General features: G+C 48.4%; 1 long non-coding RNA gene and 3 pseudogenes across 3 annotated transcripts; 1 reads left to right on the top strand and 3 right to left on the bottom strand.

Moving 5' to 3' along the window:
- Nucleotides 1-23,687: 23,687 nt before the first annotated feature.
- Nucleotides 23,688-24,395, bottom strand: LOC149357679 (uncharacterized; annotated as a pseudogene).
- A 1,135-nt stretch (nucleotides 24,396-25,530) lies between these two features.
- LOC149357678 (uncharacterized) lies at nucleotides 25,531-41,586 on the top strand (annotated as a pseudogene). Its single transcript, XR_016291861.1, has 2 exons — nucleotides 25,531-26,171; nucleotides 38,419-41,586. The product of XR_016291861.1 is annotated as an uncharacterized LOC149357678 (transcript).
- LOC149357677 (uncharacterized) lies at nucleotides 40,279-45,391 on the bottom strand. The gene is made up of 3 exons (XR_016291862.1): nucleotides 44,636-45,391; nucleotides 43,551-44,089; nucleotides 40,279-40,706 (listed from the first exon to the last, which is right to left on the bottom strand). It is a non-coding gene; the product is annotated as an uncharacterized LOC149357677 (long non-coding RNA).
- A 1,546-nt stretch (nucleotides 45,392-46,937) lies between these two features.
- On the bottom strand, nucleotides 46,938-66,987 carry LOC149357676 (uncharacterized; annotated as a pseudogene). Its single transcript, XR_016289373.1, has 4 exons — nucleotides 66,962-66,987; nucleotides 61,027-61,265; nucleotides 60,791-60,951; nucleotides 46,938-52,911 (listed from the first exon to the last, which is right to left on the bottom strand). The product of XR_016289373.1 is annotated as an uncharacterized LOC149357676 (transcript).
- Nucleotides 66,988-72,089: the final 5,102 nt, after the last annotated feature.

The following is a 72,089-nucleotide window of genomic DNA, read 5'->3' as shown; positions in this document are numbered from 1 at the left end:
ATAATAAATACGGACAGTGCGCTGGAACACTTTATGTAGATGCGGCAGAATACAAACATACGAATGCCTTTGAAATTGTGGCTGTGAACGAGAATGGTGACCACATCGTCTCGGCAACAATCAAAAAGAACTCATCTGAAGCGGCAGAAGAGGCGGCTATAGCCCTCGCCCTAGCGCATACCGAGAGAGCATCATCCTCAGCGACTCCAAAATGGGTATCAACATTTTCGCAAAAAGGCGAAATACAAACACCTCCCTCAGAATCCTTAACGCAACCAAATTATCTCTAAATTATTCCGAATTCATATGGGTAACAGCCCATTCGGGGAATCCGGGGAACGAGGCAGCCCACAATAAAGCCCGAGGTTTCGTCGACCGGGCAGTGGATGAATCTGGCTCCCTGAATTTCACGAAGGACTCCATGATCACATATCACGATCTCACCAATCATTTTAAACTAGAGAGGAGAATCTCCTCCCCTCCGGACAAAAGGCTGACTAAAGAACAAGAGGTTACGTGGCGTCGTCTACAGACGAGGTCGATACGCACCCCATCACTCCTCGCGCACATTTATCCAGATCTTTACAGCCCAAACTGTACACACTACGGCCAACGCGTCACCTACGATCACATGCTGTGGGACTAGAAAATAGAGCCACCTCCGGGTGATCTTGTTACCGCTCGTTCTCTCGAGCGGTGGGAGACCGTGCTGGCTAGCTCTGACCCCAGAACGCAAGTTTTGGCTGTGGATTGGGCTGACGAAGTCATCGAGGGCTGCGTACTCTCGACCACTTAACGCGACCTCTTACCAAGCTCTTTCCGGCGAATAAAATGTTTTACAATCAATCAATTCAGAGCCTGTCGACGTAAGCGAACGCTTCTGCCCAGCACTTAAGCCTCTATCCGTGGTTGTCATGAAAAAGCACAGAAAGAAACTCGAAATGCGTACAGTCAAGCAACGCAATAACCTCGCAACCCACGCAATGGCATGAAGCCTGTGCAAATACTTACTGACCCTGACATTGATTACATTTTTTCATGCCAGGCTGAAGTTACATCTTTTCAACAGCAAAGCGTAAAGAACGTACAAGTAGCTACATAGTCTAAGAGCACTTCCTGCTGGGCTAGTTGGTTTTAGTTCATAATTAAATAGTTTTAAGGCACAAAAAACAGACAAGACACATAGGTAAGTGACAGGACGAAGCGCGATCCTGTCACCTTCGTCCTGTCACCTACATATGGGTCTTGTCTGTTTTTTGCGCCTTAAAACTATTTAAGTAGCTACTTGTAGCCGTCAAGTTGGTTCAGTGGTTATGGCGCTCGGCTGCTGATCCGAAACACGCGGGATCGAACACGCGTCTTTCCGGTCAGTAGCCGAGGTCAGTTTCAGAGGCGAGTTCAAAAAAAAAAAACAGGAGCAAAGACGTTTAATCCGATGTAGTAGGAAATCGCCCGCACTGGACTATAGCTCGAATTTTCAAAGAATGCTCGGAGCGTGTAGATCGAGTTCCAGTGGTAAAAACAAGATTTCACATTCGTCTTTAGTTCACCTTTAATTATTATTGCTTGCGACAATGTGATAGCATAGCGCTTCCATGGGGCTCTTACTGTACTGCCAATGTACCACATGATACATAGAGGCATTGCTCACGCATTGGTGCTCTCTCCGCTTGCAGGTATTCTCTGCAGCGCGCAACGGCCCTGCATCTGAACCCTCGACAACGGAGAGCTTGGCATGTCCGCGCATGGCCGAGTGCAGCTGCCGACTGCCGCCTCATCCGCCGCGAGCCTCCGCTGACAACGTGCTGCGTGGCGTCACGCACCTACCAACCAATGGGAATTAAGTGACAGAGGATGGATCTTCCTGCCGATGAGGCTTCTATTCCTAACGCAATAATAAGTTACGGAGGGCACTTAAGACTGGTTACTTGCTTCAAATGCGAAAGCACTGTCTCACAGTGAGCTCTGGTGCGAAGTTCATTAGAGATTCTTTCCTTTCTGATGACACACCTACCCATTAGCGTGCAGATCTAAAGAAGCGCACACACTAGGCTCTCGTTTCTTTGAAAAGAACCAACGCGGTTTTGTGGAATTCTGGGATTCTTACAACGCAACTTGAAAAAGGGAATTTATTTCACTTCTCATACCATACGGTACCTCACCGGAGTGAAAGGTCCGGAACCACACCGGAGGTTAGAGGATATGCTGGTGAGCTATCTTGATGTGTTTTTTGTTCTCATCAGGCTACACGAATTATGGCAAACTAGAATGGTGTACCGGTACTGAATCTGTTGTTTCGATAAAATCTAATGTTTGCCAAACGATTGTTCACGTGAGGAAAGTTAGGAACAAACCGTGTTTAAACCGGAGTGGCACTCCCTTCCCTCTTGCTGATGGGCTCTGCCTTGCCTCCGGTTTAGTTCTCTGTTGCTGCCTCTTTCAGCGATATCGTTCATGGCACTTCATGCAAGGTTTGTAGTAGTTCCCGCAAATAAACACAATTTCACTGCAATAAATACCATACTCAAAGAAAAGAAACTGTTCCCTGAGGTTATAGGCTGCGTGCTGAGCTCGCAATCGGAAGGTACGTGGTTGAATTACCCGCACCTTCGGAAGAGATTTTTTTTCCTTCTTTACTGTAGACGGCAGTATCTTATTCTATGCTCTGACATCATGCGAGAGCATGGTGAGGTTCCTAAGCAATTTAGCGTCATGGACGGCTAAGGACGCCGGCTTTTGTGCTAATGGGACATATTGCCACGCGCCTAACGCGCCGCGCGGCCTCCGCGCTGAGTCGAAGAAGACGACGAAGCGGCGGTGGGCTCTCGTGGCGCGCTGTTCTGTTCTGTGTCGTGGAAGCTGGCTCCATAATTAAAAGAAGGCTCCCGGTCTTGCGTTCTTCCCGACGTCTACCTTCACGGCTCCTCTGGTCGTGACACTGGTGGAGGTGCTGGGTAACTCCAGTACCTGCGCACCAGGGTTCTCGGTCTGCCCTGCGAGTCGCCGACGATAACGTTACGGTGCCACCACGTGCCAGCATTCTCACGAGAGTTACCTGCGACGAGCCACATAGGGGACTCCGGGTTGTCGAGCCTAATGTCTCCCTCGTACTCACTAAGGGGGTTGCGGTGGCACGGGGCCTTGGATCCTTTCATGACGGTTGTACAGAGGTCCTTGTCACCAACTTCTGCAATGAACATCGACATCTGTTCCGTGGCACAGCCATCGCTTACGTCGACCATGTTCAGGAAGTGGCCGAATGCCTTGCTTGTGCGGAGGACACACCTGGAGCTGACGCCGAAGCGGTCACCAGCGTAGACATAAATCCTGGCCTTCCACCCACTAAAAGAGGCAACTCCAGGACCTCTTGCGGGAGTTTGGTGCGTGTTTCACGTCGTCGTCCAAAGTGCGCCAAACGTCGATAGTTAAACACCGCATTATCACGCATGAAGGAGCCCGACCCATCCATCAGCAGCTCTATCGTGTGTCCCCTCGTGAGCGAGATGCTATTCAAACACAGGTCGAAGAGATGCTCACAGACGGCGTCATCCAACCGTCAAGCAGTCCGTGGTCGTCTCCTGTCGTCCTCGTGAAAAGGAAAGACGGGACACTACGGTTCTGCGTCGACTACAGGAAGCTGGACACTGTGACCAAGAAAGACGTGTACCCGCTCCCGCGTATCGACGACTCCCTCGACCGACTTCGTCAAGCCAAGTACTTCTCTTCGGTCCACCTCAGAAGTGGTTATTGGCAGATAGAAGTTGATGAAAGGGACCGTGAGAAAACCGCCTTCATTACACCGGACGGGCTGTATGAATTTCGCGTCCTCCCATTCGGGCTCTGCTGTGCTCCTGCCACGTTCCAAAGAATGATGGGCACCGTTCTCACCGGTTTGAAGTGGCAGACCTGTCTTGTTTATCTTGACGATGTCATCATTTTTTCCGCAACGTTCACGGAACATCTGCACCGCCTCAGGACTGTCCTCAAAGCCGTTCGATCCGCCAACCTCTCCCTCAAACCAGAAAAATGCCACTTTGGGTTCACCGAATTGAAGTTCCTCGGGCACGTCATTAGTGCTGACGGAATCCGCGCTGACCCAGAGAAGCTTGCTGCCGTTTCTGCCTTTCCGGTCCCCTCCCACAAAAAAGCAGTCCGACGTTTTCTGGGCCTGTGCTCCTATTATCGCCGCTTCATTAGAAACTTCGCCCAGCTCGCCAGCCCTCTGACGCTCCTAACCCGTGATGACACGTCATTTTCCTGGGGCAACGAACAACAGACTGCCTTCGACGAGTTACGACGCCTACTCCAATCACCGCCCATCCTGGCACATTTCGACGAAAATGCCGATACGGAGGTGCACACGGATGCGAGCAACGTCGGTCTTGGCGCCGTTCTAGTTCAGCGGCAAAACGTTGTCGACAAAGTAATTGCCTACGCCAGCCGCGCACTGTCGCGTTCTGAGTTGAACTACTCTACCACGGAAAAAGAATGTTTAGCGGTAGTCAGGGCCGCCGCCAAGTTCCGCCCATACCTCTATGGCAGACCGTTTCGTATCGTCACCGACCACCACTCGCTGTGCTGGCTGAAAAATTTAAAGGACCCTTGCGGCCGCCTAGCACGTTGGGCATTACGCCTGCAGGAATTCGATTTCACCGTCACCTACAAGTCAGGCCGGAAACACACCGACGCTGATACCTTGTCACGCGCTCCCGTCGAACCTCCTCCGCAAGACACCACCGACGATGATAGCTTCCTTGGAGCGGTCAGCACATCTGACCTCGTTTCCAGACAGCGTGCCGACGCCGAGCTCCGTCTGCTCATCGAACATCTCGAAGGTGGGTGCCCTGAAATACCACGAAACCTAGCTCGTGGACTATCGTCGTTCTGCCTGCGGAGAGGGGTGCTTTATAAAAAGAACTCTACTTCAAGTCCGACAACTTACCTGCTCGTCATACCGTCTGATCTGCGGGATGAAGTCCTCCTTGCCTGCCATGATGAACCGACTTCCGGCCACCTTGGAGTTACCCGCACCTTATCCCGAATCCGGCAGAACTATTACTGGCCCAACCTAACTTCAAGTGTCAAGCATTATGTCCGGACATGCCGGCAATGCCAGCGGCGAAAAAAACCCGCGCTCAAGCCTCCTGGACTGCTTCAGTACATCGAGCCGCCACAAATACCATTCGACAAAGTCGGCATGGACCTTCTGGGGCCATTTCCTCTCTCGTCTTCCGGCCACAAGTGGATCGTAGTCGCCACAGACTACTTGACCCGTTACGCTGAAACGAAGGCCCTTGCGCGAGGTACTGCCGCCGAAGTTGCCCACTTCTTTATGCACTACATCGTGCTTAGACACGGCGCCCCATCGGCCATCATTACTGACCGAGGCAAGGCGTTTACAGTCCGACTCCTACGTGACATCTTAGCGCTTAGCCATACTGCTCATCGACCAACAACAGCGTATCATCCCCAAACCAATGGTCTAACGGAACGGCTCAACAAAACATTGGCGGACATGATCTCGATGTACGTCGACGTTGAACACAAAACCTGGGATGAGGTCTTGCCGTACGTCACCTTCGCATATAATACCGCGACGCAGGAAACCACCCAGTTCACCCCGTTCCGTCTCGTGTATGGCAGAGAGGTCCGCATGATGCTAGACGCCATGCTGCCGTACGGCGACGCAGAGCTTCCCCCTGAAGCTGGCCACTTCGTGGAGCAAGCAGAGCAGGCCCGTCAGCTGGCCCGCTTGCACATCAAGGACCAGCAATCCGCCGATGCCCGACACTATAACCTTCGGCACAGGGACGTGCACTACGAGCCGGGCGACCACGTGTGGGTGTGGACACCAGTGTGCCGCAAGGGATTGTGCGAAAAGCTTTTAAATAGGTATTTTGGCCCGTACAGAGTCCTGCGCCGCCTGAACAGCGTCAACTACGAAGTTGTCCCCCATGGAACTGTGGTCGCCGGCCCTCAGCGTCAACGGCCTGAAATCGTGCATGTAGTGCGCTTAAAGGCGTACTTTTCGCGTGACTGAGCGCTGTGTTCACGCTGTTTCGTACCTTTTCCCCTTACCCCACGTGTGAACTTGACTCTCCCTGCATGTCATCTAGCGCGCACTGTATAGTTCACCTCACCCTCAGTCTTTTTTTTTGTTCCTCCTCCCCTCACTGTACATACCCCATTCCACATCGAGACGATGTTTGCTTTCGCGGGGGGGAATAATGCCACGCGCCTAACGCGCCGCGCGGCCTCCGCGCTGAGTCGAAGAAGACGACGAAGCGGCGGTGGGCTTCGTGGCGCGCTGTTCTGTTCTGTGTCGTGGAAGCTGGCTCCATAATTAAAAGAAGGCTCCCGGTCTTGGGTTCTTCCCGACGTCTACCTTCACTGCTCCTATGGTCGTGACAATATAATGCTTTTTTATTGGAATAATACGGATTCGAGCTGCAGAAAATTAAGTTATTTGAGACGAAAGATATAGTTTGGCGCCCTATTTGGCTTTAGAATGAACACGGCTACTGAAATACCTCTGTTAACAGTACAAAAACGTATTCTACCACATCGAGAAAAAAACATCATTGTAGTTGCTTCTTCAATAGACTTTAGAGGGTCTATAATAGAACAGCAATGATAGGGTGGTGGTTTTTGCGGATATCAAACTTTCGTGCCTTTCTCGCTGTGCAGATAGTGCGAGTTAGGCTCATTTCGATAAATAAGCTCTTTATTTACAAGAAACAAAGGCACACGAAGCGTGTGCCTAGTTCAGCAAGACGCCTTGTTGGGCAACTTGGTTATACCGAGTACAGAGAAGATCGTTACGCATAAGATGTGTGCGCAAGCGTTCACTAGCGTTTTCCGCTCGTCCTGTCTTACCTCTTTTGTGGCATTATTATGCGCAACCCGTACGGCTGCACCTAACAGCGCATGATGCGTCAAGACTTCGTGTCAGTCGTTCCGCAGGCCGCGACTCCATCACTCTACACAAGCGTACACGCCATTCTTATTAATTGCATCTTGATGCTCCCCTCAGCAATGCTAAAGAAGGTAATAAATAAACAAAGCTAATAAAGCAAAATATAAGAAAATACAGAGGCTACAAGAAGATAATCAGATGAACTAGCACAAGATATAAAATTTAGTGGTTCTTCTTTCTCTTCAGTCACATACGAAGGGGTGCCATGCCCCATCATCATCATTGCATTCGCATGCTCCTCGCTTCGAGAAGCGAAGAGGACCGCTTCGCACGCCCCTGGTCGAAGCACCGCCCTGGGAGCGACCAGCGTTGGCGGCCCGTAATCCGGCGGTGGTGACGAGTCTGCCTAGGACGACGCTCAGGATCTGAACCAGGGTGACCAGGAGTACCAGTGCCTTGACGCTGCTTGCCTCTTCGCCCACCTCTGCCTTGCTCAGTCCAATAGGCATCCTCAACGGCGTCCACGGCGACTTCCCAGTCGCCACCGAAGCTTGCTTCCCCTACGGATCCCTTGTCTCTCCGCTCCAGCTTGGCAGCGTAGGCGTCACTTGGTTTCGACCTTAGCTGATGGACGCTTGGCCGCCGGTCCTGTTCGCGGTGCCTTACAAGAAATCCACATTGTCACGGACCACCGCCATATCTGCTGTGTCGATGTGTACGAACAGCGTCTTACAGATGGCCGGAGAGAACGCCCGCTCCGCGAGATGCGTCGCTACCTCTACTAGTCTGGCCTTTCCCACCGTCACCATCGCTGGATGCCGCCTCAATTTTTCGGGAGCCATACTTCTATTAGTATCTCCCATGTAAAGCTCCTGGCCGACTGCAGGTGCGTACTCCGCGGCTGCAAAGTTGTCTTCGCGAAGCCACGTGGCACATTAAACACAACACCAATCCGAAGTTCAGTCAGGGAGTCGGCGACTGGTGGATACGCAGGTGAGGGAAAATTCCCCCTTCTTCGGCTGTTCCCATACACAATGGGCTGGACTGGGACTCGACATTCTCCTCAACTAGGCTCCTGTACGGAAGACGTTGGTAGTCATCTGCTGCGACATCATGGACCACCTTCAGCTCAGCGAACAACAGAGACATCGCTGCAACGCTGCGAAGTTGGAGGAGGCTCCACGTGTTTCGCCGTGCTGCGAAATCCAGGACTGCTGGTGGTCACAGGCAGACACCTTTCTCACGCTCCAGCATTTATTCCACATCAGGAAGCCTGTATATTCTCGGTCGCACCCCCGGGTTCTTCACTCACCGCTGGGAAACAAACCCAAGAAGCATGCACCGAAAGGGACGGAGACCCTGGTACGTCCATAGCTTCCTCAGCCTAATCCTCGATGCCAAGCCAATCCTGCTCGGTCTGTGTGCAGTGACTTCCACCGGTTTATTGTCTGAGCTTTAGTGGTCGTCGTGAAGTGAGTGCGAGTTAAGCTGCAACACGGCGGCCTCGTCGAGGATGCTTATGCTCTTTCAGGATATGAAAAGGGAAAACAAGACCAACACAAGTCGGCTTTCACGGCTTTCCAAACGGGGAAGCATCTGAGGACGGAAGCGGATGGAAAACTTGTTCGGGCTTGATGGCTTCCTCGTTTGCGGGGTGCATTGTCCGTTTCCAAGCAGTCTGAGATAAAGTATATATCACTCTCCCAAGCAGCACAAATTGATTGGTCCAACAGTGGCAAAAGAGTGGCGGAAATTGGCATGAATATTGGTCCTACACTGGCATTTGAGCAATCCGAGACTTTTTCCAACAATGGCCCTTCATTCATACCAAGATTGTGCCTATACTCAGCCAGTCTAGCTGCCAGCATTGACCCAACATTCAGCCAGTCTATCCACAAATGGCCAACGTTCGTGCCAAGACTATGCCCATGTTCAGCCAATCTATTAATTATGGCCCGACATTCGTGCCAATACTATGCCCATATTCAGCCAATCTCACGCCAATAGTATGCCCACATTCAATCGATCTGTCAATAATGGCCCGAAATTCGCGCCAATAGTATGCCCACATTCCGCCAGTATCAATAATAGCCCCAGGTTTGCTCCGACTTGTGCCCACTTTTCCACCCTTGATCTAACTTTTATAGGTGGCATATCAATTGCAAGGCCAGTGGGAAATTGTACGCGATCGGGGGTCCCACCTAGTTTTGTACCACACCTCTTGCTGGCCAGCAACAATGCAGACATATACCGCTTGTTTTCCACCAGCCGGAGCTTGTATGTGTAACATTTTACATATGAGCAGTCAGCAGACATACAAAAAAGAAAGAACAGATTCAAAGAACAAAATTTATTGCATCTACGGTGCCAGTACATCGTGAAATGCATTGTGCCGGAGCCGCTGAATCGATGAGTCATATCGGCACTAATCGTTGCACTCCTCTTGTAAGAGAACTTTTGCAGTGCCTTGAAACAAATTCCTCGCCAAGCTCTTGCACGATGACCTGGCTGTACATCGCAGCTGCAAAGAGGTGCATGATGTGATCATGAGTGTAAGTACAACCATCGCATAAAAAAGACAAGAAATAAAATAACACATTGATCTTAGTGGCGCGCAGTGTGCGAGAAGGTACTCGCAACATATGTTGAAAGTATAATTTCTAAATGACTCTTAATATAAATCCCCACACTAATAGCAAAATGTTGAATTGAATTTAACAATTTTTTCCCACCGTATTGCTAATTTCTAATCCCAATTTGCCGTGTCACACCCTTAAATGCATATTAAAAGTCACAAAAAGAGATAAATATAGTGTTTAATACAAATCAATCTATTTTTATATTTCCTATCAAAATTATATGTCTATTGCGAGCTGGTTGTTTGCCTTTTTGTTCCAGCAAAGTATGGCACAGGTGGTAGCAGCTCCTCCCTATTGAACAGCTGTGAGCAATTTTTTTTTCGCTATGACATATAATATTCCATGCAAAGACGGCTTGCACAGTTTTGCGAAATGCGCTGAACGCAGGAGACCGAATACACTTTTTTTAAAGTAAGCAGATTATCGATGCCGCTTGGCATGCATGTAACGGGGCAGACGGAAATCTTACTTGAAAACCACACGAAATCACTCTTCCGTTAGTCCATGGGTGATTAATTCAGAGACAACATGGATAAAGTTCGCTGGGAGCAGGAATTCCGCTTTTCTCGTACGCCTGCAACTGGCCAAGACAAGGGCACCCGGCACGGGAATATTACACGCGGCCAGAAAACTGCTGCAGTGAAAGAATAAGCGCTTCTGGTACTCATCTTGCACAAACGATAGACGACCAATGTCGTAATGAACGCAACATGAGTCGGGCCACACGACACTCCGCCACGGTGATTGAAGAGATAGTCAACGTTCGGTAAATCCATTTTTTCAAAGCTGAAAAATAAAGTTCTCACCATTCTGTGCATGCCTTTGCGCTAGACATTTCGCTGTGAAAGTTGCCATTCAGAAGTTGGCGCCAGTGCTTTGTCGCTTTCTCGTTTCCTGCCGGAGAAAAAAAAGGTCGGCGCTGATTCAAAGCGGCAATTACGCCAAGAACCATATTCATTTCCGAACACATTTCAATATAAAAGTATGGTGGTACTCACAAATAGAATCTTGCAGGCCAGGCTACTGAAATCCGTCATAATTGTCAAATCGTATCGGGTGCGGATTCTCGAGAACGAACGGCGTCAGCTTGAGCGCGCATGCTTCGTCGGCACGCTGGTTGTGTGGCTTTTCGCCGCCTTGCTAGCTACAGGCGATACTCGTTGGGCGAGTGTTCGGGAAAGGAGGAGACGACGATGGGACAGGTTTCTTATATTTTTCGGAGAATTTGCTGCAGCAAGAGAAACGGCAGCTGGAAAAGGGGTAGAAGAAAATCTAGGGAGGGTGGATGAGCGGCGTTGCGCTTAGTTGGGCGCGAGGGGAAAACAGGTTAGAGAAGGTCAGTGTACCTAAAATCACAAAGAAAAAAAAAACTCCTAGCATGGTGAGGGCCAGCGCTCTTCCAACAAAGAGGCTCGGCCCGGCAAAAGGCGGCTGTATGGGACTTCAAAAAGGGGGTGGAGAGGGGGGGGGGTGAAATGAGTGAAAGAATTCCGGAATGTCCGGAGTGTGCGCCATAGGCGTTGAGCACGTGAAAAGCGGCAAGGAAACGACAATGCGGAGATGTTGGAAGTGGAAACGTGGAGCTTGGGCATGAATTTCGTCAAAACGGCTCCAAACATTAGCGTAATCTCTGCGGTCGTGTGCCTCTTTGGTTGAAGCTGAGATAAACGTGTTACTATGAAAATACCGGAAATATAAAACAATAAATAAAATTAGCGGGAACAATGCGTCTTCTTTGAGTGTTTTATATATGATACTTGTGGCGGACTAAGTAGGATGACATACGTCCAAGCAACACCATTCATCAATATAATCCAATGATTCGCTTCTAGAGCGACGAATACTCTACATTTTATACACACCAGTGTAGCCAGGTCGGTCTAAGCCGTCATGCGGCCCACCCGTGCGTGTCTGCGCTAGCTCGAAATGACGCGGCGCGCTAATCAGCAATGCACCTGTTATGGCTCATTGGTATTAAGGATACGCGCAAAGAAAAGGCAAAAAAAAATAGTGGAAATGCGACCGGGAAAAAGTTCCGATCTTTAATTTGATAAACGTGATAATTTAAAGCAACAACGTATGCTAGAGCCGTCGTTATAGAATACCCAAAAATCACAGCAGAATAACAAAACAATTTGCGACATTAAAAAAACCTAGCCACCTTAGCTTCGCGGCTTCAGGAAGCAGAGCCGTTTGTTCGCTTATTATTATTTTTTTAATTTTACATACATCTACATTTTCTTTCTCGTCTGCTGCTTCTTCACGCAGTAAATGCGCAGCAAGTTGTTCACGTCAACTGTTTATTTGCGATAAAACCAAAATCCCGTTTTACTCACATCGTTTCTTCTCTCAAAATGCGCCACGCAATAATTTGTGACCTAGTGGAAAAAGCGATTTATTTGTTTTTTTCTAGGGTGAGCATCCTGTGGGTGAGGCATTGTATTCTGGATTGTGTAATACGATTCAGCGTTTCGTGCAGCATAAACTTATTAGTTAAGTTGAGCCTATATCTTGAGACACGAATTTGAACCGGCAACCTATAATCGGGGGCTGTGGTATGCGAGGTATGCGAGAGATATGCGAGGCAGTACGTTAATTAGTGCGTTATTATACCATTCCTCGGATCGAAATTTCATTTTCTTGATTGTGGCACCTCTTTCTCTCTTTCTTTTTTTTTGCATACCATAATTACAAAAGACGCCGCTTTTCAAAATTCGTATACCTTCGTGAATGAATCTGACCTCTGCTCACTTTCGCGCAATCAATTACATCGCGCTTTTTATTGTAATTTCGCGTCAGAGTTCGACGCTAGCGCTGTTGTTGGTCATAAAAAATAAATAAATAAACAAGTCCGAATATTAAAAAAAAACGGATTGAGAGAAATAACCACATATAATCACAGGGACATCATTTGGTGTGTCGTGGAGCGGCACTGCCAATACAGGGAAAACAGCGGACAAGTAGGGCCATCATAGCGGGTGTAATGAGGCGGCACTGCCAATATGGGGACGACAGCAGGAATTTAGGGCCATCGTTGGAGGTGTAACTAAGTGGCATTGCCAATATGGGGAAAACATCGGACAAGTAGGGCCATCGTTGGAGGTGTAACTAAGCGGCATTGCCAATATGGGGAAAACATCGGACAAGTAGGGCCAATGTTGGAAATGGCACATTGTGGCAGTGCCAATATGGGGACAATGAAGGCAACATTGGTCCTGTATAGGGCCACACATAGCCAACAGACTCCCAATATTGGGCCAACGGTTTGTGCTGCCTGGGCTGTTTGCAACCGGACAATGCGCCCCGCCAACAAGCAAGGCATCAAGACCGCTCAAATTTTGCTTGCAATTCTGTCCTCAGATGCTTTCCCGTTCGGAAAGCCGTGAAAGCAGACTTGTGCTGCTCTTGTTTTTCCTTTTCGTATCCCGTGGCCTCTGTCTCTCTCAAGAATAACGGAGTAAACACTGCCCCTGGAGCTCAGAACACAGTTGTTCTCAGCGTTGAAGACAGAACTGTCGTAGTCATCCATGGATCGCAAGCAGCAGGTAAGAAGGCTCGTTTCTATTCCTATAGCCCGACATGGTCGACACAACCAGCGCGCTCCTGGATTTTTGCCACTCACGGTGCCGGAAGTCCACGGTGCAAGTAAATTGTTGGCCAGCTGAAAGAGCCTCCTATCGAGCGCCCGAATGGCGGCGCCACCGACGGCAGCGGCTTCTCCGACTGCCTCTGGGCGAAGACGACACGAATGGCTGGGATGTCGGTGGGACGTGCAGCACAACAGCATCCGAAGTATGGTGGTATAAGTGGCCTCCGGGAACAGCGGCATGCAGGACACATGAAGCCATTGTAGGGAACGCAAGGAAAAAACCGAACGTGCTGACAATGGCTTGAACTGTTTTCCACTAAGAAAAGGAAAACAGGTCATCAATTATGGAAAAAGTATTCATGTAATAACTTTGGACTCTCTCGGTCTGAACATCCCATCTTCTTAATATTCAGCTAGAATTCTCCGATTTTGAAAGCACGTGAATGCTTCGTGCAAATAAAAAGAGATCTTTGCACTGCGCTTGCACAACAGGAGCGCACAAGTTCATCAATGGGCCGTCACTCTATGTACGTACGTGTAGGTCGTTTGCCCTGATATCTCGGGGGGCGGCAATACCGCATTTCTCTCTCCTTTTTTTCATAGCAGTGCTATCAGAGCTCTTAGCTCGGTTATACGACGCTCAGATTTCGGGAGAAAGAGGGGGTGCCGCCCGAGGCAACATGCGCTGAAGTCTGCAAGCTTATGCGACTGCCCGCAGCAGTTCGCCGTACGGCGTGTGACCTAACCTACGTGTATGGTCACGATATCTACATGTATGGTCTACACGTGTATGGTGACGACATCCGCCTTTGGTCACTTGTGCCGTCTCTCTATCGAATTGATTTCTCGATTTTCATATTTAATGTCCATCTCTCAAAAGAAACCGCAACGAAATATTTCAGCGTGGTTTTGCCAGGGGTCTCGGATTACGCGGTGCTGGAGTGGCGCTTGGTGGGCGAGGAGAAATGGCAACTCATAGTTCACAACATTGATGGATTTGTCTTTCTCGCAAGTGGTATAGCTCTGGACGCAACTGTGGGGCCGCTTATGCGACTTCACCCCGGAGAAGCCTCAGGATGACGCAAAAAGCGCTTCTTGTGGCAGCTATGCTTTTCGCTTGAATGAAACTGCTTCTGCGACCACGACTAACCACCCCGTAGAAGTGTCAAATCAGCCGCTTGAAAAATAAAATAAAGGAGAATAATAATGTTGTGTATCCGAGTTCAGGAGCGAATCGATATTCCTGCTGTCGTGTTGCAAGGCCCCACACTGAATATATGGCACGTGCTTTCTTTTCGCACTAATTCGATGGAGTATTATCTGCGCGCTTTCCATTGGGCAATGGTTACTCGTCGTTAGACTGCCGCGACCTACTCTAACTTGGTGTTTATGCTAGCAGGAATGCATCGCCATTGAAACAGAATTCCAGCTGATCAAAAGCAAGAGCTCACACATTGACGTCTGTACGAATGAGCCCTTGGGCTCTGAGGTGTCCATTTTTAAGGCAAAATGCGGGCGCCTGTTTGGAATTTTTTATTTCGCACTTTTAGAAGCTGAGATAACAAGCACTTACTCAAAGTAAAATTTATTCGCGAGAGGAGTGGGAAAATGCTGCTCCGGTGATCCTGCATTTGTCGCTGTGCCTGCGTGCGGACCACCACACACCTGTAACTGTAAGGTGTTAAACGCAAGTCACTATTGCTGCTCAAATGCAAGTGCCGTTTTCACGCAGCAGGTGATCAATACAGCATTACGAGTGCTTCCCAATTCAAAAGGAAGAAATAAAAGAAACCTTGCGGGTTTGCACCTGTTGTTACTCCTCTCTAGATATTTCTCTATATTGGTCGGGACAAACTTGCATCCGTGATTACACCACACGAATTCCTTCGCAGGCATTTGTCACAGCATGATACCAAATACGTCAAATCTAGCTGAACCCAACATCAACTTGGACCTGTCTATTAAACGTCGTCGGGACGCTGGATGTGCAGTTAAGGCGTCGTTACCTTCCCTATGCACTACGTCTCTCTCCTTCCTTCCCTTCCCTTTCCCCCAGTGTGGCGTAGTTGAGTATGGCCCCGTTCCCTCCGACTGGCCTCTCCAGCATTGCTGTCATCAACTTCTTCTGTCTTTGTTCTTCCAACTCGTTCCTTTGCCCGCTTTTTCCCCGCGGGGACTCCCCGTGCTTCCATTTTAAGTGAAGAAAGTTGAGGTAAGCCTCAAGGATCCTCTGAACCCTCTGTTACAAGGAACCTAAGCAAAGGACGGAGAAACGGGACCTCTTTAGTAAAGTGGGGAGTGGGGCATCGGGGCCCTCCAGCGCAATGATGGGCCGCCAAGAGGGTACCAGACAAACGCTCGCTGATCAAAGAGCTCGCCACCTCCTTTTTCGAGAGCTTACCGAGATTATGAAACTTCGCCAGGGTTATGGTTACGGTAGGCTTTAGATAGAGACTTAAACAGTTTGGTTTTGTTTGGTTTATGGGATTTAACGTCCCAAAGCGACTCAGGCTATGAGGGACGCCGTAGTGAAGGTCTCTGGAAATTTCGGTCCGCTGGGGTTCTATAACATGTACTGACATCGCACAGTATACGGGCCTCTAGAATTTCGCCTTTATCGAAGTTTGACCGCCGCGGCCGGGATCGAACCCTCGTATTTCGGGTCAGCAGCCGTGTGCCATAACCACTGAGCCTCCGCGGCGCCTTAAACAGTTAACCATTAACTGCGTCATTCCACAACAGTCTCCGTTAGATTTTCTTTTGGTTATTATTACGTTAGGTAGTACGGATGTACAAGAAGTATGAAGTACTGCGAGGTATTTGAAAAGGAATAATGATGCCTGGGGCGCTATGCTGGAAGGCCCGAGTTTGCTGAAACTCCGAATCTTCCCGAGCTCTGGCGACGCCCTCGGATGAGTGAACTAATGGTAGCAAGACAAAATCCCACTCTCGTCACGCCTCCAACTTCATTGGGTTATCTGGATATATTCCGGGCTTTATCATCACATCGGCGCCACCTCATGGGCTTCTTGGGCGGTCTACAAAGAACGGGTCACGTGAGCCAACCGCCGGTGCACTTTTCATTTGTGTGTCGCTCCACCAAGTGCAATGCGTGTGCAATTAGACAAACGAGGTTTGTTGAATTTTATAATGCACTTAGTACACCTTAATAAGCATTTTATAGTGTGCAAGATTTGGATTGAAAGCGCTTTAGAGTGATTCATGCACAATTAAATTTTGCTTTGTACCGCGAGGGAACGCTAGCAACGCTACGGTCCCGTCATCAGCTGACTGCCGATGACGACGAGGTACATGTGCAACGCTGTGAAGGCTACGAAAGTAGTCCGCAAAAAAAAAAAGAGAGAGGTGTATCACTCCGCGCTGTTCTGTGGCCGTGTGGTCTAACGCGTCGCTCCGGAGAGTCGACGGGCAATGAATGGGAGTGCGTGGGTTCAAATCCCGCATGGTGAAACTTTTTTTTCGCAGATTTTTTTTTCATCGCAAGTTGAATTTCGCGTGACTTGAATGAGAAAATTCGTTTGGTTCAGAATCGCTTGAATGTATGTCATGTTCTGAAATGAACTGCATGCATCTGTTCATTTGATGCATACCGCGTTAATTTGAGCTGTCCGAAATTCGTTGTCACTGAGCTCGCACCGGCTTTTTGTCAACAGTGGCGGTTTTCTTCCCGATTCTGCTGCATTGTGACTATACTTTTTAGATGCAAGCGAGAGGTTTGTGCGAAAGATGACATTCATTCGTCGGGTTTTAATTAGCACAGCGGTGAATGCTCTGCAGTGACCCGATTAACAAGTGGCCGTCTGCAACTTTCGATTTCGCCGTTCCCGAGGAGCCCACTTTTTTGTGGGCCTCTCTTAAAGTACCTGGCTTGTTATGAATTGTTCAGTGCAACCAGTTAGCGGCAGATCCAGTCTTCGCCAAAAGAGTCTGGGACCGACTTTGGCTCTGTGCTGTAGAGTAGCCCAAAGGACTTGGCGAGAACAATTATTTTTTACTAATCGCAAAGTTCAGAAACAAGATGTCTGTTAATTTAGAGTGCTGGTTTATCATGCAGGAGCGCAGAAAACATGTTCTAGACTTATGAATCGCCTATTTTCTCTGTATATGTGTCACATTCTTGTGCATAACTGCCATCCTTTTGTTTTTGTTAAGATATCTTTCGTTCTTAAGCAAAGCGCGTTTTCCTTTGTCATTGAAGAGAGCTCTATAACTTGGCTATTATATGCGGCAAAAGAGCAGTATATTTAAACTGACTGGTCAAATTATTTTTACACACACCACCTCGATATGGCCTGTTTTCCCATGTTAAGTGTTAAATTTTGAACATAGCGTTGATTCACACAGTGACAGAAAATAGTACTGCCTCAAGAGTCAGCTTGGCTCGATTTCCCTGCTCTCCTAGAAGAGCAGAAGCTGCTCAGGCAGGATTTTCATGCAGGCAGGTAAAAAGAGTTCCAAGCTGTGGGGGCGTAAAGTAAGAATGCAGAAAAAGTTGTACAATGCTAGGAAAAATATTTCGAAAGAGCAAACAATAAATAAGACAGGACATTAAAGAATGCTGACCCTTCAGTGTTTGCGAGAAATGGTTTATTCTGGAAATAGCCAGTGACATGGATCACAGTGCATACAAATTAAAGCACACGTGCAGTGGATGTACACCAACACACAATAAGTCAAGTGCTCCAAAATTGAAAAAAAAAATGTGGAGCCATCGAACAACACTATTTGATAAAACGAAAACCTGACCAATGTACTAACAAAGACATGACTCGAAACAAATTCACACTCAACTGAGCAAGAGCCAGCTTGAAATCATTCACACCTCCGAAAAATTAAGGACAAAGCGTACAATACTAGCTACCTCAACACTGGCATTGCATAACATGTCAAAACGACCAGAGATTGACAGTAATGCCAGACAACACCAAACCAAGAATCCCTTTTAAGGACATGAAGATTAGACACCCATACATACCATTCCTAACCCTCACACACAAAATGAGGACAATGCCTAGGGTTTGTGAATGTTCCAACTTTTTGGACAGCATAATTGAATAAATTTCTGTTCAGTTAGTCGAACGAATCAAACAGTATATCTTCAAAATTATTTTAAATGAATCCAAATTTCTCGCAAATTTTCAGATACTTTTTGAATAATTGACACAACGCTTGATTAAGCTCCACTGTATTTTTCTGGAATTAATCTTCCAAAAACTGCACACATTGACGACGTGTACCAGTATACGTATTCTAATTGGAAAAAGTACTATTTGCACTCCCTTACAAATTCTACTTCTATACAGACACTATTAACACGACCACCTCACCACCTACATGCCCGATACAATTTGATGCAATGAATTGCAATGATGCAATGATTTGATGGAAATGTTAAAATTTTTGGTGGAAATGTTACAATTTCCGCAGTAGATTGATCAACACACACACACCCACATGCACACATATTTCACATTTCCGCCCACATACGCACAAAGGTGCTCACAGCAAGCCGATGAGTCCTCACTCTTTCCTCGGTAGCATGTGTATTACACATCAATTCGAAGTTCCTCTATGCCAATCAAATCTTCATCACTGGAATCAGTGCTCGACTCATCAAAGGAGGAGTTGCACGAGTCAGAAATGCTGAAGACAACCGGTTCAATTTCAGCGTCAACAATCATATCGCGTTGCCATGCTTCAGCCTCAACTTGCTCCACATGAACACAACAGTTTTGCCAGTTTTCCTGGCTTACAGACGCCAGTGCTTCCGGCAGGAGCTTTTCCACTTCAGCCAAAGTGAAACATTTATTGCAACTATGAATATTGCATAAGAATGCAATCTGCCAAGTGACACAAATGCTACCGTTCATAAACCCATTAAAATGCATGCATGAAATAGCTGGAAAAATCTATGCACTTATTACATGCGCAAACATAAGGTAAAACCAAAAAATATCTACACTGTGTGTAAAACTGCTCAGTTACTGATAAACGGAAGCGGTTTTTGAGGTGTAATGCCCCCAAAGTAACTCAAGCGATGAGGCATGCCATGGTGAAGGGCTGCCAATAACTTCGACCATATGGGGTTCCTTAACATCCACTCACACTGCACAGCACACGGACCACTATCACTAATAAATGGGAGAACATTCCATTAACCATGATATGCATGAAAGCAAAAACAGAGCATTCTTACAACCATTGTGTTCAATGCATAATGTGCCTTCCTCGTGAAATAGTTGGCCTTCACCATGTCAGGGCTGGACTTCAAAGGGGCCTTTACGCCAAAGTAGGTCCTATCGACGCATTCCACCACGTCTGTGATGCCGCCGCGCAGAAAGAAACGCTCCTTAACATACGCACGCTCGGCCGCAGTCGTGGGGAAAGCGAGCCACCGCTTCTGCACAGCCGCGTCGATAAGCGCGTCGGAGATTTCCCTCATACAGCGGCTCACAGTGCTTTGGTGGCGTCCAATATGTCATTTATGTCATTTAGGCCGAAGCCAAAGCAGAAAACGCCCGCGCGGTCTACTGCGTTCAAGGCATGGGAGATTAAAAAATTATTTACTTAAATAAGTGCCCCCAGCAGCGCTGTTTCTGAATGTTCGCGCTTTGGCGCGCAGTGGACCGCGCGCTCGTATCAATTGTTTGCATTTTCTGCCTTCAATTCAGCCGAAATGCGATCGTGGTATCGGAGATAAAAAAATTATACGTATACTCAAACAACTGCCCCGACCTATGTTGCACTGCTTTATCGGAAATTTTTGTACTGCGATCGGTTTGATTGCGGTGCACACGGTGGAAATAGCATGCGCGAGCGAGCTCGTGGCGCAGCATTGAACATCCTCAGAATGTTGTTTTTCGACAGGTGTCTTTTTCACAGTCTTAACCAAAAATTAACTCCGCCAATAGGAAGTGGTACGACATAAGACTAGACGTGCGGCCTAGGCTTTATATGAGTGGATGGTGGTGCAGTGCGTCCATAATATATTCTCTCAAAAGCGGGTTTGCTCGTGCAATCGGCTCTGCGTAGGCGCCTACTCGTCTGAGTTTTAATTTTTTTTAGTGCAGGAAAGCTTAGAGATTATTCCGGAATTACTACATATCTCGCAAACATTGCAGGCTAACGTTTTCAGGAACCGACTGACGGTAGTCTCTTACTGTTTGCTTGTAAATAACTAGGTGAATACGATGACGTAGTTGCGCACTGTAACATTGTTGGGAGCAGAAGAATTTTGATGAAGGGTTAATTGTTTGAGATGAATAACAGCAATCAAAAAAAGGCTTTTAACCGCTGCACCGTGCGCAGCTACAGGGCTGCACGACTCACTAGAATGTTGTTTGTTTAACTGATTGTCACCTTGGGTCAGCATACGCAATAATGGCTTATAAGAGGACATGTCTTCAATCGTGTAATTGCCTTGCATAATGCGCAGCAGTCTGGACTGCCGCAGTTCAATAATCGCTTTCGGTCGAAGCAGCGCGAAAAAAATTCGAGCCGAAAAAGAAAAACTCGAATTAACTCAGTCCTGTTCTATGCAAAACGTTGTTCGTTTCGGAAGTATCTTCACGCGTAAGTTCAAAACACACAAAAAAAGTATGCAACTATGCTGGACGCTGGTCCTCGCATGCATTCTCAAGTGTTATCCACGCAGATTTCGAGTATTCAAGCGATAGTTCGGTTACTAAGCTAGGCACAGTAACGACGGATTTTGGTATGAACCCTGCCAGAACAAATACGGTCAGCAGTGCGCGCAGCATGAATGCTAGTCCTGCACCACGAGCAGCATCAAGAGCGGGAGCTTCAACCGCGAGAACTGCCCCTTTGGTACCGAGTTCGTGAGTGAAGGAGTCCAACTGCAACAAAACGAACACGTCCAGTGATGCGCGCAACATGCAAGCTAGACCTGCACCGCGAGCAGCATGAACAGCAGAGTTCAACCAACATGAAGCGTAAGTTTTGAGTCAAGCCGGCGAACGAGTCCGACTTCAACCACGAATACGCCACGTAACGCGCGCTACATCAAAGCTACGCCTGCAGAGCCTATAGCAGAGCCAGCAGCGTGAACGGCGGGGCTGAGGCAACGAAAAGCAAGGCTTTCGTAGCCCGCAAGCGAACGAATCTATCTACAACTATGACAAACGGCGTTAACTCCGAAGAAAGACGGCAGTCGCTGGAGCTTCACACCAAATCCTACGAAAAAAACTCGACTGACAACTGAAGAGCGGCACTCGCATCGTAAAGACGGGGACCAAGTTCATTATCAATGCTTTCCCGGCCGATCCTATGCATTTGCCGCATTGCGTTTTTGTGGACAGAACGACGAAAAAACTTTCCCACGGCCTCCCCGGGTGTTGCACCCGCAAGTGCAACAAAACCTCGGCGTCCCCGCAGCGCGTAGACACCATCAAAGCTGGGGAAACGCTCCCGCCAAAACTGTGTTGCACCAAAAGCAAACGAAGCGCGATTTCTACCCTTTCTTCTTCTTGAGATTCATGGCGAATATGAGTTGAAAACTGGGCACACGGCGCGTTCAACTGTCTCCTCTGGGAGGGGGTCTTGCAATGTTGGCGTCGAAAAACCTCAGAGTTCGGCCCATTTTTGAGTCCGGCGCCTCAGGTAGGCGGGAGATGAGTAAGTCGGTGCTTGTTGTGCTTCTAATACGTCGTACGGCATTTACAGAGACTCGTTTGGCGCGCAGAGATACGGGCCAGGATGATGTCTCTGCGTAAGTAGCAGCAACGTGCGAGGAGTGCGGGAGACGGAAAAAACACAGGATGGCGTTTCGGTGGTCCGTGTCTATGCTGCGCCACAGGTTGGGTCGAATGTCAAGGAATGGCAGTGCATATAGAAATGTAGCAACTGCGATGCCGTTGTAAAACTGCAGAGCAAGTGCAGGAGAGCAGCCGTCGCCCTTCGCGATGAGCTTGTTGGCTGCTCAGTCGACTTGCTTTGCCTTCTTCCTGAGATGGGTGACTGCGGGGCGCCACGAGAGTTGGCTGTCAATGATGAGGCCAAGGTATCGGGCAGAGGGCTTCCAAAGAATGGGGGTGTCATCGAGTTCGAGAGGGGGAATGAGGCATCTTGCAGCAGCGCGTGGGTGGAAGACGAGAGCCTCTGTTTTTGTTGGCGAAAGAGAGAGGCCAACAGAACGGAGAAAAGTGTGGACTACATTTAGTGCAGCTTGGAATTGAGCGCGAACTATTCGTCCCTGTAGGGTAGGACGAGAGCAATAGAGGGCAATGTCCTCCGCGTAAATGCAACAGCGGACTGGAAAGCCATTTGTGAAATGGAGGTAACCTGCGAGTTTAGCCAATACTAGTTTAAAAAGAAAGGGGCTCAAAACGCTGTCTTGCGGCACCCCAGCAACTAGTGGGCGAGGTGTGCTCATAGAGCTGCCGGCTTTGACGCGGAAGGAGCGGCCGGTGAGAAAGGAGTGTATGTAATGGAACAGCTTTCCTTTCACGCCAAGAGAGCGAACGGAGTCTAATATGGCAGCGTGTGAGAGTGTGTCGAAGGCACTTTCCACAACGAGGAGAAGGAGGTAGGCGCGTTGATTGTTGTGCTTGGCTTGTTCAAGGAAAGCTACAAGTTCAGTGATGCAGTCGGCTGTCGAGCGGGAGTTCCGGAAGCCACTTTGCTCTTGAGCCAGTGCGGTAGAGGTGTCGGCAATCCACTTCAGTCTTTGAAGGGCAAGTGCCTCCATCGACGATGGCGCCGACGTATGCTGCAGAGCCAGAAAGCGCGCGTTAACACGTGACCACGGCTCATCAGCCAATGAGAGGTTCGATTCTCCGGCGGCGCGCTAGGAGAGGATGATTGTCGGAAAGTTCAAAGCTTTTCGCTACTTTTGCTTCATTGAGGCTTTCTCTGAGGCGGTCGTGCGTAGACCACGAAACCGCAGTTGTAGCAGACCTGTCTGCGATGCGCGCTTGAAAATTACCGCACAGCAGCGCCGGCAAAGGACAAGGTAGCTTGCTGGTATGATATCTTCCTAAATTCGGAAGCAGACTTAGGACCGAGCTGAAGCAGACCGTCATAAGAGCGTTCGTTATGCAACACCCAGGTAGTTCTTTTATTTGTGCAGTTGTATATGGCACCCAGCATGAATTACTTTCCATTTCAGCACAGCGGTCTATCTTAATTTTGCTATCCCTGTAAACGTTAGTTTAGAGCCGTAAAGTATGTATATAAATGAGAGTTCTGTCGGTTTTCCTGTGTAGCAATGGTATTTGATTTGAACTTTAATCCATCCAGTAAAAGTTTGCTTTCTGTGCTTGTAGATATCACTCAGTACATTTTCCCTGTCGAATGTTGGGCAGGGTCGCGTACAAGAGCCTGCAATGCATTAGGTTTTTCGGCGCATGTGGACTGAACCGAGGCGAATTTAAACGCTCTTTTTTTTTGCGCGCTGCAGGCAAAAAGGAGGGCAAATAAAATTCTTTAGCGATACATAGGATACACAATACTTTATTTACGGAGATTAAACCAGATCTATAGTATTTATCACATAGTGTTCGTTCTAAACACGCAGCAATTTCCTGTGGAGCGGCTTGCTGGCGAGCTTTTTGCGGTTGGCTGCCCTGTCAGTGACAGTCGCGCCTACGTTAGATAAGAGTGGCCTCACGAACTTATCTAACACCACAGATACTGTGCTTGCGGCGTGGTCCTCGCTTGCTTTGCAAATAAAAAGGGAGCATTGCTGGATTCTCGGAAGTAATAGCTGCAGCAACCTGCTGCCGCATGTTGCTCATTTTTATATGCGAGAGCAATATCAACAGCCTTATTAGTGGCCACAAGAACACTGACGAACTCTGATTTTGGGTAGGTTAATCCCCAACTTGACTGTAGGCTAATGAGCCCCATCAGCAATGGACTAGACCCATCCGACAGGTCAGAAGCTGTACCTTCTACGTTCTTCAACACCTCTCGCCACGAACCCTGCTATGTAATCAATGCTCGCATTTGTGATGCTTGATGGCGGCCGCTGCACTGAAATAGAAAATGCCCATATTAGTATCCCAACCTAGACATTCCTCAATGTATTGGAGAATTTTCCAATCATGGCATTCTTGCCACTCAGTTATCATAGCCTTCACATAAAGCAAAGTGGTCGCTTTTTGGTTGCACTTCATGGGTGAAGTAGGTGAACGAGTGGGCACTCACGAGGCATCGCTTTCAAGGCTGTGAAGAAAAAACTCAGCCCGATGGCATGCAATTTAGACGACATGTTGCACAGTGAAAGCATGTGTTGCCCCCATCAACTCTTCAATTACCACAAAAGCTGCATAAAGAAGCAGTTCGCAACTGTCTAACAACGTACTTCAACTTCCTTGTCACTTCAGGAAAGAGTCAGAAAAAATGTCTGAGGCTTAGCTAAGGTTAAGCCTAATCAGATGCGAAGCATATTGATGGCTAGGCTTGGTCGTCGCTGAAATCAGCCCTGCTTCTAGGCGGCATCCCAACACCTGGCCGCTTCGTAAGTGCCCGGAGAGCGAGGCAAGCTCAGCTTTATACCGCTGCTGTAGCGTCACGTGGTCAGCTGCAGCGCCTCTGATGTGGAGCCTCCACCGCCGCGGCCGACCGCGCGAGCCGGCAGCCCATCTCTCCTCTGCTGTGACGTCATGTTGTCACGTGGTGAGCCGCCGCGCCTCTGATGTGGAGCCTCCACCGCCACGGCCGACCGCGCGAGCCGGCAGCCCATCTCTCCTCTGCTGTGACGTCATGTTGTCACGTGGTGTCACGTGGTCATGGTAGCTCCACCGCCGCGCTCGACGGGCTGTAGTGTAGCTCTAGTAAAATGCTTCGCATAAAAAACTGCCTGCGTATTCGAAGTCATTCAGCGCGAAGCGCGCCAACAATGCTGGTGCAGCGGCTGAAAGTGCAGGCAGTGCCGGCCGGGCGAGCTCCGCTCGATGCTTAGGCTAAGACCGCCACCTCGCTCTGCTGGGCTAGGCGCCGAATGGGTTGGCCGGTGAAGCCCCTCTTAACGGCCTGAGCAACTAAAGTTTGAAGGGCTTTAGGAGCAACGGCGCGCCGGCGGAGCAGATCGCGGCGGCCACCGAGCCGACTCATATGAGAAAATGAACAGCCTTCTTTTTTGTTTGTGCGGTTCAACCCATCCGGGTCCTCCCTAGGTTTGACTCCGCCCCTTAGAAATCCCTGTCCCTAGGGGTAATTCTCTTCCCCTGTCTACATTTGTTTGTGTTTTTTGTCTAGCTGAAATAATATTTTTTTTACTATATTTACAAACAATGCATTTCAGAACAATGCTTATTACTTTTATAGAAGCTTTTTACAGTTTTTTTTTCATGTAAATTGAATTTGGGCGTTTATTTGTGCATGATCACGTGACTTCATTGTTTTGCACACTTCGATATTCTAACGGTCCTCTCGTGTCCGTTGTGCGAGCGTCTTCGCTGGTCTTTTAGGCTGTTGGGCTGATTGCACTGTTTTATTACCTCTTTCTGTCGCAGCTCCGTTGAGCTTTCTTTTGGCCGTTGCCATATTCATAGTTCCTAGTTGTTAGCGCAGTTGCGCGTTCTCTGTTTCACGCTGTTTTATAACCGCTTTGTTCAGTAGCGGCTCTGTTGAGCTTTCTTTTGGCCGTTGCCGTATTCTGTGTTGCGCTGGGTGCGCACTTTTCTTATTGTTAGCGCCGTTGCGCATTCTTTATTTGGCAATATAAATTGTGTTTGTGTCTGTCGATGAGGTGCCCTTGTAGGAATGGAGGGACCAAGTGCACCACCCGCCGAGTCACCTGCGCCTGATAAGTATCTGTGCCCAGTGTGCCAAGCTGAGTTTGCTTTTGAGAGTTCTCAAAGGAGGCATTTGCGAAACCAGCATCCCGAAGCTATAAGCGCTCTTTGTTTCGCGAAAGGCTCCTATTCTTGTGACCAGTGTACTAATGTAAACTTTGCCCGCCGTGGCGAATTGTTGCAGCACCACGAGCAGAATCACGGGTTCGTGTCGAGACTAAGTACGCTTCAGTTTTCTTCCTATTCAGGTGAGGAAGATGCACGCGTTCTTGGCGTTCTTTTTTTGTGCATGCACGAATAAATGTTAGCTTGCGTAGACCGCTCGCGTAGTGTTCTGCAGAAGAAAAGGGAGCGAAATTTTGACAGCTTAAAGCGCTTCCAGGTACTTACATGAACGACAGAGGTCAGTGCATTGCGAATTATATTGCTGGGTAAAGCAAGGAATAAGCACAGCAAGCGCAGGACGAGTCCTGGTTAATGCTATTTGCAGGCACAGCAGAAGCACAGGATGCGTAAAAAAAAATATCGTGAGAAATGCATACGAATAAGAAGCATTATGCGCCTCATTGCTTCTGCTTATCTGTTGTTTATAGCTCTCTCCTCTGTAATTTTAATGCGCAATGTGGAGCAACAGTTTACCTCTTCTTTCTGCTTCGGCAAACGTGCAGTATTCGGGGGTGAGAACTTGGACACAATGGAGCTACAAGCTTGCACGTTCTTGCTTAGAACTGGCGAAATGATTATCTTTTCTTTCTGTGAACAGTTCACGTAAACTGTATTATTCACTAAGAAGTCATCAGTGCTGTCTCTGTGCTCTCAATAAAGGAGCATGGCTCCTTTCTGCATGATATTTATATTGCATGTGCAGGGTACTAGTGCAAATACAAAACTAATTTTAATGCGTAAACCTTGCTTGCCTCATTGAGCGAAAACTCGTTTGTGTGTGTGTGTTAACATTCAATGGTACCCGTAAAACATGGCATTCTCATGCAACCTGGCAGGTAGCACTTAATGATTGGCTGCGGGAGCAACCTACGAGGCAGGTGGCCCACCTACGTCACACGACCTTGTGGCGTCCTCAAACCCACCCATTGCAAACTGTCCAGTGGGAAAGGTCCCAGCTAAATGAAACACTGGTATTTGGGAAGAGCAACGTGGGTCATATAGAGCTGCCGCTGGGGAGCACCTGCCATTGCAGGGCAGAGGTGTATGGCTTATCCGCTGCACCACTGCACCAGGAGGGGTATGAGGACTGTCAGGGATATAAGAATCTAAAATAGATAATGACCTTTTGCATATACGGGAATTAATCCACATGCTATCGCGTCATACCCTTCTGGTGGAGTTTGTTTCCCCTCCGATTTTTTGTACTGTAATTTGAAATGTCTTCGTGTGCAGCCATTGTTAAAATTCCTTATTGTCTACAGTATTGTGACCGTCAACACAGCATTTCCTAGCCTGGGGTAGCCCGCAGTTGTGTCATTCCAATAGTCCCTGACTTCAACACCTGTATTTGTGGGGCTTGCTTCGCTTCCATCAAGTACTGGTTCAACTGCTTGTAAAAAGGGTCTGCACCGGTCATGAACACGGTGTAAAAATAGTTTCGGTGTTGACACTGGCTGTCTGCCACTGCGGAGAGCACGCACAGATCATGTTTGCCCTCTACTATATGCGCACACTGGCGCGGGGGCTCAGCGCAGTGGTGGCCATTCACTTGCAGAGTGGCGGACGCGGGTGAACGGTTTGCACGGCTTTCGGTCCCATTTTAGGTTTTGTTTTTCGGTGTTTTGCACTGCAAGAGTGCATCACAAGGTGTGGACGTTTAGGTTCATGCCTTCGATGTTGTCGTAGGCACTGTGCGCGAACAAAGTTTGGTAGAACTAGCTTTTGTGTTGCGGTTTGGGACCAGCTGCAGTGATTGTGCAAACCCACGTGGTGGTGTGGGCTCACACCTTGGACGGCTGTTGCGGCCTATGTACATGGCAGCAGAAGCTGACCATACGTGATTATACTTAGTATCCAAGTGCAGATCAGGCTACCAGAGTTGTCCAGACCAAGTGTCGCTCTTTAAAGTTGCGTTTGAGCCCGATCGCCTAGAACCAAAGTTCTAGGCGAGGATAGGAAATAAATATCCCATCTGCCCAGAACAGGTAGGATAATTCGATCTAGTGACCACATCTGCGCGAAGCATTTTCCCGAGCTTACACTATAAAATCGTACTATGCCAAGTTTAATGGCAAGGCACTTTTAAATGCACCCAAGAAACCGATCCTTTTGGCTGATGCTGTGCCCAGTATTTTTCCCAGATGTCCCAGTCTGACAAAAGAGGCAAGTTCAAGAAAGCCTCCTAGATTGGATTGTTAAAACGTTTATTTGGGGCCTGCAGTAGAGCGCACGCGCGCTTCGGACGGGGCCTATGTCATCCTCTGGGCGCCGGCCGCGCGGCCTGGGTCCCCGCTCGCCGTTGCCGGCTCGCTGGGTCCCTGCCGGGCCAGCGCCTCGATGACCTGCTGGACGGCCCAAAGTTGTTCCTCTTGTTTGTCGCTCCCTGCGGCTGCTTCCAGTCGTGGCGGGATCCTCCCAGACTTAGCTTCTTCCTGGTACTTGCTGCAATTCCACAGAATGTGTGCGAAGCCGGCCGTCTCCGTTCGGCAGACTCTGCATTTGTCTGTCGGGTGCATCTCGGGATACATTCTGTGCAACAGCGACAGGCTGGGGAATGAGCCCGTCTGTAGCTGTCTGAATAAAACGGCTTGCTCTCGACTGAGCCCCGAGCAAGAGGGTGGAAGGGTTCTGCGAGCTAGGCGGAACGCCTTGGTTATTTCGTTGTATTCGGTCATTCGGTCCTTGGTGCTGAACCACAGCGGCCAGTCGACCAAGGCGCGGTCCGTTAGCGCGCGCGCCTCGGCGTGTGCCGTCTCGTTGTGGTTGGCGTTGCGGTCTGACGCCTTGCCCGCGTGCGCCGGGAACCACTTGATTCTCACTTGTTTGCTGCCATCGTCGTTCTTGGTTTCTTGCAGTATGTGCACCGCTTCCTTCGCTATCCTGCCTTTGGCATAATTTCTCACCGCCTGCCTCGAGTCGCATAGCACCGTGTGGCAGTCGCGGTCGGCGATGGCCACCTCCTCCGCTTGCTCTGCCTTGGGGCATCTCGTGCTGGTGGTCATGCGAACGGTGCCTGTGTCGTCGACGACTGTCGTGAAGCCGTGTATCTTGGCGTACTCAGCCGCGTCAACGTAGCGTGCGTGTGTGTGTCGGCCGCGTGCTGGTCTATCAGCGCCTTGGCTCTCGCTGCTCTCCTCCCTTTATTATACTCCGGGTGCATGTTGTTCGGTACCGAGTCCACTCTGATGTTGCTCCTGATCTCATCGGGGACGGGGAGCTGCGTCTGCTCCCTGCCTTGATATCCAATTCCCAGGTTGTCCAGGATTTTCCGGCCGGCCTTGGTCATAGACAGTCTTTCGAGTTGTGCGGCGCGTTGGGCCTCCGCTATCTCCTCTAGCGTGTTGTGCACCCCCAGCTGCAGGAGGCGTTTGGTGCTCATTGTTTCGAACAGTCCCATTGCCGTTTTGTAGGCTCTGCGGATGAGTATATCTATCTTGTTTCTCTCGGTCTTCTTCCACTTGTGGTAGGCCGCCCCATACGCTACGTGACAATGACGAACGAGTGGATCAGTCTGATGAGGCTCTCTCCCGTCATTCCGCTTTTCTTGTTCGTGAGTCGTTTGAGTAGTCTCGTGGCGTTCGCCGCTTTCGCAATGAGTCGGGTGACGGTCTCGCCGTTTCTGCCATGCGTCTCGATCGTCATTCCCAACACTCTGATCTTGTTGACTCTTGGGATCGCGTTTCCCTCTCTGGTCTTGACTTTGATTGCCTCGTACTCTCTCGGGCTGCTCTTTGGTTTGCGGTGCTTGACGGGCGGGTAGACGAGGAGCTCCGACTTACTCGGCGAGCATCGGAGCCCCATTCCGTCGAGTTGGTCTTCGATCGCATCAACGGCCACCTGTAGAGTGGATTCGATGTGGGCATCGCTGCCTTCTTCCACCCACAGCGTTATGTCGGCGGCGTATATCGTATGTCGGACTTCCTTGATGTTCCTGAGCCTTTCGGCCACTCCTATCATCACGAGATTGAAATGCACCGGCGAGATGACCAATCCCTGAGGTGTGCCTGTGCTTCCCAGCTTCTTTTCCTGTGCTTGGAGGTCCCCCCCGCTCTGAGCTTGGCCGTTCTGTCCGTGAGGAAGTCTTTGATGTAATTGTATGATCTCTCTCCCATGTTGTTTCGAGACTTGGGATAGGATCGCCGAGTGCTTCACCTTGTCGAAGGTGCTCTGCAGGTCGAGTCCCAGTATTGCTTTGTTGTCGCCGGTGTTGCCGTCGATGATCTGGTGCTTGAGTTGTATCATGGCGTCTTGGGTACTTAAGATGCTGCCTGAAGCCAATGGTTGTTTCCGGGTAGAGATCTTCTTTCTCGAGGTATTCTTGCCACCTGCTGAGCAGGACATGTTCCAACACCTTGCCCACGCAAGATGTGAGCGATATGGGTCGGAGGTTATCCGTGTCGGATGGCTTGCCCGGCTTGGGGATCAGGATGATCTTGGCCTTCTTCCACTGCGTCGGCAGCGTTCCCGTTTTCCAGCATTTGTTGTAATAGCTCGCGAGGCTTTCTCTGGATTTGTCGTCGAGGTTCTTAAGCGCCTTGTTGGTGATGCGGTCCAGCCCGGCCGCCGACCTGCTGTTGAGGTCCTGGCAGTGCCGTGCGATCTTCTTCTACGTCTATATCTCTGTCGAGACGGGCCTTGGGCAGCCCCCCGTGGCACTCCGTGGGCGTAGTCGGCAGGTATCTGTCGCTGATGCGTTTCGCCACCTCAACAGCGCCGTGTTTAGTGACTTCTCGATGGATGAGTTTCGCCAGTCGGTCCCTTTGGTGTGACTTAGTCTTGGTTTCGTCGAGCAGATGCTTCAGCAAGTTCCATGTTTTCCTCTTTTGCATCTGGCCATCGGCGGCGTTGCATATCTCGTTCCACTGTTGCGCACATAGCGTGCGACAGTGGTCCTCGATTGCTCTGTTGAGTTCTGCGACTTTCTTTCGTAGCCTACGATTAAGGCGTTGTTTTTTCCATCTGTTGAGAATGGACTGCTTGGCTTCGATGAGGTGGGCCAGTCGGCTATCCATTCTGTTCGTTTCGAGGTCTGTTTCTAGGTCCTTGGTTGAGTTTCGAACGTCTTGGAGGATCTTGTTGGTCCACGTGTCGATGTTGTCGATTTCGATCTCTTCCGCCTCCTGATTTCTGTTATCTCTGAAAGCGGTCCAATCGATCCACGTATGTTTCCTGACGTTGGTACTGCTCTGCTCCGGTATGCCGATTTCCACGATCATGTGGTCGTTGCCGAGGTACACCCCCGTGTTCCTCAACGTGATCGTAATCGGTTCGTTGTTCTTGACAAACGTGAGGTCTGGGCTGGTATCTCGGGACACAGAGTTGCCAATTCTCGTTGGGTAAGCCGGGTCGGTTATGAGGGTATAGCCGAGTTCTGCCGCGTCTTGGGATAGGTTTCTGCCTTTCGCATTGCTCTTGACGTAGCCCCACGCCAGATCCATCGCATTAAAGTCGCCGCATGCGATCAGCGTGCTCTGGCCGGCCGTCGTGCTTGCCTTGTGAAGAATGGCTTTCAACTTCTGCAGTCTCTGCGATGGGTTACTGTAGATGTTCAAAATGAAGATGTTGTTTTTTCTTTGCTTGGTCGGTATGAGTTCAGTGAGCATGTGTTCGATCCTGACGTTGCTTAGCCGGTGTTCGACGAAGGTGTGTCCCTTCCTGACCAGGGTGCACAGGCCTCTGCCGTCGGGCGGGCCCGCGTGCACCCTGTAGCCGGGGAGGGATGGCTTGTCCGTTAGTGTTTCTTGGAGCAGGAGCACGTCGGGCTTGCGCGCCGCGTGCTCGATGTGTTGCTGGACGACTGCCCTCTTCTTGACGAAGCCGCGGCAGTTCCACTGCCACACTGTTATGCCTGTGGAGTTGGAGGCCATGATTGTCCTGTTCGGAGTTCTCCGAGTTGCTGCGCTTGGTTGACTTGCTGCTGTACTGGCATGAACAATGGGTTGCTTAGTGTTAGTTGCACACTGCTTTCCAGATTGCTGAGTCTATTGACGTTCTCCGTTTGGAAGGCTTCAATGGCTTCCTTCATCGATTTGATCATATCCTCGAGGCTGTTGAGTTTGGCCTCGACGTTGTTGTTGCTGCTGTCGGTGCTGCAGTTGCTCATGTTGTTCTTGGTCTTGCGCGATTCGACGGCCCTCTTCTTCGTTGGCGGCTCCTTGTCTGCGCCGGCCGTAGTTTCTTCGGCCTTGTTGTTGCCGCTCGGGCTGGATCTTTGCTGTATGACGTTGCGGAGGGCGTTGCGGATCTCCGCGATTTCCTTGGTGAGGTTGTTGATGGTGGCTTGCAGGGTCGCGTTCTCCTTTTCCAGGGCCTCGTTGATCTCTCGTTCCTTGGTTGAAGCGTTGTCTTCTGTTTCGACGTTGTCGCTCGGATTGGTCTTCATACCTCGTGCGGCGTTGACCCAACAGACTCTCTCGCGCGACGGTGATCTTTGGGTTTTCGTTTTTCGCGCGTCTCTGCTCTGGCTCCTGCAGCTGGTATTTCTCGACTGCGCGCGGTTTCTTGATGGCGTTCTTGACTTACGGGCAGCTGGCTTATCGAGTGACGGGAAAACGCTCTCCGACGGCAGCTGGTGGCTGACCTTTCGGCGCTCCCACTGACGCTTGCGAACGACGTAGGGAACCTTGTACCTGGCTTTACATTCTGTGTTGGCGGTCGGGTGAGCGCCGCCGCAAAGTTTGCATTTGGGGGTACATTTGTGGTCTTCCTTGGGGTTCGCTTGGCCGCAGCCCCTGCAGATCCGGTTGGTTGGCGTCGGGCACACGTCCTTGCGATGCCCGACCCGACCACACTGGTGGCAGACATCGACTTGCTTTCTGTACAGGTGGCACGGTATGAGCGTGACACCATATCGGACAAAGTTTGGTACCTTTGGTCCTCTGAAGGCTACTATGGTCGTGGTCGTGTTGCCACCTAGAAAACGAAATGCCACCTAGCCTCCTAGAAAATGACAGTCTGCGAGACTGTGGTGAAGCCCGCCTGACGCTGGCCGTCCACTGACGTCCCTGATCCCCACTTGTAAATAAACCCGTTCCCGTCGTCACAACTTCGTGACAATATTTTAGGAGTCAGTATAGTTATTATATATGCTCTGATCATTCGTGTGGATGGATGGGAAAAACTTTGCAGTGAATGCATTTCGTTAACGAGCTCGGAAGGATCGCACGGCATCGTCCTCGCTGCTGCTTCACCCATTCACGCAGTCCCAGCAAGTATAACACGAAGTTGCCCAAAATTATTTGGTGTCAACAGCAGTTTCAATCCTTCGGTGCCTTGCTGCACTTAAGAAAGCGCACATACTACATGCCGCGGCAACAAACGATTGCTCAGCACCTGCATTGTAGCTGCCACAGCTCGGCGACTAGACAAGCCTCCATCGTATGGTGCCACCTGCCTGCGTTCGATAGAAGCGCAAGGAGCAGCGAACAAGGTCTGGCCGCTCCGCCGGGCGCAGTGTCAGCACCTTAATATATTCTTACACGTTGGTCACGGAAATCAAGATGTCGGTAGTCATTGGATGACTGACTCAGCAAGCACTTCTAGAGTAGATCCAGTACGGCTGTCAACTTCAATAATGTTAGATTGTTTTCTTCGTTGTCTGTCTAAGGGCATTGTAGTTCAGAAATCGGGGGAAAATCACGTTTCACCCAATCTTTCAGGAGCATATTCGAGGTGTAAAAATTTTAATATGGTAAAGTCCGGTTTCACCCAAACACGAAAAACCCTATGTGTACAGGGTGGCCAGTTTTTCTAGCACCATCTCCCCTCTGACCTTCCCAGCATATATGGACCTGATCCTCACCAGCTGATTTCCTCCTTTGCATTGCTCCTAAGGCTTCCTTCACTTCCTCGTTCGCTACTGGCGGGATGTCAGTGCTGTGCACTACTGCCTTTCATTATTGTCCTGATTCCATTGGCTACTATATAGTAGAACTCTGTGCCTACTTTGGAAATGACACTGCCCTCTCTCTCTTAATGAATACATCCGATTTTTCTCTCTGCCTAGTTTCCTCTTCACCGCTTTTAGGCTATCTCCATTCTTGAGAACTTGCTCGATTCTCTTGTTGTGACATGCTTGTTGACGCAGGGTGCTTTAATACCTGGTGTTGGGCAAGACTGTGGTCGATTGGTGGCCGATGCATGACAGCGTGAGCGCTGCATCGTCGTCTTCCAGCTCAGCCACGTGCCACCTGGCAATACTATAGTCTGATACAACTCAAGTCTGGAGCGAAGCTTCGCCCACATTCAGGACCTTTGCAAAGAATTCTTCCACAACTAAAAGTAATCTGTTAAAACTTTTCTTCTCACCTAAAGAAAAAGCCGCTTACAAGAGAAACAATTATATGCTCTAGAATTTCGATCCCTGGCTTGTTTGCTGTACTCAAATAGTAAAAAGTTGTTCCACTTTTTACTACTGGGATTGGCCAGTAGAGTCGCGGATCGTGGCCCACTGCTAGCTGCTGCTTTTTTTTTTACATTTTGTCGGACTGTATGTGGCATTATTTCCCCTTCCGAAAAAGAGAAGCATTGTTGTGATGCCGACAGCCTCGCGGTCAACGTAAGTTTAATACCGAAAATAAACGTTGGGGGGGGGGTTAGCAGAGCATTCCAGCTGAAGCACGTTACGACTTCAACATGTTTGCCATTACCGTGTATAGAACGGTTTAAGCCGTACACAACGCGCACAATGTCTGAGCTGTCTGCATCGCAGCTGCACTGCATTGTCTGGAAGCATTTCATAGTCGACATCGTTAACGCACTGTAACATTCTCTAAGGGCCAAAATAGCGGCATAGCAGTTCCTCAGACAAGCCTTGGCAGCTGACAGGAGTCCATGTCGAGATTTGGTCACCGGGTTTGTTGTCAACCTGGCAGTGGCGAAAGTTGCGCTTAAACTTCGCATTACCACCAATTGCAACAGTCTGTAAATTTTTTGCCAGTGAGTGCCCGGATGTGCGCCCACCGAATTGTGCACACGTGTGCATACACATGCTTAAGCGCCCACATGCATGGACACACGCACGTGCATGTACACACACACACACCACGGAAATTTTTGAGAAAGGAGACTAAACTGCTAACGCAGTAACGAAACCACCTACAATGCTTTAACCGTAAGTGGGAATCGAGCCAGTGGCGGCGGGCGCAACAGAGAAGCTTCGTTTACTGATGCCGTAGGCTACTCGGCCATCTTCAAAGATTCTTTTTATTGTTGCCGCATGGAATATCGGGAACCTCCCTGACCTTGTCTTGCTTTACTTGATTGGGTCGAATTCCGCGACCTCGGCACACGGCCTCATGCCACTATCACTTCCTTGCTCTGCCCGCACATAAAAATTCCTGAAGGTGCACACGTCAAGAAAGGGCGATCAGTCAGGAGGTTTAACTTTCGCAGCATAAACGTTCCGAGCTAAAATGAGAACCTTTCTGTGAACAGTGACCTCGCCGAAAGTGGCGATTGTGCGTGTTTATCAAGCATAGAGCTTCTTCACACGCTAAGCAGTCTTATTAGCAGGAAATGTTCACACGGAATTCTGGTGTCCTTCATTACTGGCACAAATCTTATAGTGTAAGGCATGACCTCAGTGTCCTTTTTAAGAGACTGCTGAAGTGAGCTGTCTCAAACGAACATAGCGTCACAAATAATTTCGTTGTTCAATAGTTCCTCCTTGCTTGCAGATGTAGCAATTCACTGATCATGGCACAAACGTCCGCTTGGCTCGATGGCATGTCCTAATACGTAAAGTCGACGTTTGAGGTCTAAGAAAGGTTTTTGGGGCCTATTGAATGTACATCCTCTGAACTCGTCTTACTTAATATAAGACCGTCAGCAAAGGCTAGGTAAGGCTGCACGTAGAGGAAGTAATAACCGATCAGAACCTTTGTCAGCTGCCTTCTGGAGAAGCCGTACAGGTTCTAAGAAAAAGCGAATATTTAGGAAATCGAGTGTGTCAGCACAAAATTCCCTCGCGACTATGTACATAAAAGACAGATGAGCATTTAGTCACCTAATAATTATTAGCACAGCTGCCAGGAAGCGGTGGCTTTTTGGGTTTCGAAAAATAAGTCATGAAACAGGTTAGTGGACAAAAACTGCACGAAAGACTCACCATACTGTATCAAGGTAGCATGAAATTCTGTCCACGCATGGGCTCCCTTTGAAAGCGACCCAGAAAAGTAACAAAGATTCTATTTAACGAATTTACGATCGTCCCCTTGCAATGCACCAATTGCAACATCTTCACAGCGCAACGTCGCATCTAAGACGTCGCAAGTTTGTGTCCGTACAGACACGAAGAGCCCCCAACCAATGCAAGCCTGCTTTTTATCATATTCTTTTCGTCAGAGCAAGAGACGGAGACGACATCAGCATAGGACAAAATCTTAATTTTACACTGTACTAGCGACAAGCCACGATTAGCTGTGTTTTTGAAGAAACTGAGCTATAGGTGGTCGAGATAATGCGAGTTACAAAGGCAATGTAGAGCAGGTGATGAAAATAAAATATTTTTGGTAAACTCTCAAGATGTATGCTGCAGGTGTGCCAGAGTGGGTGGGTGGGGGGGTGTGACTGGCAAGCCGCTTTTGGGGTGACAGAAAGATGTCTTGGCTTTATACACCTGCAAATACAAGGCAACTTCCGCTCATAGTGGGCACATGCAGTGGTCCTGACGGCGCCCGCTTAAGCATTTTGGGCTGGAGAAATTCCCGATTGACAAGAGCTTCAAGAGAGACCTATTACTCGCCTGACGGGGACTTCGAAACTGCTGAAACTGAAAGGTTTTGTAGATGAATAATCCATCACCTTTTCTTTTTATGTAACTCATCAGATAGTCTAATATACATAGCTGGTGTACACTAATTCTGAGTTCATTTGATTTCGCGGCTCTTGCGTAAATTTAGGTCTTTTTGCCGCGAACAGTAAAACATCTCGCAATGAGCAAATTTTGCAGTGTTGTTTTATATGCTGATATCACAAAGAAAAGTAAACAGCAAAACAAGGTTGAATAAAAACCTACGTTCAGAATTTTTTATAGCCTGAACCCGTTTGAACCAGTTCGACGCTATCCGGAGCGGTTCGAACCGGAACGAAATGTCGCTCCGGAGCCGAACCCGGAACTGAACTGAACCCAAAAAAATTCCGGTTCGACAACCTGGGCGGAATTATCTGGTGAAGCGCTGCATAGGCTTCCTTCTGTGCTCCTATATTTGGCAGCAACGGCGTGGCTACGACGGTCGACTAGGTTGACTTATAAAATGAAACCGAGAAAGCACGAGGTATACAGGTCTGCAGTCTCAACATTTGGGGCGATACAGCATACCCGATCGCTAAGTCCAAGAAGAAGGACGGCGGGATGCAAGACTCGAGGCAGCTTTCTCACATGACGAACCTTTGTGATGTGCCTGCTCTCGTCCAGCCACTTCAGTGCGGAGAACGCCGAACACTACTGGACATTGAAGCCATGCAGTTACGTTGAATGAGTCATGCAATTGCGATCTTCACTGGTAATGTCTGAAAAAATGCTTTTTTATTCGCTTGGCTTTAAGAGAGGTGCACAGGCGAATGGATAGAAGTTTACGTCGAGCTACAACGAAGTTACGTTTGCTCTGCAGAGCTAAATATTTTAAGTCATTGCAGGCCTTATTCTGCTTGATAACTGGTTTTCGGTCCGGTATTAGCTGTTTTCGCCAGGTTCTGATTGACCAGCAATAGTAAAAGTCAGGTAATATGAAAAGTAACTGCATGATTTTGCCGATACCTTAGCGACGTTTTATCCCTTTCTAGGATAGGTGGTGAAGAAAATGTACATGTTGAAGCTCGTGGAAGCGAAAAATAGAGAAAAAACTACTCAAACGCTCAAAAACTCTCAAGCGTGGCATACCCAAGGCACACGGTACCGGCTCTTGCCTACACAACGAAAGCCACTGCTGACTCCAGCAACGCCGCATCTCCGTGACGTCACAGCCTGACGCTTGTCTATAGCTTGCATTAGGTTGCTAGCCTTGTGGAATATATGGCAGCCATGCCTCACAAAACTGTATTGAATCGCTTTTAAAGGGCAAGGTAGATTAAATTAGTAAATATTGGAGCAGTTACAGTGCGTCATCCATGAAGTGTTAGCAGAACTTGGGGCAGGTGGGCCTCATGCACTAAGAGTGCTTTACCCTTGAGCGATCACATTTGAGAAGTCTATAGCTAGTCCATGTTGCTCTGATGGCTGCCTTACATCTTGAAAAACTTCAGTTAAATTGTTCGAAACATAGCAAAACAAGTTTGACCATTGTGTAATATGTCTCCATTAAATACGTGCATTTGTATTTTTGTTTGTAGATTTTGCAGCATGGAAGGAAATGGAAGAAATGAAGGAGCAAATCCAATTCACAGCCACTACTGGACCAAAGCGTTTACCCTCAGGAGCAACGAAGAGGTACCTGTTTTGCCACAGGTCAGGAATGGAGGTGAAAACCGGAAAAGGTAAGCGGCAGCCAAAGTTAGTGGGCAGTGGGAAGTGCAACAAGCACTGCTTTGCAACTATGGCTGTCACGCAAGAAGGAGAGAAAGTAAGTGTTGAGTATTAGGCGGAGCACTACGGCCATGAGAAAAGTGTGAAGCATCAGCGCTTGACATCCACTCAGAAGAATGCCATAGCAGCAAAACTGAGCCTAGGAGTTCCTAGTAAAAGGATTTTGCTAGATGCACATGCAACTGGTGGAGTTGAATTGAATGTGCTCCACACTTTGGACAGGCACGATGTTTATAATATAAAGCGAAAGTTCCATATTGGAAATGAGGAGCAGAAAGACCCAGATGAGTTTGTCAGCATGAGTATGTGGATTAATGAGCTCCAAGAAACCTCAGTTTCGCTCCATGCTGATAGAGAATTGCTTACGGAACAAGGCATAGGGAAGTTTAAAATGGCTCTCATGAACAGCACTCAGGGAATTCCTGCTCGAATATGGTAGGAAAAGTGTTTGTATTGATTCCACCCATGGAACGAATTCGCACGATCTTCATCTGACAACACTGCTAGTAATTGGCGAAGACTTGTCAGGCATTCCATGCGCTTACCTTCTTTCAAAAAGTACTACAGAAGAAACTATGGTTGTTTTTTCAGGCAGTCAAGGAGAGACTTGCTCTGGCACTTTGCACCGAGCTCTTCATGTCAGACGATGCGCCAGCATATTACAATGCTTGGGCAAGGGTAATGGGGAGCCCCTAGAAATGCTTGCTCTGTACTTGGCATGTCAAGCGTATTTGGAACTTGAATGTCAGTAAAGTTAGTAGGAGAGAAAATCGGAAACTTGTCAGGGAAACTTTGCACACTTTGACGCTTTGCCCAAGCGTAACAGAAGTTGAGGCTGTCCTTGCGAAACTTCTGCCGTCAAAGTCTGTGGAGGAGCTCAGAGCCTTCGTTGAGTACTTTGAGAGGGTGTTTGCAAAGCGCCCACAGCAGTGGGCACTCTGCTATAGAGAAGGCAGCGGTCTCACTCCTAATAACCATTTGGGGAGCTTACATAATGAGCTCAAGACGGTCTACTTGGAGAGGAAGCAGTGCCAGAGGTTAGACAAGCTGTTGATTACTTTGCAGAGGTTCACTAATGAGCGGCTCCTGAAGCAGCTTGCTTCTGAGGTGAGGCCCAGGGCAGACCACCGCACAGCTGATAACTTCAAGAAGCACTGTGCAGGTTCCATAATATTGAAATCCGGTGTTAGCAAAGCACCTCATGGTGGCTGGCTTATGGAGTCTGAATCTTTGCGGCAACATCAGTACATAGTTGTCAAGGGGAGCACAGCATGCACAGGTTGCAGGAAGAGCTGTCATGAATGCCGAATTTGAATCCACAGGTTCCATTGTACATGCGCTGACTTCAGGAACAGCTTGAATTTGTGCAAGCATATTCATGCTGTTGTGCAGTGGGAACTAGAACAAAATTCTGGGTTTCAGAGCCCAGCTCATAAAAATGAAGCTCTTCCCTCCACTTCAGTAGGTCATTTCCATTGGGTGAGCCTGAGGCGCTTCTTGCTAGCATTCAGGCTGGTTCTAACCCTCAGTCACAAAGTTTGGAAATGGAAGGCTTTCGCACTCTGACTGCAGCTCTTCTGCAGGACCTCATGAACGTAAAGGACGACTCGGCTGATCCATGGCGTCACAGAAGTGGTGGCAGTCTGTAAATTACTTTTGTTTGTAAAGTAAAAAACTGATGCGTACGCGTTTCTTTGTATGCGTCTCGGGAAGTCAAAAATACATGCACGCTGTTTCAGTTATTATTTATTTATTTATTTATTTATTAGAGATACTATCAGTCCGGTCAGGACCAAGATAGGAGTGATACAAGGTACAGATTACGAAAGCAATAATACGGTAGGTTTTGAGCCTTCAGCGTGGCACTGCGGTAGTTACAGTTGACCTTTCGCGGAGTGACGTCATACCAGTTGCGAAAAAAAGGGCCCCCAGCTCGATCAGTCGGTGCAGGGCGGCGGTAGTCACGGCGGTGAGCCTCGCGCTCCTCTCACCAGTGGCGCTACAGTCGAGGTGACGTCATACCAGTTGCGAAAAAAGGGCCCCCAGCTCGATCCGTCGGCGGAGCATGGCGGGTAGTCACGGTGGATCTTTCTCACTGCGTACAAAGATAGTTTGCCATGCCGTCTACTGCCACACAGAAGGAGAAGGCAGCTCGCCAGTGTGAAGCCAGGAAGAAACGAGCTTTCACAACCTAGCAGGCTTAACCAAGCTAAGCCTCTGCCAATTTTTTAGACAACCCCCTCGCATTGCGAAAGCAGAGGCGGCTCAAGGCCGGCCCCCATACTGCCGAAGTCTTGAGCTGACCATTAGCAGGAAAGAAGTTGCGGGCGTATGCGACTCCCTTTTTTGGTTGTTTTAATTCTTTGTGGTTCCAAGGTCCCCGAATCCAGAGTCGAAGCCTAGGGCTTCTTTTTAGTCGTCCGTTAATTTTTTCCTCCAAGATGGCGGCCATGCAGTGTCAAAAGTGTAGGTGCCTACGTGTTCTTGTTGCGCTTTTTGGTGTTTGCTTTCTCGACACCGACTGTGTGGCGCCGTGAGTGCCTCACCCGCTAGTGGCCGAGGACTTTAAAAAGGGGGCCGTATGGGCACGAACTTCAGTCCGCTCGTCAGTGGAGACACTGCCGCCGCGAACACCCGGGACTCCGAGCCGCCGCACCGCATCCGCGAAACCGCAAGCTGCCCTGGAAGGACGTCACCTTCGGGGGGCCGCACTGACTGCGTGCTTGAGGATGGACTGCAGCCGCGCTCCCCGATTGACTGTGTGTTTGTTCCCCTTCTGAACTTTTATCGACTGTAGCTAATTGGACTCTCACTTGTGTTCTGACCTGTGTAGACATATTCAATGTATAACTTAATTCAGTGTATTTAATGCTATTTTTTTTCTGACATTGTTTTGTAGAATGTATATTACGCTTCTGTGAAAGCAGCCGCATTCTTCAGTTGAACTATAAATGTTGTTTTGTTGTTACCTCGTAGCACGCCTCTGTCTCATTCACTACGTTTGCTTACCGGCTACGCCGGGCATCAAACGGCCACCCCCTCATTGTCAGGACTCTGTAATGACGTCGCGTAATATTTCTACACATCACTGGTACAAGTAGTCAAAAAGAATGTTCATAATGCTACCCAAGCTGCAAAGCAAATGTTAGGCAAGCAGCCATCACTACTGAAACACACTGCTAGTACGAAAAACCTGGAGAAGCAGCCAGATTATTGACCCAGAAAGCACCGCACCTCTGCATCTGCTGCGTCTACGCGCTTTCCAGCACCTGCGGTTTTGCAGCAGGACTACTTGAAACACATTTCATTTATTTTAGCCTCAGGGCTTTCGCATCATTCTGAATGATGCGGAGGTTCGTCATTCATACCGATAGCAACCATAAATTTTAGTGTTTGGTGCAGTTATCACACATGGTGCAGGAAATGTAGTCCATTGCTTCTCCTGCAGGCTGCCCTTGTTAAATGTTCTGCGGCATAAATAGTGTGTCATGCATAGTGGTGGTCTGCTCTGGATGCTGGTAGTGTGTGTGTTGCTAAACTAGTCATCTCCAGGTCTTCAGGTAGGTGGCTTCGGTGTTAGCTACCATTGCAGTATTTTTTCTGTTGGCAGAACCAGGCATGAAGTAATAGTGCAGTGTGGCTCTAGGCTTTCTGTTTCGCTCTAACCATGAACCGACTAGCCCAACATCATGTCTTACTAGGCTTTCTGTTGCAGTGGTGTGCTCTGAACCGTAGGTATTCATGTGTGCTGCTCGAACAGTCGTCTCGAGGTCTTGCTGTACCATGTACCTGGATAAGTGCTGTGCCTGGCACAACCAGATGCAGCACTTGTAGTACCTGCTGAAATCAAAGGCACACAAGTATTTTAGACGCCTTACTGAACACAAATGAGGTGTCTCCGTAGCTTCCTGTGTGGCGAGGTATGATCATTGCTGTTCAGTTATTCTCGAAAGTGATGTGCTTTTTTTATAGCAGGAGTCCGGCACACTTCTGGGGGGCTTGCTGTCCACCTGGCTGCAGATAGTTGGACGTGCCCAGACATGTATCCTTTGTCCAATGGTCAGCTTGGGAACCAACATCATATGCAGAACAAAGACTGGTTAAGCCAAACCAGCACACATTTTTCTCTCGGCAGAACCTGCCTGCTAGAGATCCCAGGTGGCGGATAGGGAAGCGCCTATCGCAGTCGGGCCCTGCTCCTCTGCATTTTGTGCAGTCACTTGCAAGACGCTGTTAGCAGGAAAAACCGTGAAAAAACTGATTCATTATGCCTGCAGTTAATTCCCCATGACTGGCATAGGTGCAGTTGAGGCTAGTGTGATAAGAATGGTGCTTGCACCCGCGGACCAACAGGTGTTGATTTCAGCAGGATCCCGCCTACTTGCCAAGCATGCACCGGGAGGATTCTGCAAATACACCTATACAAGACAATAAACTGATTTACAACTGCTATGCTAAGTGGCCTTGTGCATCTTTTTGTATTTTGCCACAAGGGTGAAATACAGAGCTATATGTTAAGTTGTGAAAGAGCAATGAAGCCACCAAACTTGATTTTGAGATGTTGCTAAGCAAATATATTTCCTATGATTCAGTTGTGTATGGCAGTTTGATGAACTGCAGAACAAAACTTTGTGATGCAATTGGAAGGTTCATACCTTGAGTTAGCTGTAAGATATTCGTAACCATGTCAGTATGTTGATTCACACATCAGCAGGGTAGTTGAATTCTGAAAGTTTTGGTCCACCACCGCAGTTCTATAACCCTTTTAAACAACTTATAGAGCAGTTGAATTGCAAATAAGCCGCTACTACACACAAACTGAAGCACATTCCAAAAAAGTGGTCTGGATGCATTGCAAGCAAAAATGGTCCGAGGTGGTACAGTACTTTACCCTGCCAGTGGCAAGCTGAAATGCTGTTTTGGTGCACGTGATGCTTACCTTTGGTCACTTGGACGATGCACAAGCTTGTCCGTCAGGAGAGACTTTGTGACCTTAGCAAGGCAATGTTGTCAGCAAATCGCAGAATACTAAGATATTGTCCATTAATTGTTTTCCCTGAGTGTTCCGACAATAATTCTTGCATGCAAGTGAACAATGGAGAAATTGTCTTACTGTACACCATCATTCTTTATTCAACTTTTATTGCTTTCTCTATGGGGCCTATTTAGTTGCACAGCCAGTGTAAATATCTTGCAGTACTTTCGCATATGCCTCTTCTGCACCTTGGTTCCGCAACGTCTTGATGACTGCTGGTTAACAGTTAGCTTTCTCAAAATATATGACTGCTATATAAAGGGGTTGGTTTCACTGCATCTCTCTACCAGCCGGTTGATAGTGCAGACATGATCTATTGTCAAGCAGTGTTGTGCGGTACATGGCTACAAACCGTGGCATCCTACAAGAACGGTTTGCTCAACGTGCTCTCTTCACCTTCAAGCCTCGTCTCTCAAGTTCTGGGAAGCAACCCGGGCACCATACTGCAAGAGGCAAGTACCTCAATACATTGGCAACAGCAGTGCAATATTGGAATGCTTCCATGCAAATCTGGGCTACCACGACGGGCAGTAAAAGACGCAAAATATCAAGCGCCAAAAACTACTCAATTCATGCAGGCAAAGCAAAAACGGCCACACGATTGCAAAGAACGAGAGAGGTGCCTCTTTTTTTGCTGCAATCCATAAACTGCATAAGTTTAGCATAGTGGGTAGCGGTCAGACCAGATATGTGCAGTGCTTCAACGCTAAACAGGCATCGTAGAATGATTCCTTCGGTGAACCCGCTGCATAGGCGCGACCAAAATGCAGAGCACACTTCGACATGCTAACTCTTCTCATGCGTTCCGCAGTCTGCTTTCAGCACTCGCGCCAGCTACGGCGGCCGCACTGGTGCTTGAATGAAGAATGATAACACGTAAGGAATTCAAGTTTGAATAACATAAGCAGTTACTAAGAATAAGCAGTGCAAACGCATCGCAAAGTTGTCAGCATGCCACCCAAGGATTTTTTACGTTCTACATCACTCACGTTGACAGCCGCCACCACCGTCATCACAATCGCTCGCATTCCATCCTCTCGGTGCTCTAATCCTGAGCCACCAGCTGGGTAACAGTAGACACACTCGCTCAATACTCGCAAAGTCCAGGACAGCTTTTGCTCTTAACCAGAGCAGTTAATGCAAATAAAACTCGGCGCCGCTACTGCTCCGCCATATTTGAATTCGTTTACCGGATTTGTGCTAGGCTTGTGGCCAGTCTTGACCCTCGATGGATACAGGCTCGTAAATTCGCAACGCGGAAGTACATTTTTTCTTTACAGTGATTCCGAAACTGCCTTATTTTATTGAACAGCACAACTCTGAAGGCGCACTGCAAGGTTTTTTTTTTTTGCATTTTTCCACTGAGATACGCTGGTTGTTGCCTTTACTACCTTTACCTATGAATGAAAGTGATCCTTGCGAGGCGATATAGAAAAAAAAAATTTTTCCCCATATTCTTCCTGAGCGATGCAGCGTTGGCCCGTCAGGTTGATGCCAATTTTACAGGTCTAAATTATCAGCTAGTGCTTTTGCGCACCTCGAATTCTGCAATACTGTGGTCCTGCTACCTCCACGTCATTTTGGTAATAAGACTGCCGAAAAACAAAAAGCAGATTTATGCAGCTGGTGCCGTTCATAAAGCTCATTTACAGAAAATCACTGCTGGTTCCGACGTGACACGCTATGTCGCTGCGTAAAATGAGACGCGACGAGGCCGGCAAGGAGGGACGAGGCGTAGCCTGCAAAGTGTCAGTTTATTAGGTGTAACTGACCAACGCCAAACGACACAAACAGCAAAAATGGGAGTCCTTGCACGTCAATTCTGGTGGTAAGGCAGCAAATTGTTGAAAACACAAGCCATGTGATGGCGGCACATAACACTAACACAACACAGAACGTTTGAAGAAAATGAAAGAGATAGCTTTAGTTTACAGCCATACTTTTGCAGGCTGTGCACGCCCCTCACATTATCAGGGTAAAATGAAGAGTTACACACAGGCACTGCACGCTGTAATACTGACTTCAAGGAGGTCAAAGGAACAGCCGGGACTCCATGTCAGACTTGCAGCTAAAACCTCATATAGTAAGATATAAGTTAAAAAAAAACAGCAGTTCCCAACACTGGGCCGCAGTCCGCGGCGTCCTGTATTACTCCGGTGGCTAATTGCAACAGAAAACGAAATCAGCTTTTTCATGTTTGACTACGTCAACCAATCCATGTATCAAAATTTGAGTCATAATTTTTTTGTTGTGATGAGCTTCTTGTTTAGAAAACAAGAAACATTTATCCAGTGGACTACTTTTTCATCGTGGAGGAATTCTGTGGGCGGAGGCTGAATGTGGGCGGAGCTTTACTGCAGACTTAAGTTGCATCAGACTATAGTTTAAGTTGTCCTCAAATGCCTCCACTGACAACTTCTCCGAAAGGTGTGCCTCCACCACTTATCTGCATATGTTTGGACATACCCATGCTTCTCATTTTTTTTTTATGTTCACCTACAACATCCTGTTTCCAACATATCCTTCATCCCTCATTATGAAACCAAACCAATGATGCGTCAACTTGTGTGCTTTACACCTGCATATGCCACCATAACCATGCCCCTTATTATGATCTCAATTTATCATAGTCACTCCACAGATCTTTCTGAGCAATCACACCTGACATATGCTGAATACGTGATAATTACAATATACATCGCAAAAAATACAATCGCACATTGCACCACCGTTGTTCCTTTGAGGAACTTGGTTGGTTGGTTTTGGTTTATGGGGTTTAACGTCCCAAAGCGACTAAGGCTATGAGAGACGCCGTAGTGAATGGTTCCGGAAATTTCGACCACCTGGGGTTCTTTAACGTGCACTAACACCGCACAGTACACGGGCCTCTAGAATTTCTCCTCCAAAGAAATTATAGCCGCCGCGGCCGGGACCTTTGAGGAACTGGACAAAATTATGAGCAGGTACAGTGAATTACCAATTCATTTTAGAAAACAAAAGACATCTGCAGCCGAACAGGAAAAACTAAAAAATGTTGAAATTTTCAAGTCTTGTCATGCAACAAAGTCACTGCAAATACAAAGCATTGTATAAAAATATGCATCTACATGAACAAGCACCAAAATAAAGTTGACCATTCATGCCACTTAAGAAATTACACTTCCATAAACTCAATTTCTAAAATTTGCACACTGTCCTCACAAGGCACACATTTCAGTTTACCTCCAACTAAAACTATTTGAAAGTATGTCAAGCCATCTAAGGTTTGACTAAGCTGACAAAGGCTTCCAATTGGAACATTTGCTTGATTTATTCATGAAACACCCCCAAAATTTTGCACCTTTTGAAAACAAGCGAACACAGAGCTGTCAATTTCAACACATCACACAACAATGTGACTGGGAACAAATCATAGCATAAAGATGTGCACACACATGACAGAACAGCAATATGAAGATAATTCACACTAAGTGACAGGACCCATTTTTATACACACAAGTTCTAAACCATTTCACATTGGTAGCACCAGGCACACACTTCAGTTCGCTACCATAAATAACCTTTTAAAGAATGTCTAACCATTCAAGTTTTACTAACCTTACACAAGTCATGAACATCTTAACATACCCAACATTTCACTTTTTTTTTAAACAACCAACGAAAGGAGCACTGCAGTTTGTCCATTTTGGAGACAGTATATCTGAATGCTATGCCCCAGTAAAATGTAATGGTCACCAGAGTGAGCAGATGTTGCTTCCCTTGGAGCCTTACAGTTGAAAGACAGAATTGAACAGTATGCCCTAAGACCATGCTTCCATGGTCCATGTGGCCCATGCTCCACTACATGGGGCCGCACGCATGAACAGTCCTTACATTAGGGCCATATCAGATTTCGAGAAGGCATTCACCAACCACTTCGTACATGCACTCAAGCTATATGAATATGCCTGTTCCTACCGCCGGATGGAGCAACCGGACGAGACCGTTTGTTTTTAGCACTGCTCTCCATACCATGGTTAAACACTGAGACTACGCACCACCTACTACTGAAGATATGCTTGTTTCAAGAATGCTTCATCATTGGTTTGATTGACTGCAAGCTTTCAGACCAGCTCTTTTACAGCCCTAAGTTAATGTTGTGTGAGGCGTTTCTACAGGGCGCTGCTCAGTCCCATAAAAACGAACGCTGGCTGAAATAAAGGCTCTTAGCTTCTGGCATTGAGAGTGTCTCGGTTGCTGTGGCTCCGTCTGCTAGCCTGGATCACGGCTAGGCTTGGCTAGGTCACCTCCTCATGGTGTTATAATTGCTTGGAATCCAGGATCAAGTTCCTTCAAGGCACGCTAACTCAAGACCATCTTCGTTGTGAACTCTCATGCTTCTGAGACACAACCTCAGTTCGCCAGTTTGGTAGGCCCAGCGCCACCACCAGCGTTCAACTTGTATGAGCTGGCTTCCTGGTCATCATGGGTCGAACAATTTGAAGATTTTTCTGTCGCTATGGCAGAGTCTTTGGCAATGGATGAAGTCAAGGTTCGTACGCTGCTGTAGTGTGTGGGAGCTCAAGTGCGCCATGTTCTCAATTCACTTGCGCACTCGGAGGTGGAATGTGTGTCGTACGCATAAGTCAAGCAACACCTCACAGCCTAGTACATCCATCCAGTGAACGAAGTTCACGAACGTTTTCGCTTTCATAAGCACATACGTAGCAACTTTCATAAGCACATAAAGAGCGAAGGAGGCTTCGGATGCAGGCTAGGCCGTGCTTCGCATTGAACTCTGTGATCAAGATGAAAGTATCAGCCGATGGCAGCTCCTTTAGTCTTGGTGCCATCCTGCTACTAAAGCAGCCTTCCAGTGAGCATCAAACAGTTTTTGCATCACTCGCAGCATGTCTGTGGTCGACTTGCCACCTCTGCAGATTTAGTGATTCTGTCTGAAGCTGATGTGCTTCCAGTGCCAGGTGCTGTATGTACCTAGCAAGCTGTTAGCCACTGCAGACATGCCCTCATGTGCACTACTGGACGGCCCACTGCCAAGGCAAGCTAATCTTGTTGAGCTGTTTGTTGAAAGAATTCTTTGCACCCTCCCAGATTTTGTCTCCACTTACCAAGACAAACGTCGCAAAGCTGAACCCAATGATGGCGAGTGCAACCTTCTGCTAGAGTACTGCACCAAAGGTTGGCCCAGGCACTCGAGACTACTGCTTCCGATTTAAGGAGTACTGGAAAAATCAAGAAACCTCAGTGTTTTCAAGGTGCTAAGTTACGATTCGAGGTTCGTTCTTCGGGCTCCACCAATGGTACCCCACCATCTGAGACGGTATAACAGACAAGATCAGGCAACACGTGACTTGAGGGAAAATTTGGCTTATGGTTTATGGGCGTTCAACGCCCCAAAGCGACTCAGGCTATGAGGGACGTCGTAGTGAAGGGCTCCGGTAATTTCGACCACCTGGGGTTCTTTAACGTGCACTGACATCGCACAGTACACGGGCCTCTAGAATTTTGCCTCCATTGAAATTCAGCCACCGCGGCCGGGATCGAACCCGCGTTTTTCGGGTCAGCAGCCGAGCACCGTAACCACTGAGCCACTGTGGCGGAGCAATTTGAGGGAAAGTAAAGTGAAGCTTTATACAGGAATTCACATTTTTTAACAGACTGAGAAGCGAGCACAACAACATAGAACTGGCTATGGGAAAATCATCCCTCCTTGGCATCGCCGAAGATGCAAAAGATCTAAACCTAGTTCAGAACAGTTTACAAGGCTCCGGGGTCTGGTTTTAAAGACCAAGAAGACTGGCCCACATTTTACATCACCCAATAACAACAAACTCAACACATGATTGGTTTACAAACAGCATGGCACGCCTTAGACTTTCCGCAAGGTTCAGTACCTTTTTCTAACGAAATAAAACAGAAAACGCATGAAAAAAAAAACACATCAAAAACACTCCCACATGTCGTCGGCCTCCAGAAGTCTCGTGACCCTGATGGCCTCCCCCCATCAGGGCAATTATTGGACTCTAACGAACCACTACCACTGCGAATAAAAAAAAAACGAAAGCGCTGAACTGCGTTTCTATGCCATTCGTCTTCACGATGACTGCTGACAGACATCCCCCGAAATCCCGGAAGTGGCACAAACCCTGCTGTTGCTGCCTTTGAACGTACGGGGACGTCCCTTTTGTCTGGCTGCATTTTGTTATGCCAGCCCATTTCTTGAGATCTGTTGATACACGCCACAATGTCACGAAGCCTGATAGCCGCGTCCTTGCTGACTGTACGTCACACTAACTGCTCCCAGACGATCTTTACTATGTCAGGACGGGGGGTGGTCGACGTATGGCGGCTTTGATGGGGTGACGCCCTCCACCATTTTTGGCACCTTTGGTGCGAAACAACTCCGTGAAGGGCAATTAGCAAACCATGGCAGCTGACCCGCGCCTCCGCGCGCAGCTGCATCGTTCTCGCAGACAGCACTTCGGGTGGCTCCGGGAAAACGTGCCCCCGTCCTTCCCTCTAACTCTATCGCAGCTCAACATCCGCCTGCCTCGCCTTGTGTGCTTCTTGTCGACACACACGACGGGGGTTGCGAGGAGATTGCCGCCTCAGGGCACCGGTACAGCCACAAAAGGACAGAGCAACAATGCAGTGGGCATCCACCGATCCTTCACAGGTTACTTCTCAAAGAAGCCGCACGGCTCTTCAGCATTCCACAGGGATCTCATTCATGACGGGCATCAAGGAATTAATTGAAGCACAGGCACTGCTCAAGAGTCGGTGTGGTGGCCTACAGTCAACAGCCACAAAGAGATCGGCTGTGGCAAGAGCGCAGAACCAAGGAAGCCTTCTCAGACTCCAAGTCTTCCCTAGGTTGAGGTGGGAGCTGACCTTTTCCAACCTTCCCTGAAGCCACTGGTCAGCACTGTACAACAACACTGCAGTCATGATAGCCATGGCATTCCAGGAGTAGTCCGCAGCGACAACGGTCCATAATTCTCATACAAAGTCATCTTTACCTTCGCAAAGCCTTAAGGCTTCAGGCATGTCACCAGCAGCCCAAGATTCCCACAGTCCAAAGCTGAGGTGGACAGGATGGGGTGTATCATCAAGGACCTGGTGCACAAAGTGAACAATGCTTTCCTGGCACTGCCTGTCTACCAGGAAATTCCTGGCATCAGTGAAGTAAGCCCAGCTCAACTTCTCTTTGGCAGACGCCTGCAAACCGGAGTTCCTAAGACATCAAAACGGCTTGAACCATGCTGGCCCTCGTCTCAGTCGTTTAACCTGAGTGATCAAGCTAACAGGAAAAGGAATGCAGCTCAGGTACAGTGCCCACTTAAGACGAGTGGGCAAGGTTGGATGCGCGACATAAATAGCCCTGCATTCTGGGACCAGTTCAACATCCCCCAGCCATATGTAGTGGAGGACCTGAAGGAAGTTCTTCAATGTTGCAGGTTATTCCTCACCCCACTGTCCAATGTTGTAAGGTCCGAGGGTCCTGCCGAATGTGTTACCGGAGATGAGCCCAAGAGGAAGCCATCAAGCAGTGAGACTAATACAGCGGGACGCAGGTAGTTCTTCCTAGCCCGACCTCATGGCTTCACCCCCGTCACAACCTTCAAGTTCACCCTTTTGAGTGTCAAGGTTTAGAAAACTGATCCGAAGGCCCAGATGACTGAACTGATGCTTGTGTAGTGCAGAGCATACTGTGCATTTCTGTTCCTTTCTTAAACAAGGGGGGATGTAGTGTGCGTTGTGCTAGGTGGCATCACTGCTTTCTCGGCTACATATATCATGTGCAACAACGCTTTGAGGCCTTTTGCCCGCTAACCAGCACGGTGTGTGGTTCACTCCTGTGGAAGCACATCCCACTACAGTCACATGAGAAGGTGCAGAAGAGAAAGCACAAGTGCCCCACACAGGGGGCAGTCAAAGCAACAAAGCTGAGTCACAGTGTCACTGCATCCAAAAATTTGTCCGGGCACTCACTCCACCACTGGAGAGGAACTGGATGTTTGCTTCATTCTTCTGATAGAAAAAGATGCAGTCAAGCCTTGCTAGAACGAAATGGTTTTGAATCCCCTTTGAACCAGTCATAAAAATTCGTGCATCTGGCACCTATTTTTTTTATGACAAAATTTTCCTGCCACTGCACATTATGTTGAAATGCATCTGTAACGCATACGGAACCAGGTATAGTGGCAACAACGTTTGTGAGATGGTGCTTCCAAGTTCTATGATTGCTATGGCTGCATAAAAAATATTTGGCTTGTGCTAACACAGCATTACATGGCAGTGAGGCACTGCTCTTCGAGATAAACATCTGGCCGCACCACACATTTAAAAGCCGGTTTACCATTTACAGGGGCAGAGCTAAGGGTTTCCACAGATTCTCCATGTATTTAGCAACTGCTCTTCCTGTCCAATAGTTCAAGCTTACCAATGCTTGGCATAATGAAGTACGCCAGCAGGTTAATGGATGTGAATCATGGTCGGTGTGTTGGGTTTATGGCACATAGGCAACTGAGGCCATCATGCGCCAAACACAAGGTATTTTAAAAGTTTTTTGTTGAATATTACGGACATGTAAACAGTCATCTCTGGTGTAGAGGCCTTCAAGACGTTAATATTACCGTTTGAAATTTTAGAAATGACTACTAGTAAAAGCTTTAAAGAGGGCTGGGAAACCTCAGTAGCTATCCGGATGTGAATAATGCTCGCCATGAGGTGATTGCTGCGAAGCTACACATTGGATATGAGCGATGCCAATGTGGGAAGCTTTCAATTCATTTAGGCCGCACCAATGGCAAAATCATTGAAGTCTAAATGCAAAAATGCCTCTGTGCTGGGCAATGTCAGTGAACAATAAAGAGCCCCACGTGATGCTGCAGACTCAATGGAGCAGATACAGCTCAGAAACACATAAGGAACAGGTCTCACTGCCACCAAGTTACTCACCAAAACCTTACAATGATTGCACTGTCCATTGCTGTAAGTACTGCAGGCTGTAGTGCAGGTCCTATGGCCTGCAGTACTCGTCCCCAAGCTGGTGGCCCTTGGACCCGCAGTGATGGCACTGGCGGATGATATACCTGGCAGGCACACCTGAGAACGGTGCCAGGATGCCCACTCCACAGAATCTTGCGAGGCCCCTGGCGAAGACCTCTGCCAGCTCCTGGATACCTTCACCAGCCGACAGGTGACAGCCATCGGTGGCGAAAAGGTGCCTCTTGGGTGTCTTTATTGCATCCAGGAAGCGATGCTGAAAACAAAATGCGATATGCTGATAAATAAGGTAAATTGAGCAATAAATCCCGATAGCATACAGCTGCAACAAGTACTTCAGCTTTCTGGCAGATCTCACCAGTAAACAATGCATAAAGAAGGCAGAAAGAATGCATCCACACAAATGCAGTGCTCACTGAAAACCAAATTAAAATGCCTTAATTATATTCAAGGCAGGTAACCAAGCACACAAGGATAAGAATAGAGACCCGGATGTCCCCCTGTGCTAGGAGTGCTTTTTGGCAAGATACTGGCATATATTGATACCTGTATCTTCTCCTACTGCAGTCTTCTCAGCTACTATAATTTTCTTTTTTTTTTTTTCAGAATGAGTCTGTGAACAAAGGTTCACAGGAGCTACAATGTGCAGCAGTGTCCTACGTGCACCGGTTTAGCTGAGAGAAGCATTCTACTGTGGTCGTTTATTTCCGCAACAGTCGGTACAAAAGCATTTACCCTAGTTGTCACTGTGGCCACTGCCGTGCCACGACACTTAGCTACAATCTGAGCTGCCAAGAGATGTCCAAGGTAGCTGACCAGACACTGGAGAATGTGCAGTACATAACAAAGAGTGGCATGTTTGCGCATGAATGCCTGCATATCTAGACGTTACAACTTGCCTACCTGGCCTTTTGGAAGACAGATCTGCCACTGTTAACGTACCAGAGACTCACAGGCAACTGGACGCTGCATGCTCAATCATATGCTATGCATATACACTCCCTAGGCTCTTGCGATAATGTCATGCCCCACTCCAGGTATCAGTTTCGATGTTTGCTTGTCTTGCAATAAACTCCGCATTGTGTTTTGTGCAAGCTGTAAACAAACTGCTTTTAAAAACAGCAATGTGTTCCAACATTTTCTACAGTAAAAATGAGGATATAAGTTGGACAGCAATGTATGTGGGTGATATGTGTGATATGTGGGCACATATCGCCCACACACATAGCTGCTAAAAATGTTTAGTATTTTTTTGACAAATTTCTTCAGATAATCCAAACCATAACATACATTTCACAATTTTTCAGTGGTAAAAGCAGCCGTGCCAACGCACATTAAAATCGGTACCATAAAACTACTGGAACTCATCGCATCACTCAAATTCTCGGTTTGCCAAAAATTTCGCTCATTCATCGCCCAAAAGCAACTCGCAAGAGCAGCCAATCATAGAAGCATGTGCTGATTTGCAAAGGAAGTATTTTAGCAAGGTTTCAGCGAAGAAGCTGCCAATGCTCGCCTCATCTGAGCTATAGCTCGTTGAAATATTCAAGTGAAAGCTTGGTAGGCATTGTCTAGTGTCTGACAGAAACCGTCTGGTCGGGACGGTACATGAAGAAAACAGAAGGCACCGACCAAAAGGAAGGATGGCATGACGTTTTGGCTCCCCCACGGGAGTGTAGATTGGGGGCAAGTTTCCGTCATTCCGATTAAGCGTATGCGCTGTCGTGTGAATAATCAGCGATTCCAGATAAAGCCGTCACTTCTCGTCCCTTACTTTTGTGATCACACGTGCTTCTGCCCAGTTTATGTTGTGTGCGGCGGACACCGAGTGCTCGGCAAGCACATTTTGATCTGCACACCGGTCTCTGACATCACTCTGGTCATCACGTATTCTTCGCTCAAGTCACCCAACTCGCCGATGTACACAGATGAGCAGTCCGCACATGGGATCGAATACACAACACATGGGGAACTTTTCCTTCTTCAGCTTGTCTTTGGTTTACACAAGCTGACTCCTCAATTTTCGAGCTGGCACATGTGCGGTCTTTACATCATAGGACCGCAATATGCGCGCCAAAGGTTCGCTGATGCCAGGAACTTAGGGAATTAAGACCGAATTGCTGAAGATGTGCATGTACGGCGTGACTTGTCCACCTGTGGCTATCCTGTACACGTCATGGACTCTGTACAGCATCAAAAGGGACGTCCCAGGCTCCAAGCTGATCCCGCTACCCAGAAACGAGCCGTGATTCCCTATGTTCCTGACATCAGCGAACCTTTGGCGCAGATATTATGGTCCTACGATGTAAAGACCGCGCATGTGCCAGCTTGTCACATGTAATAAGAAATTGGAAATAGAAGTATGAACTAAAGAAGTTTGGAGAAGACGAGGATGACGATAAGCATTACTTTTATTAATCCAAGAATAACGAAGATGAAGAAGCATTTGGTGAGGTGGGAAGAGATGATTGGTGGAGAAGAGAAGACAATGACGACGATGACAAGGATGGCGTGTAGCAACGCCAAGGCTATAAAAGCGCCAAAAGGCTGCTTGGAAGAAGCTTCTCCACAATCAGTGTCCCAAAAACTGGATCGATTACAAGTTCATTGCTGCTACGTTTAAGCGCACTGTATCTCGTGCAAAGGAGTTGTACGATACTGAACACTACGAATTCCTTTCGAAATCAGGTAATAGGCGTGCTTTATTCAATTACCTAAAATCCAGAAAAGTAATCTCGACCACCATGAGCGCTGTCTCCCTAGTTCAGTCTCCGAATGAACTTGCTCAGTCTCTAGAAGAGATAGGCAGAGGCCTTGAGCGTCGGTTTACAGCTCTTCTTCCTTCTCCTCCGAGATTTCTTGCCACATTGGACGATTTCGAGGACGTCACCCTCACTGAGCTCTCGAACACTGTATCCTGCCTTCCACCCGTGGCCCCTGGCCCTGATGGTGTCCCTTCTTCTACGATGAAAATTTTGTTCGAGGAATCTCCCACCGACTTACTGGCACTTATAAATTACTCTCTTAAGGGGCCATGGATTCCAACTGAATGGCGTCTAGCAAAGATCATCCCTTTGCTTAAAAAGCTGGGACATGGTTATGTGTTAGACAATATAAGGCCAATTTCTTTAACTTCGAATCTCGTAAAGTTAATTGAGAGGGTGTTGCATGGTAGAATAATGTCTGTTATTTCAGAGACTGGGTTGTTGAACCCTTGCCAGATAGGTTTCAGGCCAGGATGCTCTATATGGTGTGCCCATACTGATCTGGAGAGCCGCATACAGTTAGCTCGTCGCCGAAACCAATACGCAGCGCTTGTTACTTTAGATGTTTCTAAGGCTTATGACAGCGTTCAGCACAGGACGCTTTTGCAAAGACTACAGGCAGTAGGACTTCCGAGATACTTTGTGGCTTGGGTTGCTGAATTTCTTGCCGACAGGGAATTTTACTGCTTCCAGAACGGTATTTCATCAAGCAGGTTTCGACAAGCGAGAGGAGTGCCCCAAGGGGCGGTCCTCTCCCCTGTACTTTTCAACATCTTACTCAGCAGTATTCCGTGCAGTACCAAGGTGTCCATCTATGTGTATGCTGATGACATCGCCTTTTTTGCTTCAGAGAACGACATTTCCTCTTTGTACCAGTGATTACAGTCCTACTTAAATGTCCTGGACCAATGGTTAGGGGTCATTAATCTGTCCCTTAATGTCAATAAATGTGCTTTATTGGTTTTTCCACTCTCTCGTCCAGTTAATATCTCTATTGTTTATCAGAACCATGTAATTCCTCAAGTGCAAAGTATCAAATACCTCGGAGTAATTTATGATCCTTCTCTTTCCTGGCGGGCCCATATAGAGCACATCACTGCGAAAGGAGTCCGAGCAGTCGGTATGCTGCGCAGGCTGAGCAATGTTCGTTCTGGCATGAGAGGACACTCGCTTCTTATGATTTATAGAATGTACGTCCGTCCTGTCTTAGTGTTCGGCTGTGCTTTATTCTCTGGTGCGCCAGCGTATAAACTTCGCCCCTTGATTCTCTTGGAGCAGGAGGCGTTGCGCCTCTGTTTGGGCCTTCCAAAATTTGTGACGAATTCCGTTTTGTACCTGGAAGCGCGTATTCCATCATTGCCTTCAAGATTTCGGCTCTTAAAGGTGAAAACGTTTCTAAAAATGTGTGATTCATCGCTTCATGCCGCCAATTTGATCTTCCTTCGTCAGCCTCGGCCATTTTTCAACGAAACCTGGTCTCGTTTCCGCACCCCTCAGATTTGTTGTGTGCAATGCCTCCTTGACACCTTAAACGTCCGCATTTCGGACATCCTTCTCCTATGCGCCAATTCTTCATCTATCCAGATTGTCTTCGATGACATCTTTCCTAAACATGCAAAGTTAATGCCTTTTCATTTACTGAGCGGTTTGTTACAGGATTACTTGCTGCGTTTTAAATCTCATGTGCTCATAGCAACAGACGCCTCACAGTGTGAAGAAAAGGCCGGTGTTGGCATTTTGTCCATCTCCCTTGACTGGTCATTCTCTCTCCGCCTTCCCGATTACACCCCCATTTATTTGGCCGAATTTCTAGCAGTAGCCTTGGCCTTTCGCAAATTAAACAGCTCTTTGTCTTCTGTCATAATTATGACGGATTCATTATCGTTGTGTTCCTCTCTCAACGCGCCTACAACATCTCAGGCTCTACACTTATTCAAATGCTTGATTCCTCCCCACGTGTGTTCGTTACGGTTGGTCTGGGTGCCTGGGCACACAGGAATCCATTTGAATGAGGTTGCCGATACCCTGGCGAAGGCATCTCTTCAAGGCCCAGTCGTATCTGTGCTTCCACCCAGCGCATATATTACTGCGGCCAGATTTCGCAGGTATCTGCTCTTGAATGAATTCGCAGCATCAGCTCTGACCTCCTCTCCCAAATTCCGGCATCTCCTTTACCCATGGAGCAGTAAAGGATGACGATCACGCAAGCTTGAGGTTTCCTTCACGCGTCTACGTTGTCGCGTGGCTCACTTAAACTTCTACCTTTACAGATCTGGTCTGGCGGTCTCCCCATTGTGCCCGTTCTGCGGAGAACATGAAACGATAGATCATTTCTTGCTGACCTGCCGCCGTTTCTCCTCTTTACGGAGCCGCCTGCTAGAACATCCGTTACGACAGCTAGGTCTAACGCTGTCAGCTGGGGTTGTTCTGTCTCTTGGGGCTTCCTCCCTTGGGCACAGTAATTGGAATGTGATCTCCGCCATGCAAAACTTCCTTACAGACACTAAACGGCTGCCGCCTTAAGCTCTGTTCTTTCTCATGATCAATATTTCTCTGCGCCGAAAGCTTTCTGAAACATGGAACTTTTAGCCCCGTTCTCAATTTCTGTCACCTATCTCAAAGTATTTGTTTAGCTTATTTCAATTACACATCTGAATTTCTTTCATATATTTCCTAAATTCAATTATCATTATAATTATTGTTTTTAATCCATCATTTTCTTGTTTAACATTCTGAGCACCTATCAGTCGCCGCCTGTGTCTTGGCCAATCCCCCGTAGTGGGTACGTGCCATTATTTAGAGGACAACAACAACAACAACATAAAAGCGCGAGGTGGGTCATGAACCCGATTGGAAGACAGCAACGCCGGCTACTGCTTCTCGAGTTCTACGGCGTCGCACGGTAGACTTCCTGCCGTTCCTGAGCCCATTCCGGCAGCTGACTTAATCACCTGCTATGGCCAGGGGAGCTCGAACGACACCACCAATAACGCTGCCAGTGACGCCAGCCCAAGCACTTCGAACGCCACCTCGACGCCGGCTACCAAGATGCCACTGACCGGGCCTATAATGCTTCTTCAGCACTGAACCGTGAGTACGAACACCGAACGCTAGTAGACTGGTTGTTCCCGGGCCATGTGTATTGATAGTCTTTGTGTTTTGTGCTAGTTTTGTTAGTTTCATGTGCTATTGTTTGTGTCGCATAGGTGTATTAAATGTGCATGTGTGTGGGTACATCAGTCGCCTAGTCCATTCTTTCGGCCCGAGTGTCCTGGGGGGATCCGTGTCACAGCTCGAAAACTGAGGAGTCGTCTTGTGCAAATCAAAGACAAGCTGAAGAAGGAAAAGTTCCCAGGTGTTGTGTATTCGATCCCATGTGCTTACTGCGCGTATGTGTACATCGGCGAGTCGGGTGACTTTGAGCGAAGGATGCATGAACACCAGGGTGACGTCAGAAACCGACGCGCAAGATCAAAATGGGCTTGCTGATCACAAAATAAAGGGACAAGAAATCACGGCTCTATGTGGAATCACTGATTATTTACATGACAGCGCATACGCTTAATCGGAATGATGCAAACTTGTCCCCAATCTACGCCAGGTGCCTGGGTTCACTCATGCGCCGTGTATAAATAACCGACCCAGCTATGTTATGCCTCATTGTGAACAACCCTTACAAAAATGCTTCTTGAGACAGTGTTGAAGTTCTCATGAGCAGACTCAACACGCCATGTTGAATTTTTGTTGTGACCAGGATGGGCTAGTGTTGGTGAATTGTTGAGGCCGAGTTGAAACTCATTGGAAAAGTGGCCACTGTGCTAGAGTTGAGCATTCTCAATGAAATTTCTGCTTTGCGTTCATGTTGAATTCATGTTGGAATTACGGGAGTGAATCAACACGCCATTCTGAATCTTGGCTGGGGTAAAAAAGCAAAAAATCCTGGGAATGCATTCGTATTGCACGAGATGGACCGACTACCAATGCAATTTTCGGCGGTATATTCATTTTGCTGCGATTTCTCGTTAACGTGAAGCCATCACCCCCTGTGACGTAACGCTCCACACATACGCACAAACACGTATGTATATAAATATATATATACATACACATCCATACATATACATACACATCCTACACATCCATCAGGTAAAGAGCATGAGACAGTACTGCACACGAGGCTATAGAAAGAACTGACAGAGTTCATCTCGATCTTTAGTGCAACCTCGGCTTCGCCCTTATATAGTCCTACTCAGGGGTGTCCGGACCTGCGCAGGTTAAGGCCTGCCGATCAGCAAAGTTATGTCAGTTATTACTCTTAATATTTATTTATTTTATGTGTAGTAGAAGTAATGAAGTTCATATGCAACGGTCTATTATTTGACGACCTTGATTTATTCGTAAACAACTTAATGAAAGCATTAATTAAGCGCCCTTTTTTATGAGAGCACATACGAATCCTCCAAAGTAGGTATGCCTGAATGAGCATAGTGCACTTTTTTCTATGCAAGAAAATGACTTTCAGCGGTTTATGAGAGTTTTAACGGGTGCTGCATGCGTTCTTAATATGTGTAATGTGATCAGGTTCTGTTTACACGATGGATGTCGAAATGATTTCATTTAGTTAGGCTTAAAAACGGCTGCCTTGAGATGATTCAACTTAAATCCAACCGAAATTGCTCAACAGTAAATCTCTTGACTACGCTCAACAAAAATTCCGTGTAGCAGGTGTTGGGTAGGCTCAACATACATTGAGTTCATGTTGGTTTCCAGTTGATTCAACAGGAGCTCAACAAGGCGTCAGCTGAAGCTCAAAAGTCATTTTTGTAAGGGAAGGCTCCCGTGGGGGAGCCGAAACGTCATGCCATTCTTTCTTTCGGTCGGCGCCTTCTATTATCGTCTTGGTAGGCATAATGGAGCAAGGAAGGTCATTTTGGTTGGTTTGGTTTATTGGGGTTTAACGTCCCAAAGCAGCTCAGGCTATGAGGGACGCCGCAGTGTAGGGCTCCGGAAATTTCGACCACCTGAGGTTCTTTAACGTGCACTGACATCGCACAGTAGATCTAGAATTTCGCCTCCATCGAAATTCGGCCGCCGTGGCGGGGATCGAACCAGCGTCTTTCGGGTCAGCAGCCGAGCGCCGCAACCACTGAGCCACTGCGGCGGGGCGAAAATGAAAGTAGCTATATTATGCTGGCGCCAGACCGAAGACACGTTGGCATACTATTTGTCCTGTCAACTGCGCTGCGCCAATATTTCACTTTTTTGTTCCTCGGCACACCGCTCCAGCGCTCGGCAGGCTTGCTGACTGCACTTGCCTTCCTCTAGCTGAAAGGCGCACAACAGTTAAGGTAAGCATGAATCGGTACTCACGTCTGGGTTCAAGGTGCCTACACACCGCATCCGCTCAAGTGCAGCCGTCAGCTTGCGGTGAAGCACGCGACGGCTTGCCTCGATCGGGAGTCCGTCGTGGCAAAACACCGCGGCAAGACCTTCGCCACGAACACGACGCGCAGCAGGTGCAGGACAAGGGCCTGTGACGTGAAATATATGAGAATTCCGTACAGAAATGAACCGAAATTGAAAGCGTTGAGCAACCACGCACCTACCTTGATGTTATCGCAAATCGCTTGCGGAGTGGCATTAGGGCCCGTGAGGTCATTACCTCCGACGTACACCACGGCAAAATCACTATGCTTAAAATTAAGTCGCCGCACAGCGCTTCGCACGGCGTCGTAGCCGCCGAGGCTAAATGTGCACGTCTCAGCCGACGGCCTTAAACGCAGGCGAGTCCTGCACAATCGCTTCAGTTGGCTGTTGCCGACCAGAACGCCTTGTTGAGCCACTGCTAAATGCACAAATACCGAGGCGAATACCTGCGAACGACCACTTTTTGTGCCTAGGGACTGTCAAGCGCTACGTTCCCTAGGTTTAATAAACTGGCGAACAAAAAGCTCTACTTTTGACGCGCTAGGGACATTACGGGGGTTGGTGTCCCTAGGTTCATTTTCTCATTTCAGTCGGACCCGGCGGCCACGGCAAGGCACATTTACTTAAGGTAGCTAACGCTAGATGGCGCCAAAGGTCCACTTACTTCTAAATGTCTAATAGCGCGTGGAGCACGTGGGAATGAAAAAAAGTTTACGTGCTGCTTAAAATGCTGTGCGCATATGACACTACAGAAAATATTAAAGAAGGAAAGGAGCTTGAGCGCTCGTGGAATGTAATCCATTTGTTGATAATAAAGGTGTATCGTATACCATCGTTTGTTCCACAGCATTCCAGAGCTACGTGGCTTCTCTATCGAAAAGGAGATCTGCAGGAAAACTTACGAAACAGTGCTCATGATGATCGCCAACTTAACGACGTCAACACAAACTGCAGGACAAACTAAACTCGCATTGAGCCCCAACTAACCTTGGACTGCGCTAGCTTCAGCCACCGTAACCGAGCATAATGCTTCATCTCGTCAGCTCACCTGAGCCACAGCCGCCGTCTGCTGCGTCTGCACACCGCTGTGCTGCAACTTGTCGACTCATAGCAGCCTCGAACAGTATCCTACTCTACATGCACACATTAGTCCTTCTTTCCTTTCCATCCTTTCCGCTCCCTACTTGCTTTACTCCTTGAGAGTGCGCGAAGGGCACCGTTATTATTTTTTTTTCTGCACTCTCTAAAAGTCTGTGTAGCATAGCAATCCATGTCCTAAAGGGAGACTGAGGACAACACCAGTCAATTATTCTTGTGCGTAAAAATTGACTCTCTGGCATTCTGGCATTTATCCGGCAGCCAAAGAGGCATTTATACCAGAGACAATTGGATTTCGGAATCTTCCCGCTAGTCGATTCGCACTCGTCACCCTCTCACCGAAAAGGACGGGTTGCCGCCGTTTTGAAGTCAATGCCGATGCGGCATAGACTCTGAGATCCGCGTGTAATAGGTTCAGAGGCGCGCATTTTATTTGCTAAATCGGCCTGTAGTGGCGACACCTGTACTTCGTTTACTGGTCTTTTCTAGCCTATAAAAGATCCGTTTTCGGCGAGAGGGGCCTCTATTTGATTGGGACGGGATACGTTATCGGTGCAGGCAAAGTTCTATTTCTCCTCATTGTATATTTTATCTGGTCAACCTCTGCCTCACTGCTGCCTCACCTCTCATGATTAAGAGGGAAGGCGCTAGGCTGCTGTGATTCGAGTAGACTCCATTTCGACACCCTTAAAATATAGCCACAATCACGCCGGCATGGCTTGTTTGACGTAATCCGTGGTGAACGAGCCCTGGGACAATCCTGTGCACTGAACTATGTTGGCGTGTTTCCGGTTGCTTTTGTAATAAACATAACCTTATTTGGCACATTGAACTCAGTGCCCCAGTAGTAAATAAATAATTTCAGCATGTAGTAAACACGTCTACGAGTCAGGCGCGTATCGAAAGCCGTTCCCCCTACCCCTCAAAGCAAAACTCATCCCCCAATTCCTTCGGCAGCGCCCTTGTTGGTCATGTGATGCCCCCCAAGGGTGCAAAAAACTACCTTTGGCCCCTATCGATCCGGCTACGAGCAGATAAAAAAAAATGACTTCTCAACTTTTCCACAAATGTAATGTGAAACAAGGGTGTATTTTCATTTACCACAAGCAGGCTGCGAAATTTCAGTCATACTGAGGAGTGTCTCTAGAAATACAACAGTGTTGGTGCCTTCCACTCCGAGTCACGGTAGCCGTTGCCAGCCATTGCTCTTGTTTAAATTGCAGTGAGCTCTATACAAAAAATCGCTCTTCGCACTGTTGCGATCCGGGTAGCATGACCTGACCTGTGATAGGACGAGGAGGATGCGAGACTGGGTTAGGAGGAAGGCAAAGAAAAGTTTATACAGTTATTTACATTATTTACAAAAGAGCGACTGAGAGTAACTCTCAATGGAAGGGAACTTTTTCGCTATTTACAAATGAGCGACTGAGAGTGACTCTCAGTGGAAGGGACCTTCTTCGCCAACCGGAGTCTACGGGAGTAAACAGGCGTCAACAGGCGTCTCTCCACCACACTCACAGCCGAGTTAAATAGGGTTCGGATTCCCCAGATCTCTGACTGGGTAAAAAAGTTCGAAGAACGCTGTCCAATCGGATGGACAGATGTGGACGCTAGTGTTACCACTCACGGCAGGGACGGTGCTGGGCAGTCCTGCTCTCTCGCAGCTAGGTCGATGGGAAGGGGTAAAGGCTGAGTAATCAAACATTGCGGGAAATGAATCTCCCGCAGTCTACCAGCAGGTGAACGAACATCCTCGTGCTTCCCCGCCGGATGTCCAAAACACGAGACCTCTGTGGAGGACACCACCGTCTTTCAATTAACAGCAACGGCTTGACATTGCGTAGCACCACTCCGTCGTCCGGTGACCCGAGGGTAGCCTCGGCCAACTGACGCCGCCATCGTCGCCGCTGCTTCCGCTGCTGTCAATGCCCTCGCCAGCCCTCTTCGCATCTTCGGCCTTCGCCGGTCTTCGACATTGGCCGCTGCCGCCGTGGTCACCCCGGTCGAGGGAGTCCGCTGCCCTAATCCACTTAGGCTAGGGGGGCATCACAAGCACTACATTGGTCTGCCGCCGTCACGAGGTTGTCGGCCTTGTGGACCGTTCTCGGTTGCTGCTTCATCGGGCCCACGCGGCCAGAAGTACAATCATAACAGCACTAACATTGGCCGCATCAACCTGGCTGTGCTGAGTAAACAGCTAATCTAGCCTTACTCAACCAATTTTTCCGAAATGGAAAACTGAAAATCGAAACTTATTTTTTGAGGAAAGGAAATGTTGCAGTAATTGTCTCACATAACTCAGTCGACACCCCAACTGCGCCGTATGGGAAGGGAGGCATAAGGGAGTGAAAGAAGAAAAAAATGGCTGAGGCTTAGCTTAGGTTAAGCCTAGTCAGATGCGAAGCATATTGTCGCCGAGTTGCATATCGAGCACGCCGCTTGGCGAGACGTTCTTCACGCTCTTCATCAGTCTCTGTAGCACGCCGCAACTTTCGCTTCTCATTCCAACGAGCAGCCCTGTCTCCAGGAGGCATCTCTATCCCGTGTACGCCTAGCAGAGGCAGGCGCACCCCCTTGTATACCGCCGCTCCAGCATCACGTGTTCACTACAGCGCACCTAGCGGCAGAAGCAGGAAACACATTGGTCGCGACGCCTCGCGCGACGGCGCGAGCTGGGGCCCCGTTTCTCCTATGCCGTTACGTCACGCATCACGTGGTCCTCCTTGGTCGCGACGCCTCGCGCGACGGCGCGAGCTGGGCCCCGTTTCTCATCTGCTGGGACATCACGCACCACGTGGTCATCCTTGGTCACGACGCCTCGCGCGACGACGCGAGTTGGGCCCCCGTTTTTCATCTGCTGTGACGTCACGCATCACGTGGTACGACATAGAGGTCACGAAAGGTCAATGGTAACGACACCGCCGCGCTCGAGGAGCTGTGTTGGGCTATTTTAGTATGCTTCGCATAAAAGGGAAAGAGGCGCGGTAGTGGTGGGCTCCGGGGTAATTTCACCTGCTGGGGATCTTTAACGTACACCGACCTTCTAGAGTAAAAAGGCACCTTTGCTCTTCGCCTCCATCAAAACGCGGCTGCCGTGACCCGGTTTGAACCAAGGAACTCCGGCTCAGTAGCCGAGTGCCATAATCATTGAGTCACCACGGTCTGGGTATGTCTGAGACTAGATAAACGCAGTTTTTTGCGTTATTCTGCGTGTAGGTGTACGTATCGAGCCCTTAGAACCACGTCAGATTAAACTGTCATGTTCAGAAGCGCCGTCGAATCGCTTTAATCGTAATGAAGGCTCCAAAATATAGGCTCGTACTTCTGGGTCGCATCAGAGATCCCAATCCCTGGACCTCGGTACGGTCTGGAGTGGGGCATTCATAGCCATGAAGAGTGTTTTATTTGCATGTTTCGTTTATTTTTGCAGACAACAGCTGTGTACGGCACTTCATCAAGGGCATTAAACGGGATGGATTAGCGAAGTGGTGCTTAAAGGGAAACTGCATAGGTTTTAGAAATCAACGAGCTTAAGAGGGTCGAATGTGTGAAACTTGCAGGTAAAGCATGCGAAGTCTTTTTGGGCTAGCACTTGAAATAGTGAAGTCAACGCCGATTGAAATCCGGACGCCCTTCAAGCTTCTCCGCAGCGCACAACGCCAAATGGGGGTGCATGATGACGTCATCGAAGGTATCGGTACATTTCCAACGCAAAAACACCTGCTTTGCAGCAAAAAACCAACCACACTGAAGGTAAACACTGCCGAGAGTTTTTTGGCAGCGTCTAACGAGTCAGGACAGGGTGTGGCTGACGACAGCGGTAATTTGAAATCAAACCTTCCGTGACGTCACGCTGTGTTATCCTGCACTCCTCCGGTGCATTGAGGAGAAGCGAAAAATTCAATCATCGCTTACATCACTATTTTAAATGCTAGTGCAAAAACACTAGGCATGCTTTAGCTTCAGCCTATATAGATTTTAGTCCTTGAATAGGCGAAATTCTCAAAAAAGTGCTGCAGTTGCCCTTTAAAGAAGAAAGACAATGGCTTCCCCGTCTTTTTACCGCAACTGTCCGCTCTTTAGCGAAGTGGAAGTTTGGGCCCACCTGTTATAGTCCAGTTTCTTCAGCCGTTCTTCCCACAATACTTTACACAGAGCTTCGCATGCTTCGAACGATGCCCAGCCAATATCCCCTGAACTGCCTCGTTTGTAATTTTGCAGTGAGTACCTTGTGGGTACCATGCGAAACGTATTCCTAAAGCAAGCACAGGCATCATTATTCCTTTTCAAATACCTCGCAGTACTTCATACTTCGTGTACATCCGTACTACCTAACGTAATAATAACCAAAACAAAATCTAAGACAGACTGTTGTGGAATGACGCAGTTAATGGTATTTAAGGCACCGCGGTGGCTCAGTGGTTATGGCACACGGCTGCCGACCCGAAATACGAGGGTTCGGTTCCGGTCGCGGCGGTCGAACTTCGATAAAGGCGAAATTTTAGAGGCCCGTATACTGTGCGATGTCTGTACAAGTTACAGAACCCCAGCTGACCGAAATTTCCAGAGACCTTCACCAAGGTAGATGTACTATGGTAGCGTAGGCTGCATAGAAGCCCATACGTTCAAAACATGGCGGCTCATGGTGCGCAGCCAGCGCCGTCTTCGAAATGCGTGGACAACTAAAAAGTGACGTCATAATTAAAACAAAAACGCGACGTTGTAGTCACGTGTTTTAGTGACGTCATATTTGTGACGTCAGCGTCACGTGCTGCTTGGCGGGAAAAATAAACTGCTGAACGCCGCGACGCTTCAGCGCGACACCCGACACGAGAACGAAGAAAAAAGACACGACGAGTGCCGACCACCAACGCTATTTTTAGGTAGTCAGTTCTCGTTGTGCCTTTTTCCTTCGTCCTCGCCTCAGGTGTCGCGCTTGTCGCAGGTGTAGCGCTGAAGCGATGAAATGTGACGCCGCCAGACAGGTTATCGCTCGCACATCGTGCAACCGCATACCTCTTTTTTACGTACGGGGGCCCCATGGCCACAGACGATGCCCTTTTGGGGCAAAAGCGACAGAACCGCACCCAACCGAACGAAACTACACAGAAGCGCTGGCAGAAGGGAAAAGCGGAAACTGTACACGAACGATGCACACCAAGAACTCGAGCAACAAGCAACGAGGAAAAAGTAGGGCCAGCAGAATGGTCAAAAGATATGACAAGGGTATGACATCAGAACGCCGTCAACCTTGGCATCGTCCCGCTGCCATTGCCGCTGCTCTGAGCGAACGCTGTCATAAAATTTTTACAAAGCAAGCGCTATACTTTCTAATAAAATGCACACAACTAAAACATTTTAAAAAGGAATCACTGCAATTGTTTTCGAATGCTTTTGAAACACAAAATATGTCCCAATTATTTTCCTCTTCTAGACGTGTTTGTCCACTCATTTCATTTTGGCGCTTTAGTTCCACCCCTAATTTGATGTCGCTAGCACTTGATTCTGGACCGCATTCGGGCTCCGGCTTCGCGACCTATTTCAATAGACCTTGCCTTCACTACGGCGTCCCTCATAGCCTGAATCGCTTTGGGACGTTAAATCCCATAAACAAAACAAAACCAAACTGTTTAAGTCCCTATCTAACGCCTACCGTAACCATAAACCTGGAGAAGTCTCATAATCTCGGTAAGGTCTCGAAAAAGGAGGTGGCGAGCTTTTTGATCGGCGAGTTTTTGTCTGGTACTCTCTTGGCGGCGCATCGTTGCACTGGAGGACCCCGATGCCCGACTCCCCACTTTACTAAAGAGGTCCCGTTTCTCCGTCCTTTGCTTAGGTTCGTTGTAACAGAGGGGTCAGAGAATCCATGAGGCCTAGCTCGACTTTCTTCACTTAAAATGAAAGCACGGGGAATCCCCGCGGGGAAAAAGCGGGCAAAGGAACGAGTTGGAAGAACAAAGAGAGAAGAAGTTGATGACAGCAATGCTGGAGAGGCCAGTCGGAGGGAACGGGGCCATACTCAACTACGCCACACTGGGGGAAAGGGAAGGGAAGGAAGGAGAGAGACGTAGTGCATAGGGAAGGTAACGACGCCTTAACTGCACATCCAGCGTCCCGACGACGTTTAATAGACAGGTCCAAGTTGATGTTGGGTTCAGCTAGCTTTGACGTATTTGGTATCATATGCTGTGACAAATGCCTGCGAAGGAATTCGTGTGGTGTAATCACGGATGCAAGTTTGTCCCGACCAATATAGAGAAATATCTAGAGAGGAGTAACAACAGGTGTAAACCAGCAAGGTTTCTTTTATTTCTTCCTTTTGAATTGGGAAGCACTCGTAACGCTGTATTGATCACCTCTTGCGTGAAAACGGCACTTGCGTTTGAGCAGCAATAGTGACTTGCGTTTAAAACCTTACAGTTACAGGTGTGTGGTGGTCCGCACGCAGACACAGCGACAAATGCAGGATCACCGGAACAGCACTTTCCCACTCCTCTCGCGAATAAATTTTACTTTGAGTAAGTGCTTCTTATCCCAGCTTCTAAAAGAGCGAAATAAAAAATTCCAAACAGGCGCCCGCATGTTGCCTTAAAAATGGACACCTCAGAGCCCAAGGGCTCATTTGTGCAGACGTCAATGTGTGAGCTCTTGCTTTTGATCAGCTGGAATTCTGTTTCAACGGCGATGCATTCCTGCTAGCATAAACACCAAGTTAGAGTAGGTCGCGGCAGTATAACGACGAGTAACCATTGCCCAATGGAAAGCGCGCACATAATACTCCATCGAATTAGTGCGAAAAGAAAGCACGTGCCATATATTCAGTGTGGGGCCTTGCAACACGACAGCAGGAATATCGATTCGCTCCTGAACTCGGATACACAACATTATTATTCTCCTTTATTTTTTTTTTCAAGCGACTGATTGGACACTTCTACGGGGTGGTTAGTCGTGGTCGCAGAAGCAGTTTCATTCAAGCGAAAAGCATAGCTGTCACAAGTAGCGCTTTTTGCGTCATCCTGAGGCTTCTCCGTGGTGAAGTCGCATAAGCGGCCCCACAGTTGCGTCCAGAGCTATACCACTGGTGAGAAAGACAAATCCATCAATGTTGTGAACTATGAGTTGCCATTTCTCCCCGCCCACCAAACGCCACACCAGCACCCCGTAATCCGAGACCCCTGGCAAAACCACGCTGAAATATTTCGTTGCGGTTTCTTTTGAGAGATGGACATTAAATACGAAAATCGAGAAATCAATTCGATAGAGAGACGGCACAAGTGACCACAGGCGGATGTCGTCACCATACACGTGTAGACCATACACGTAGATGTCGTGACCATACACGTAGGTTAGGTCACACGCCGCACGGCGAACTGCTGTGGGCAGTCGCATAAGCTTGCAGACTTTAGCGCACGTTGCCTCGGCGGCACGCCCTCTTTCTCCCGAAATCTGAGCGTCGTATAACCGAGCTAAGAGCTCTGATAGCACTGCTATGAAAAAAAGGAGAGAGAAATGCGGCATTGCCGCCCCCCCCGAGATATCAGGGCAAACGACCTACACGTACGTACGTAGAGTGACGGTCCATTGATGAACTTGTGCGCTCCTGTTGTTCAAGCGCAGTGCAAACATCTCTTTTTATTTGCACGAAGCATTCACGTGCTTTCAAAATCGGAGAATTCTAGCTGAATATTAAGAAGATGGGATGTTCAGACCGAGAGAGTCCAAAGTTATTACATGAATACTTTTTCCATAATTTAATGACCTGTTTTCCTTTTCTTAGTGCAAAACAGTTCATGCCATTGTCAGCACGTCCGGTTTTTTCCTTGCGTTCCCTACAATGGCTTCATGTGTCCTGCATTCCGCTGTTCCCGGAGGCCACTTATACCACCATACTTCGGATGCCGTTGTGCTGCACGTCCCACCGACATCCCAGCCATTCGTGTCGTCTTCGCCCAGAGGCAGTCGGAGAAGCCGCTGCCGTCGGTGGCGCCGCCATTCGGGCGCTCGATAGGAGGCTCTTTCAGCTGGCCAACAATTTACTTGCACCGTGGACTTCCGGCACCGTGAGTGGCAAAAATTCAGGAGCGCGCTGGTTGTGTCGACCATGTCGGGCTATAGGAATAGAAACGAGCCTTCTTTCCTGCTGCTTGCGATCCATGGATGACTACGACAGTTCTGTCTTCAACGCTGAGAACAACTGTGTTCTGAGCTCCAGGGGCAGTGTTTACTCCGTTATTCTTGAGAGAGACAGAGGCCACGGGATACGAAAAGGAAAAACAAGAGCAGCACAAGTCTGCTTTCACGGCTTTCCGAACGGGAAAGCATCTGAGGACAGAATTGGAAGCAAAATTTGAGCGGTCTTGATGCCTTGCTTGTTGGCGGGGCGCATTGTCCGGTTGCAAACAGAGTGATATATACTTTATCTCAGACTGCTTGGAAACGGACAATGCGCCCCGCAAACGAGGAAGCCATCAAGCCCGAACAAGTTTTCCATCCGCTTCCGTCCTCAGATGCTTCCCCGTTTGGAAAGCCGTGAAAGGCGACTTGTGTTGGTCTTGTTTTCCCTTTTCGTATCCTGAAAGAGCATAAGCACCCTCGACGAGGCCGCCGTATTGCAGCTTAACTCGCACTCACTTCACGACGACCACTAAAGCTCAGACAATAAACCGGTGGAAGTCACTGCACACAGACCGAGCAGGATTGGCTTGGCATCGAGGATTAGGCTGAGGAAGCTAGGGACGTAGCAGGGTGTCCGTCCCTTTCGGTGCATGCTTCTTGGGTTTGTTTCCCAGCGGTGAGTGAAGAACCCGGGGCTGCGACCGAGAATATACAGGCTTCCTGATGTGGAATAAATACTGGAGCGTGAGAAAGGTGTCTGCCTGTGACCACCAGCAGTCCTGGATTTCGCAGCACGGCGAAACACGCGGAGCCTCCTCCAACTTCGCAGCGTTGCAGCGATGTGTCTGTTGTTCGCTGAGCTGAAGGTGGTCCATGATGTCGCAGCAGATGACTACCAACGTCTTCCGTACAGGAGCCTAGTTGAGGAGAATGTCGAGTCCCAGTCCAGCCCATTGTGTATGGGAACAGCCGAAGAAGGGGGAATTTTCCCTCACCTGCGTATCCACCAGTCGCCGACTCCCTGACTGCACTTCGGATTGGTGTTGTGTTTAATGTGCCACGTGGCTTCGCGAAGAGAGCTTTGCAGCCGCTGAGTACGCACCTCCAGTCGGCGCGAGTTTTAGGTGAGAGATACTAGTAGAAGTATGGCTCCCGAAAAATTGAGGCGATATCCAGCGATGGTGACGATGGGGAAGGCCAGGCTAGTAGAGGTAGCGACGCATCTCGTGGAGCGGGCGTTCTCTCCGGCCATCTGTAAGCCGCTGTTCGTACACATCGACACAGCAGATATGGCGGTGGTCCGTGACAATGTGGATTTCTTGTAAAGCATCGCGAACAGGACATGCGGCCAAGCGTCCATCAGGTAAGGTCGAAACCAGGTGACGCCTACGCTGCCAAGCTGGAGCGGAGAGACAAGGGATCCGTAGGGGAAGCAAGCTTCGGTGGCGACTGGGAAGTAGCCGTGGACGCCGTTGAGGATGCCTATTGGACTGAGCAAGGCAGAGGTGGGCGAAGAGGCAAGCAGCGTCAAGGCACTGGTACTCCTGGTCACCCTGGTCCTGGCCCTGGTCGTCCTAGGCAGACTCGTCACCACCGCCGGATGACGGGCCGCCAACGCCGGCCGCTCCCAGGCCGGTGCTTCGACCAGGGGCTTGCGAAGCGGTCTTCTTCGCTTCTCTAAGCCAAGGACACGCGCATCCACTGATGATGATGGGGCATGGCACCCCTTCGTGTGTGACTGAAGAGAAAGAAGAACTACTAAATTTTATATCTTCTGCTAGTTCATCTGATTATCTTCTTGTAGCCTCTGTATTTTCTTATATATTGCTTTATTAGCTTTATTTATTTATTAGCTACTGTAGCATTGCTGAGGGGAGCATCAAGATGCAACTAGTAACAATGGCGTGTACGCTTATATAGAGCGATGGAGTCGCGGCCTGCGGAACGACTGATACGAAGTCTTGACGCATCATGCGCTGTTAGGTGCAGCCGTACGGGTTGCGCATAATAATGTCACAAAAGAGGCAAG

This window comes from Amblyomma mixtum, chromosome 3 (genome assembly GCF_055824585.1).
Source record: "Amblyomma mixtum isolate Tamu chromosome 3, ASM5582458v1, whole genome shotgun sequence".
Taxonomy (NCBI): domain Eukaryota; kingdom Metazoa; phylum Arthropoda; class Arachnida; order Ixodida; family Ixodidae; genus Amblyomma; species Amblyomma mixtum.
This window is presented reverse-complemented; position numbering and strand designations above follow the sequence as displayed.